Source organism: Delphinus delphis, chromosome 2 (assembly GCF_949987515.2).
Source record: "Delphinus delphis chromosome 2, mDelDel1.2, whole genome shotgun sequence".
NCBI classification, from domain to species: Eukaryota; Metazoa; Chordata; class Mammalia; order Artiodactyla; family Delphinidae; genus Delphinus; species Delphinus delphis.
Genome location: NC_082684.1, coordinates 69,665,050 through 69,737,138, shown reverse-complemented (window position 1 = coordinate 69,737,138; position 72,089 = coordinate 69,665,050). Strand labels below are relative to the sequence as shown.

General features: G+C 38.5%; 1 protein-coding gene and 1 long non-coding RNA gene across 2 annotated transcripts; one reads left to right on the top strand and one right to left on the bottom strand.

The window, feature by feature from the left end:
- Window positions 1-23,191: 23,191 nt before the first annotated feature.
- On the bottom strand, window positions 23,192-67,067 carry LOC132419591 (uncharacterized). Its single transcript, XR_009518213.1, has 4 exons — window positions 66,761-67,067; window positions 51,087-51,169; window positions 31,927-32,206; window positions 23,192-23,623 (listed from the first exon to the last, which is right to left on the bottom strand). It is a non-coding gene; the product is annotated as an uncharacterized lncRNA (long non-coding RNA).
- Window positions 67,068-68,105: 1,038 nt separating this feature from the next.
- FOXG1 (forkhead box G1) lies at window positions 68,106-70,284 on the top strand. The gene has a single exon (XM_060003470.1). The coding sequence runs from the start codon at window positions 68,248-68,250 to the stop codon at window positions 69,700-69,702; it is 1,455 nt and encodes a 484-aa protein (XP_059859453.1). The 5' UTR covers window positions 68,106-68,247; the 3' UTR covers window positions 69,703-70,284.
- Window positions 70,285-72,089: the final 1,805 nt, after the last annotated feature.

The window sequence follows — 72,089 nt, the reverse complement described above, 5'->3', positions numbered from 1 at the left end:
GTGGTGATCAATTTGTAATGTATATGAATGTCAGATCACTATGTTGTACACCTAAAACTAATATTGTGTGTCAATTATACTTTAATTAAAAATAATTTTAAAATGAAAAATACATTGTGTCTCTGTAGATATCAAAATAATTAATTAATTAAATCATGAAAAATAAAGTGGACATGGGTTATTAAGAGATTAAAAGAAACGACAGTCCAGGCAGAAGCCAAAAAAGTAATCCAAAACCCTGGAGCTAAAGAATACATTGTGTGTACAGAGAAGAACGAACGATGCAGTGAATTCATGAAAGGATATATGAAAAAGAAGAAAGAAGTAACAGTGGAAAGGCAGGTTATGGTTAAGATCAATGTAAGGTGACTATAGGGCCCTGAATGGCAAGTCACAAGTGTGGAATTTATTCTCCCAGTGTGGAGACGCTGCTCTCCATTTCTGTGCATGAAAATGAAAATCACATGAGTCTTAGAAAAACTAATCTAGCACAGCAGTCCAGACAGATGAGGATAGAACTAGAGGCAAAAATTACAATAGAAAGGTAGATCATATCCTCCATGAATTTTCTAAAATCAAAACCTGATAGCAAGGGGCTGTTTCCTCCAATTGATTCCATCTGATTTTAAAGAACAGGAGCTTGTATAACTCACTTCAAGTGAGCAGAAAAAGATTAAAGGCAAAATGCAATAAAGCCTAGGATTGTGATTTTCTTGGATTATATATCAAAAATTGATTCTTATTCTTTTTTTTATAATTTTTTTTTTTTTGGCTGCATTGGGTCTTGTTGCTGTGCATGGGCTTTTCTAGTTGCAGTGAGCAGAGGCTACTGAGCGGGGGCCACTCTTCATTGGGGTGCACGGGCTTCTCATTGTAGTGGCTTCTCTTTGTTGTGGAGCATGGGCTCTAGGCACACAGGCTTCAGTAGTTGTGGCTCATGGGCTCTAGAGCACAGGCTCAGTAGTTGTGGCGCACAGGCTTAGTTGCTCCACGGCATGTGGGATCTTCCCAGACCAGGGCTCGAACCCATATCCCCTGCCCTGTCAGGCGGATTCTTAACCATCCTGCCACCAGGGAAGTCTCTGATTCTTATTCTTAAAGGCCTTTAGACACCAGCTCTAGAATAGTAAAACCAAAGAGTAAAAAAAGCTTTTAGTGCAGAAGATGGAAACACAAAGAGAAAGGAAAAAGCCCAATGGCAGTAAGCTGTAATATGATAAAGGTGTGTTTGGCAGAAAAGGCAAGAAAAAGCAAGTAGGAGATGAGAAAGCACAGTGTGGTGCAATATCTAGAAGTATATTCTGTAGGAAATAGCCCACAATAAACTGCACAACACACAGGATGAAAAGAGAGTTCAGGGAAAAAGTAAAACTCAGTTATAAAAATTTGTACAATGGGCAGTATATCCCTAGAAATTGATTGTCTGGGCTTCCCTGGTGGTGCAGTGGTTAAGAATCCGCCTGTCAATGCAGGGGACACGGGTTCGATCCCTGGTCTGCAAAGATCCCACATGCTGTGGAGCAACTAAGCCTGTGTGCCACAACTACTGAGCCTGTGCTCTAGAGCCCACGAGTCACAACTACTGAGCCTGTGTGCCACAACTACTGAAGCCCACGTGCCTAGAACCCATGCTCTGCAACAACAGAAGCCACCGCAATAAGAAGCCCATGCACTGCAATGAAGAGTAGCCCCCACTCACCGCAACTAGAGAAAGCCTACACACAGCAACAAAGACCCAATGCAACCAAAAATAAATAAATAAGCTTATTTAAAAAGAAGAAATTGATTATCTAAATCCCAAACAAATAGGAGGATTACTCATAGTATTCATTTTTGTTTGAAATTTCAATTATATTGTTTTATTTTCTAAGAATCATTAATTACCATTAAAAGGAGAAATGCTTGAATCTGGCTTTGTTCCACCAAATATCTTTTCACTTGAACTGGTGCTCAGGTAACAATGGACACACATGATTGGGTCTCTAGCCTTTAGAGAGACGAGATTGAGAAAAAGGTAACTACCTGATTGGCATTCTGAGAAAGTATGGCGACATGAAATGCACATGTTATATGCTGGTTTCTCTGTCTACATTTCTAGCTTTCATATATGAAAAGGATAGAGGTTATCCAGTTCCTCACACAACATATGCTTTGACAAATTTAAGAGAAGAGAAATTATATCAAAGATTTTTTTCCAACCACAATGGTATGAAAGTAGAAACCAGCTACAGAAAGAAAAAAAGGGAAAAGAACAAACATGCAAAGACTAAACAAAATGCTACTAAAAAAACCAACGGGTCAATGATGAAATCAAAGAGAAAATCAAAAAATACCTCGAGACAAATGAAAATGGAAATACAACTTTCCAAAATATATGGGATGCAGCAAAACCAGTTCAAGGAAAGTTCATACCAATACAGGCCTTCCTCAAGAAACAAGCAAAACATCAAATAAATAACCTAACATACCACCTTAAAGAATTAGGAAAAGAAGAACAAACAAAGCCCAAAGTCAGCAGAAGGAAGGAAATAATAAAGATCAGAGAGAAAATAAATAAAATAGAGATAAAAAAAAGAAAATGTCAATGAGTCCAAGAGCTAGTTTTTTGAAAAGATAAACAAAGTTTATATACCTTTAGCCAGGCTCACCAAGAAGAAAAGACAGTACCCAAATAAACAAAATAATAAATGAAAGGGGAGAAGAAATGGACACATTTCTAGAAACATACAGTCTGCCAAGATTGAGTCAAGAAGAAACAATTTGAACAGAACAATCACTAGAAGGAAAATTGAATTTGCAATTAAAAAAAAAAAAAAAGGAAACAAATGTCTAGGACCCAGATGGCTTCACAGGGGAATTCTACCAAACATTTAGAAAAAAACTAATACCTATTCTTCTCAAACTGCTCCAAAAAATTGAAGAGGAGGCAACACTCCCATATTCATTCTACAAGGCCACCATTACCCTTATACCAAAACCAGACAAAGACACTACAAAAAAAGAAAGATACAGGCCAATATCTTTGATAAAGATAGATGCAGAAATCCTCAACAAAATATTAGCAAACCAAATCCAACAATACATAAAAAAGATCATACACCATGATCAAGGTGTATGATCATGGATTTATTCCAAGGCTTCAAGTATGCTTGAACATTTGTAAATCAATCAATGTGATATACCACATTAATAAGGATAAAAATCACATGATCATCTCAATAGATGCAGAAAAAGCATTTGACAAAATGCAACATATGTTCATGATAAAAACTCTCATCAAAGCGGGTATAGAGGGAACATATCCCAACATAATAAAGGCTATTAAACACAGCCAACATCATACTCAATGATGAAAAGCTGAAAGCCTTTCTGCTAAATTAAGGAAAACAAGGACACTCACTCTCACCACTTCTACCTAACAGTATTGGAAGTTCTATCCACAACAATCAGACAAGAAAAAGAAATAAAAGGCATCCAAATTAGAAGGGAAGAGGTAAAACTATCACTACTTGCAGGTGGCATGATACTTCACATACAGAACCCTAAAATCTCTACCCCAAAACTATTAAAACTATTAGGTGAATTCATCAAAGTGCATGGATACAAGATTAATATACAGAAATATGTTGCATGGCTATGCACTAATAATGAAATATCAGAAAGTAAAAAAAAAAATCCCATTTAAAATCACATAAAAAATTATCTAGTAATAAACCTAACAAAGGAGGTAAAAGACATATACTCTGAAAACGATAAAACACTGATAAAGGAAATTGAAGATGATTCAAAGAAATAGAAAGATATCCTGTGTGCTTGAATTGGAAGAATTAATATTGTTAAAATGGCCATACTATCAAAAGCAATCTGCAGATTTAATGCAATCCCTATCCATTTTAATGCAATCCCTATCCATTTTAATGCAATCCCTATCCATTTTAATGCAATCCGTATCCATTTTTTTAACATCTTTATTGGAGTATAATTGCTTTACACTGGTGTGTTAGTTTCTGCTTTATAACAAAGTGAATCAGCTATACATATACATATATCCCCATATCTCCTCCCTCTTGCGTCTCCCTCCCACCCACCCTATCCCACCCCTCTAGGTGGTCACAAAGCACCAAGCTGATCTCCTTGTGCTAACTACCTGTGACATTTCTTGGAGAACTAGAGCAAGTAATCCTAAAATTCATATGGAAACACAAAAGACCCCAAATTGCCTAAGCAGTCTTGAAAAAAAAGAACAATGTAGGTATAACCCTCCCAGAATTCAGACTATACTAAAAAATCTACAGTAATCTAAACAACTGGTATTAGCACCAAAACAGACACATAGATCAATGGAACAGAGTAGAGAGCCCAGAAATAAACCCACACTCTTTTGGTTAACTAATCTATGACAAAGGAGGCAAGAATATGCAATGGAGAAAAGACAGTCTCTTCAACAAGTGACACTGGGAAAACTAGACAGCCATATGTAAAACAATGAAATCAGAACATTACCTTACGCCATATACAAAAATAAACTCAAAATGGTTTAAAGACTTGAAACCATAAAACTCCTAGAAGAGAACATAGGCAGAATACTCTTTGACATAAATTATGGCAATATTCTCTTGAATCAGTCTCCTAAGGCAAAAGAGACAAAAGCAAAAATAAACAAATGAGATCTAATTAATCTTAAAAGCTTTTTCATAGCAAAGGAAACCACTGACAAAACAAAAAGACAACCTACAGAATGGGAGAAAATATTTGCAAATGATGCAACTGACAAGTAATTAATATCCAAAATATACAAACAGCTTATACAACTCAATATAAAAAAAAATCAGAAAATGGGCTGAAGACCTGAATAGATATTTCCCCAAAGAAGACACAGAAATGGTTAACAGGCACATGAAAATATGCTCAACATTACTAGTTATTAGAGAAATGCAAATCAAAACAATATTGAGATATTACCACATGCCTATCAGAATGGCTATCATCTATATGTCTACAAACAACAAATGCTGGAGGGGATGTGGAGAAAAGGGAACCCTTGTACACTGTTGGTGGGAATGTAAATTGGTACCTCCACTGTGGAAAACTATGGATGTTTCTCAAAAAATTAAAAATAGAACTACCATATGATCTAGAATTTCCATTCCTGGGTATGTATCTGGAAAAAACAAAAGCACTAATTTGAAAAGATACATGCATTCCAAATTCATAGCAGCACTATCTATAATAGCCAAGACACGGAAGCAAACCAAGTGCCCATCAACAGACCAATGGATTAAGAAGATGTGGTGTGTGTATACACACCACACACACACACACACACACTGGAATACTACTCAACCATAAAAAAGAATAAAGTAATACTGCCATTTGCAGCAATGTAGATGGACCTAGAGAATATTATGCTTAGTGAAATAGAAATATACAAACACTGTATGATGTCACGTATATGTGGAATCTAAAAAATAATACAAATGAATGTATATGCAAAACAGATATAGAAAATAAACTTGTGGTTACCAAAGAGGAGAGGGGAACAGGGAGGGCCAAATCTGTTGGAGGGCCAACAGATATAAGCTACTATTTATAAAATAGATAAGCAACAAGTATATACTGTATAGCACAGGGAATTACATCCACTGTCTTGTCATAACTTATAATGAAGTATAATCTGCAAAAATACTGAATCACTATGCTGTATTCCTAAAACTAACATAATATTGTAAATCAACCATACTTCAATTAAAAAATAATACGAAAATAAAAATTTTTTAAAAGGAGGTTCAGTTAAAGCAAACCGAAGTCTAAATCATCAAAGGCAGTTCCCCATATCTTTCCTTCCCTATCCAGGATATGCCCAGAATAGATGAGATTCAGGGAGTTCTTCACACTGAAGAAAGTGTTTAGATTATAAAACATGTTCATTCTATACTCCAGAGTGTTGAAAAGCCTATGTGACATTCTCCAGGAAGCCAAGTCTTAGCCCTTGGGTTTTACTTAGAATAGCTAATCCTTAGTGAGGGACATTCTGTTAAGGACATTTCAGAGATAAAAATACATTAGTATATTTATTCAGAACTCCAACTGAAATTAGATCAGGTCACCTGATTCTTTTCTCTTCCCTAAAAGGTCTCCCTCTGCACCCATGCAGGATAGATGGCAGGTCAGCTGCTCTAACTCCCTCCCACAAAGTGAAATTTTTACAGAAAAGTAAAGAAAGTTTTATTCCTGTACCTTACCTATGTGGATTTTATTTCAATTTCATGTCATTTAACTAGTTCAATATTGACCATGATCTGTCTCCTTTAGTTTAAATGCTATTTTGTCATTTTCTTCCATGAGACAGCAGGTGCCTCTACACTAGTCTTCTTTCTAAAAGTCCTATTTCCTGTCACTTTGATTTGAGTTCATATTTTGGAAATCTTAATAAAGTCGTCACATGTGGAAGGAAGATTTAAACTGACATCAAGATAGAAAGAATATATATAAGCATATAAAACTTCAGTAACAAATTTTTAAAGTTGAAACCATTGTGAAATAGGTTTTATTAAGGATAGAAAAGTCACACTAAAATATGCTATGAAAACTGCATTTTCAATGCAGCATAGAAAGTATGCAGCTCCTATTGTCTACATACATGGAATGCATTTAATTTAAAACTACAATTCTAAAAGTGCTATCCAAGTTACAGTTGATAAAATAGGTCAGGAATATTCGTAAGCAAGCAAATAGGTATAAAATCCAAGAAGTAAATGCTAAAATTTAAAGTAGTTAAGTCTCATTAGTCAAAATTTACTAAAAGCATTTCATTTTTTCTTGCTATAGTTGGACTAGATTTTATTTCTTGCCTTGAAAGAGTTTTTCAGGTTTTTTAGTGGTGTCCCTTGCATAATTCTACACTGCGACATGATAAATAAATCTTTAGTACTGCCTACTTGACTATTTTCTACATTTCAAAAGACCCTCTTGGTTCTGTATTTTTGTTGTTGTTACAAATTTTGATTGATTTTTATTGGTTCAAGTCAGTAATGATTAATAAAATATTTTTTTTAGATTGAAACCCATTTGGAAATACATTTGAATTCACTGTATTTTATCTGATAATTTGGACTCTGAGATAAAATAATATTATGTAGGGAATTTCTTCAAAATAATTTGGGATGATGACATACTCCTAACGAGATCTAAAATGAGTTGATAATTATTGAAACTGGTTTAAGAGTTTGAATGAAATTGATGTTCATTACACTATTCCTCAACTTGAAAATGTTACACTTGAAAATTTTTATAACAAAAGTTTTTATAACAAAAGTTTTATAACAAAAAATTTTAAATGGGCTGTGAAATTCCTATCAGGCTATACTCTCGGTATTTTAGTACCTTGTTCTAGTCACTCTGAGAAATACCTTCACCATTTATTGCCAAGAATTTTCTTTTTCAGCCCTGATTCAACACCAGTAAAAAAATATCTAAGTCCCTCTAAGTCTCTCACTGCTGTTTAAAAAATGAATTCCCAGAACACCTCAAGAGACAACTTCAGATATTTCAATTCTGTTACTATTTTAGAAGAAAAGATACTTAAAGACTTGTTCAAGGTCACAAAGCACTTTGCTGTACAAATCAGCCTAGGAAACCAAAACTTCATGGTCCTGGAAATGGGTACGAATCATTGGAGATTTCCTTGATTGAGACTAAACTTGAATTGTTGCTTTGATTGAGACTAAATTAGATTATAGGTAGGCCTGTACTTTTCCATGCTCTTCTCTGAGAGTCATTGGTAGTTATGCACCAATTCAAATGAGTCACCTCCAAATGTAAATCAAAAAGATGTTTGGTAATAACTACAGGCTTTGTGGATCCATGTAGAAACTTTCTGGCAGTGCGCTCCATCAATCATACATTTATGACTCATATCAGTCATCATGAGTAATGGCTGTCAATGTCACCAACATAGACCCTGGATGAATAATCAGTGTCATACACCCTAGGGAGGTAAGTTGCAGTAGTTAATCAGACTGATATTGTCACATCCATGAAAACAGTGAAGGTCTTACAATTATATTTAGAGCATATAATGAGAGTATTTCCTGTTCTGATAGCTATAATCCTTCTCCAATGAATAAACAATCATATATTTTGAGCCAGTATGTTAAGCTTTGACTGAAATATATATATTTCAGGATTAGTACCAAGGTTACTTCGTTAAAATAGATTTCCCGGGGGAACAAATTGCCGAAGTACTGCCCTGAAGAAAATGCTGAGCTATAAAATGCGTTAATACATCCCCATCTGCCCTCAATTAGTGAACTATGGTATAGAATATTTCAATCTGAAGTTTCATAAAGGTTAATAAGTATCATGAAATTATTTCAGACCTGGCCCTTAGAAAGGGAAATAAAATGGTAACTGCTATTTCCAATTAAGTGAAGTGTTAGTTATTACTGCCATGTAACAAATTATCACACACTTAGAGGCTTATAACAGCATCCAGTTACTAACTTACAGTTCTGTAGGTCAGAAATCCAGCACGGCCTGGCTAGGTACTCTCCTCAGAGTATCACAAGGCTAAAATCAGGGTGTAAGCCAAGCTGAGTTCTCGTGTGACAGATCTGGGGAAAAGCCAATTCCTTCTCGGAGCTGGCAAAATTCACCTTCTTGCTATGGTAGGCCTGAAGTCCTATTTCCTTGCTTGCTATCAGCCAGAACCACTCTCAGCTCCTAGAGGCTGCCCACATTCCTTGCCATGCAGTCTTCTTCATCTTCAGCTCAGAAACAGCAGATCAAATATTCCTCATGCTTTGTATCTCTGACTTCATCTTCTGTGACCAGCCAGAGAAAAATCTCTGCTTTAAAGAGATCATTTGATTAAAGCTGGCCCACCTGGATTATCTCTCTATCTCAGGGTCTGCTGATTTGGGACCTTAATTGCATCTTCAAAAATTCCTTCACAGCAGCACCTGAATTACTGTTTGACTGAATAATTGGGATAAGGTGTGTGTTTACCAGGGGCCAGATCTTTAGGGGCCATCTTAGAATTCCGCCTATCACAAATGGTATCACATAAAATGAAATTGTACTATATCTTCTATATCCAAGTATTTATTCTAAATTAGTCAAATAACAATCTTTAAATTCCCTGTATACCTTCTATCTTAGTCCATTTGGACTGCTATAACAGAATATCATAGACTGGGCAGCTTATAAACAACAGAAATTTATTTATCACAATTCTGGAGGCTGGGAAGTCCAAAATCAAGACAGATTCAGTGCCTGGTAAGAGCCCACTTCCTGGTTCACAGACGGCCATCTTCTTGCTGTGTCCTCACATAGTAGAAGGAGCAAAAAGGAGCTCCATGGGATCCTTTTTATAAAGGTACCAATCCTATTCATGAGGGCTCCACCCTCATGACCTAATCAATTCCCAAAGGCCCAAACTCAAATATCACACTGGGTGTTAGGATTTAACATACGAATTTTGGGGGGGACACAAATGTTCAGTCTATAGTACCTTGTTAATTCATATATACCTTACAAGTCGGGGGCATCAGGATTTTGATTTGTTTTTATTTATTCTGGCTGTTTTTTAAATTATTTGTTTTTTTCAGTTGGTCATATGTAACATTTTTTCCCTCTGTAATAAAGACCTTAGTTTTGCAATGCATTATTTTGCCCATCTACTGATACATCTAGGCTAAAGCATGTACTCCTATTTGCCAGCCCAATGGCCTTCTAATCAGTTTTGCAGATTGTCAGTATGACTGCTTATGACAAATGGTGCTTGTACATAGATGCAGAACAGAACAAATACAATTTAACTACTATATTAGTACATTGAGTACTATCTGTAGCTAAAAGCAATGGTAATGGTTCTCCATATTTCTATCATGTTAACCTTTCGGTTTTGTAGGCATTTATAGTTTACTACTGAAATGGAATAAAAGTCGGGCATCTTCTGATTGGTCTATCAGGCAAAGCACTATCATTTTTCTCATTAATTCTGGTAAGGACTGATTTTTTTCTGAAAAAAGTATCAGGTAAGCTCAAGGTCTATCATAATTCAAAGATCTTTTGACTCATGAAAGTGGCTTGAAAGGTAATCATATTTTAGAACCATCATTTTTATTGCACTAATTATTGGCAGGTGTAGTCTTCATGTAGTAATATCTGAGATGAACTCGTATACTGTCATAAAAATCATTGCTCATAAGAAATATATAGTTTCCAGAACACAATTTTTTAACCAGGTTCAAAGGAACTAGTCTTCTGAGAAACAAAAGTAAGAAAACAATATTGCTATTTCACAATGCTGTGTATATTAGCATTTGGTCATGATCAGTGGTAGGCAGAACTCAGAGGAGCTAGGCCAGAAAAAAAGTAAACTGTGTGATGCTCAGACAAAGAGCTAAAATCAAATACAATGTTGATTAGTTGAAATGAGTTTGGAATTCAGGGCCTCAAGCCAAGGAAAGAATACCCAGTTGCCATATCAATGAGTAAGAATTTGTGTCCAAAGATAAAGACTGGGCAAATACCTAGTCAGAAATAGAGTTTGCATGCCATTAAGGCTTTAGAATCAAAGGATCTTGACTAGATGTAAAAAAGAATAACATTACAAAAACATGAATCAAATCTTTATTAAACCCTTCGATTCCTCCCCATTGTACTTAGTATTCTAAATGCAAATTTCTTACTGTATCCATCAGAATTTGGATAGAAGAACAGGAGCCACTCTGTGGAATTCCTTCTGCAATGGTTTAATTTAGGAATTAGGGGCTTTGTACAACCATTTTAAGAGCTACAGCAGCCATCAGGTCAAGAGAGCTGCCATCAAATGATGGAGGGCTGACTCCAAAGCATGGCACATTGATGTTCTTAAGAATCTTTGTTCATTGCTATGAACAAAATACACTCGATATTTTAATACTGATCTCACATCCTGAGAACTTGCTAAACTTGTTAATTACTTCTAGTAGTTAATTTGGGGATTTTCTATCTATAGGATCATATCAATAAGAACAGTTTTATTCCTTGTTTTCCAGTATCGATGCCTTTATCCACCCCTCTCCCAATGTATTTTTGCCTTACGAGTCAGCCAACTTTTCCTATAAAGGATCAGGTAGTAAATATTTTAGGTGGCAGTATAGCACACGTTTTTGGTTTCTTTTACCTGAGCTGCCTCTGGCTATGTTTGAAAATCAGCTCTTTCCACCCTCCCCCGCCTCAGCCAGAAGTGTTGCCCATTGCCCTCATTGTCCCTGCTTGTGCCTCTGGGGTCACTGGTGACTTGCTGCTACCAGTGTCACTGCTGTGGCTGGCATCACCACATGGGGCACCGGAGTGGTGGGTGCCTCTACTGTGTCTGGGGTTTCCTGGGTAATGGGCACCACCACCACAGGAGAAGGGAGGGGGGAAGCCAGGGTCGCAGCCTCTGCCACGTCTGGGGTTGTTGAGTTCACGGGCACCACCTCTGTCAGGGGGACCAGAGTCACAGGTCCCTCTGCAACTAGAGGGACCAGGGTCGCAGGCTCAGTGCCACTGCTGCCCAGTTCCTGTGGCCACAGTTATGAGCACCACCTCCCCTGCCGCTACCAGGTTCTCTGGGGCTGTGGGCTCAGCCTCTATGTCTGGGAGGCCAGGATCCTGTGCACAGCCTCCACTGTTTCCCCAGTTCCTCCTTCTCTACATTTTCCAGTCCCTCCACCTTCAGACATGCAGGTGTGTGGAACTCTGGCATCCTGGTGTGTTGAGCAGAGGAACTCAACTTTGTTGAGTTATAGATGTTTTACTGGTTGTAGACTAAAGGGAAGCGACAAAGGGAGTGTCTCACACCACCATGACATCACTCTCCTGAATCCATAGTGTGTCTCTTATAGAGAGCATATAGTTGGATCTTGATTTATTTATCTAATCTGATCATCTCTGCCTCTTGATATGAGTGCTCAGCCTATTCACATTTAATGTCATTATTGATATGACTGCTTTACATCTTTGTTAGTTTTTTGTCATGTCTTTCTTTCCCTGTTCCTCCTTTACTGTTTTCTTTTGTGTTACATGAAACTTTTTAGTTTAATATTTTAATGCATCTTGATATATTACTACATTTATTTAAATTATTTTCTTAGAGACTTGTGTATGGATTATTTATCACAATTTGCTTCAGGTTAGTAATTCCTGAACTTAATTCATGTAAAATATAGAAAATTTGCTCCAGTATAGCTCTATTTCCTCTTCTCTCCATTGTGCTGCAGTTGTCATCTATATTTCATTTATATATATTTTTAAACCATCATACTTTGCTTTATAAAGTCTTATATTCTTTATAAAATTAAGAAAAAGAAATAGAAAAATATATATTTATGTTGTCTATTTACCATTTCCTGTACTTTTCATTTCTTTTCGTAGATTTGAGTTTCCTCGCCATGTCATTTTCTCTCAGTCTAAATAACTAAAAGTTTTTAGTATTTCTTGTACAAAAGCTCTGCTTATACAAATTCTTTCCGTCTTTGTTTACCTAGGGATGTGTTTATTTGCCCTCATTTGTTCTTGAAAGATAATTTTGCTGGATGTAGATTTCCTGAGTAGCAAGGGTTTTGTTTTGTTTTGTCTTCACACTTTGAATATACTATGCCACTGCCCTCTGGCTTCTATTGCTCATAATGAGAAATCAGCCATTCCGTTAACTGTTATTCCTTTATCTTTTCCCCTTGATATGTTCAAGATTTTCTCTTGGTCTTTCAAAAGTTTTATTTTGAAACACGTATTTCTTTGTGTTTATCCTACTTGATGATTGTTGAGCTACGTAATACTCCATGCTAATATTTTTCAACAAATTTTAGAAGTTTTTAGCCATCGTTTCTAATATTTTTCTGTTCTTTTTCTTCTCCTCTCCTTCTGTATTTTCAGTGCATAAATGCTCTTATTCTTAATGATGTCCCATAGCTCTCTTAGGCCCTGTTCATTTTTCTTCAATATTTTTTCTTTCTATTTCTTAGACAGGATCATTTCTTTTGACCTATCCTCAAGTTCATTGAGTCTTCTGCCATCTCAAATCTGTTGTTGACCCCCTCTAAGTAAATTTTTCATTTTACATGGCTTCCCAGACCACCTACGATATGTGAAAAGTCTGTATTCTGTTCAGTCTCTCATGAACACTTACGCAGTCTTCCAGGGATGTGAGGAAGGTTATCAAGCCCTCCTATGACTACCTCATTTCCTGGTTGTTCTTGTTAAAATTTTGTCTGGGTCTCTGTCTGCTGCTTGCTGCAGCCAGAATGGCAACCTCAGGCTAGCTGAGCTATTGGCCTTCCCTGGTAGCCTGCCATCAAGTTCACTACTTTTACTGACAACACTGCTGAGTACAGGTTTTTCACCTTGCATTCCAAATCAAAAAAGACCCCTGCAAAAGTAAAGATTCTGGTTTTCCTAGCCTGCCCCACCCTGGTACAATAACTGCATTATACAAACTGGGAAGCAAGGGAATAGCCCCAGGCAAGAATATCACAACTTCCCACTGATCTCTCCTAAAGTTCAGTAATTTTTCATGAATTAATACGTCTCACTTTGTTACACGCCTCTGGAGATTTCCAGAGCTCTGAAATGGTTGTTTTTGACAAAACGTCTAGTTTGCTTCTAGTTGCTTCTTGAGAAAAGAATTTGTTGACTTCCTCATGCTGCCATACCAAAAGTTCTACCTCAGGCATGACTTTTTGATCTAAGGTCAAGGGCTATCTTATCTCCATATTAGTTTTAAGTAATGTACTGCCATGTTTATGGTTTGTCTGTTAAATGAGATTCTGAGCAAAGCAATTTTCAGTTTCATTACCCAGTTGAATGAGAACTCAGTGGCAAAAAAAAAGTACCAATTAACTAAATGAAAAGTTCTAGCTGTGAATTTATCTTCAGGGCAAACTGCAATGATTTGAAGGACAGCAGTGGGAGGCAAAGTATACAGGAAAGACAAAGTAAACACTCTGGAAATTGAACCTGCCTATATTGTACATTATAAACTATAGACGGATGGATTTTATAGACAATATACATGATATACATGTTCATTTATAATATACAAGCATATAATTTATTTAGACTATAACTTGGACTTAATGTAGGTCATTGAATTAATTAGAATAAATTAATCTTAAACAGATATGGTAATTTTATTTATAAAATAGTTATCAAGTTTAATTCTATTACTTGAGAGTATAACATGTTTAAGAATAGTTTTCTTAAACATATCTGCCATCCATTTACCATAATAAAAATGCTGCCTGGTAAAAAGTAAACAAACTTATATGGTTGCCAAGAAAATTAAAGATATATAGTAAATCAATCTTAAAAATTGAAAACAATTAGAAGTTGGGGGAATAAAGCAATTTTTATAATGTATTACTACCACATATTGCCAAATATGTGGGAAATCATGGGAACTCTCTGTATGCTAATGGGAGAATATATATTACTACAGCCACTTTGGAGAACAATTCACTATTATCTAATGAAGTTTTTAAAAGCACAATCATTGGAGCCAGTAATTCCATTTCTTCCAGGAAGATATATCCAAGGAAAGGTCAATTAACATGTAAGTACTAGATCGAAATGTATGAAAATAGATTTTAAACATACCAACAAGTTTAAAAAAGCAAGTTAAAAAGATATTTACTATGTTACCATCTATATAATTTTTAAATGTATTTATTTATGCATAAACATAAGGAGTTAAGACTTAATTTGAGAAAGTGGAAGAAAATATTCCAAATTCCTAATAGAGGTTGACTCTGGAGGAGACATAAGGAGAATATAGTACTGGGAAGGAGTGGAAAGGTGACTTCATATCTTTCAGTAAAGATTATGAATTTAGAAAAGAAATGGAAATATTAATCTTGTTAATCCTTACTGATAATACATTATATTATCAGTATAATGGGTTATATTTTTCTCTGTATATTCCTTGTTTTTAATATGTAACTTCTTAAAAATATGGTAGGTAATATCAAAAACAAATGGGGCTATAAAACATAATTGTTTAGGGGCTTCCCCGGTGGCACAGTGGTTGAGAGTCCGCCTGCCGATGCAGGGGACATGGGTTCGTGCCCCGGTCCGGGAAGATCCCACATGCCGCGGAACGGCTGGGCCCGTGAGCCATGGCTGCTGAGCCTGCGCGTCCGCAGCCTGTGCTCCGCAACGGGAGAGGCCACGACAGTGAGAGGCCCCGCGTACCGCAAAAACAAAAACAAAAACCATAATTGTTTAGCGTACCCACCCAAATTACCAGCTAATAGTACCAACTAATAATACATTTCCAAAGTTTTGCCTTAAGGAATATGGGTGAATGATTGAATATTCAATAAATTCATCTGTACCAACTCTTCTAGAGCACCTATATCAATACATTATTTCCATTTAGCCTGTAATTATTTGGGGTACTCTATATGACACAAAAGCATTTTCACAGAGAGCCAATTAAAACAAAATTTGACATATTATTTTATCTTTTAACAATATAAGCCTTCACAAGAGTCTAGATGAGTTATAGATTTCTCTTATTCCTCTAATATTTCAAAATGAAGTATTGCACTAGAGTTAGCATCCTTTTTGGCTATTTGCCTCTAGAGCTCACATCTCATGAAAGCCTAACACTTCACCCTAATTCCTATTCCATAGCAGTATTATAACCCAGAAAACAATTTTTTTGTCCAAAGAGTTGAAAGGGCAATCTAAATATTTTCAACAGATTAAGTAACAGCTGTTTGGCTATAAGGCATGATTTTTTTAACCTAATCTAGGAGTCAGGAGACCTATGTCATAGCCCTGGATTTCTACTTTGGGAATCTGAGCAAATTAGGGCCTTATCAGTAGGAGGAGGATGGAGGGGTGTACAGGTAACTTTAATTTCCATCCATACATAAATTGCATACATGCCTATATGCATGTGCATCAAGTTACCTGGGCAAGTCACTTACCACGGCTGTGCCTCAATTTCCTTGTCTTTAAAATACTAACTAACCTACCCAGAAGGATTAGTGTAAAATTAAAAGAGATAATACAAATAAAGTGCTTGGAACAGTGTTTGGCAGGTTACAAGTACTCAGTAAGTGTTAACTATGATTATCATCGTTATCACTATTTTCATTATTATCAGTAAGAGTCTTAACAACCCAAAAACCTGGTTTCATAAAAATTATTTGAAATATTTTCTTATTTATTGCTTCTTTCAGTAAATTCATCTAACTGCTTTAAACTTTTTATGTTGATCAATGACGTGCATCCAACAAATAAGATCGCAAGTATAATTAAACCACCTCAATTCCTCTGTAGAAAAAATAAGCAGGACATAAATATCCAAATGCATTGAGTATGGAATTATAGTGTTTTACTGTTATGTTTCTAGTAAAGTATCTAAACTTATAAGTAAACACACAATGAAATTTATAAGATATCCTCACTTCAGTAGTTAGGTTTGTGTTCCTTAACCACTTACCCCACTTCCATTACTACAACCCTCTTCATGTTACTTCCTATATAAAAACAAATTCCTTTCCCAAATTCACAAATAATTTTTCTTCTCTCAAATAACAATTACATGAAGGGATGTATTCTTAAAAGAACATTCAATCTGACCAAGTATAAGAGCCAGAATCTTTCAATAAAATTAACAAAAGACTATAATCTATCACCATATTGTACAGTGTATGCTGATTATAATCTGTATCAACAGTTTGTTTCATTTAGGCTCATTTATTTGTGTGACAGAGGCATTTACTACACACTGTTTATTCACATGCTCATCCACATTTCAGTGCCCTCCTACAGTTTGGCAGTGCCACTGCACTAGTTCTGGCCAACAGACTGTGCATAGAAATAATGTGTGTTCATCCTAGACTAAAGCATTGAAAAGCCAACATATAAACCTTCTGCTCTCCCTTCACCTGCTGTGGCAACAGTGGAACCTACTTACTGAGACGGCAAGGCCACAAGATTTAAACAGCCTAGATTTCTAAGTCTACCCTTAGAAGGGTGCCATGCCATATAACGGCAGACTTTATGGGAAAGAGAAACTAACTTTTATGTGTTAAGCCACAAAGATGTCAGTTTTGTTTTTTAGCATAGTCTCAAGGTATAGAGATAAACTCAAGATAGCACAGAAAGAGATTTATAGTAAAGACATGTACGGACTGAAATTACAAATGGAAAAGTACTCACTCACAGAAACAAGATATGAACATAATTCAAAAATGGTCTAGAAGGGCTCCTTAGGGGGACAATAATGAACAAAAGGTTGGGAGTCACTGTTTTAGACCAGAGATTCTCTGTTGGGGTCAGTACCACTGCTTTGTGGTATACTTAAAAATGTATGGGAGTGCTCTTGGTGTCACACTGACTGGAGCGTGTTCCTTGTGTTTAAATACAGGCTAAGACTGCTAAACATCCTGCAGTGCGTGGGACATCCACATGAGAGGAGCTAAGAGTTGTCTCAGAAAATTCAAGAAAAGAATGCTGTGAATCAGACATCATTCCTTTCTGTCTTCTTTGCCCTCATACATGAGTTTATCTATTTTGCGACAGACAATGCAACTCAGAAGGAACTAACACTCATCAGAGCAAGGTACCCTAATGTAGAGGGTGTCCTCAGTTATGTTCGCAACATATGGAAAGGTGCTGCGATGGAACATTCAATTTATGTTCCCAGTGACTCCTGAGTTTAAACCAGTTCAAGAAACATTTATTAATTATGCTCCATGTAGTATACGCTAAAGCAGCTTTGTCTAACAGCAGTGTGGGCATGGTAGTTGTGCAGATACAGATTTTGCTTTCTATCCATGTCTCAACACATTAAACAGAATGAGCTCTGCTAATAATAATATTTGTTGAGGGGTTACTATTTTCCAGACACTGAGCTAAGGGTTAAATCATTTAAGCCTCATAAGTAATGACATAGATACTGTGATCATGATCCCCTCCCCCCCCCCTTTTTTTTTTTGATGTGGACCAGTCTTAAATCTTTTATTGAATTTGATACAATATTGCTTCTGTTTCATGTTTTTGTTTTTTGGCTGTGAGGCATGTGGGATCTTAGCTCCCTGACCAGGGGTCAAACCTGCACCCCCTGCACTGGAAAGTGAAGTCTCAACCACTGGACCTCCAGGGAAGTCCCTATGATTCCCCCTGATAACCAAGGATTATAATTTACTTTTTTCCACTCCAGGTGTAAAACACATAGATCCCCCTTGTTCAAATGAGGGAACTGCAGCCTAAAGAGGTGAACTAATTTTCCCAGTGTGACTCAGTATATAACGAAGCTGGGATGTGAACCAGGCAGTCTGAATCTACACACAAGATCTTAATTGCCACTTTATATTCTCTCCCAATTCATTTACAATTTCTGGTACTCCTCCTTCATCTAAAAAATGGAGATAGAAAAACTCCTTCCCTGCTATCATGAGAATTAAAAGTGATACTGTAGTTTTAATGACAGAAATAAGGTACAGAAATCATCTAAAATAGTAGACAGTCACTAAATTATATCCACTGTAATCCAGTATTATTCTATTTTTCATTGATTTCTCCCATCCTTGAAATTTCATGTATTTGATGGTTTAAACTATACAATTTAAAATTCACTCATATCCTGTCTTGTCCTACTGGCTAATTGTTTCCTACACACTACAGCCTTCTTTTCCTACATAGTTAATTAACACATTTATGGATGAAAACAGTGACTTATATAGTACATAACCCATTTAATTTAGCAACACTCAGTTAAACTTACCTTCAATTCAGTTCTCTGTTGTCTTCTGATTGGTTGGTGAGATCTCTGAGTTCTTCTTGATTTGCTGAGTCACATTTCTTCCACTGTACCAACTAGCTTTCATGCTCAATCTTTCCATTTCCATGGCTGCCTTAAGGTCTAAAGCTGTGGAACAGGAAGGACTAGCAAACCCATTGATGAACATGATTCCTGACCTCAGTCAGTCCCTCCTCTGCAGAGCTTCTGGGCCAGAGCCCGTTCCCCCTCACGACTTCTTAGGGATAAGTCTGGACCAGCGACCTCCGGCACCCCGGGACTCGAGCGCTTCCATCCCAGGATACCCCTGCCACTCCTGGTAAATCTCACGAAATCCTGCGAGATCAGGCTTCCTCTGGGAAGAGACGTCGCAGCTGCAACCCCTCAGGCCTGATTGCACCATTCTCTGAGCTGCTGCTGGCCCTCAGGGAATCCCAGCCCATCCTCTTCCTGCCCCTCCATCAGGACCCACACGTCCTACCCCACGCACACTTGAAATCACGTAGCGGGCTCCACCTGTGCCTTGTTGCCTTCCCTAGAAAACCCTACACTGCATCAATACGACCACGCCTCGGCCAGGCCAACAGGTGTCCCCCATGGCGTTCAAAACAAAACAAAAAATTCATACCCAAAACAGTTTTGGTAATAATAGTACTTTTTGTTTGCCCAACTCCTATTTCTGTCAATTGGTTTTAAATTCTAGATGATTAAAAAGGGGGGTTAAGAACTAAATCTCTAACCATTTCCAAAAAAATCCACATCTAACTAGAATACTTTTTGTTTCCACACTTGTGGCTTAAAATATCTATTTTAAATGCTTATATTTCCACTTTAATAGCCGCCATATAATAAATGCAACTGAGTCTCTCTTTTGGTTGTTTAGAAATCTGGTTTGTTTCTCACTGGACTAAGAAACAACTTAGGGAAAATAAGCTGCTACAGTTCCTGATACACAATTCGTGGGGTTTTTTTTTTTTTTTTTTTTTTCTGTTTTGGCCCTGCCCGGTGGCTTGTGGGATCTTAGTTCCCGACCAGGGATCAAATGCACGCTGCCCTCGGCAGTGAAAGCACAGACTCCTAACCACTGGACTGCCAGGGAATTCCCGCAATTGGTGTTTAATGAATCTAATATGTTGGTGTCACCTGGCTGAGAAAGACTGGCTTATATACTCCGCAATCTAAAATTTAAATTAAACCTATACTAACTCTATATCTTATCATCATAAACTGTATTTCTAAGTCTGCTTGTGAAGATGAACAAAGAGTTTTTGCTCAATATTAAAAAAGGTTATTAAGTTCCAAAGATTCTTAAGCTTGAGACTCTGAAATTTTGTTATAGGATACAAACATTTATTAGAATGTCCTTATTTTAATAGAGGATATTTATTATGTGGCGTTTTGGGTAGAAAAGAAATAATTTCAAAATCGGTTATTTTCCTTCACACTTATTTCAAGGTCCATACAGGAAGACTTGAAGTGCTATGTGACCCATTTCCATAAGCTAGCAGCCACTGCCGCGTAATTTATGGTCATAGGTATGTAGATACAGTATTGTTCTTAGGTATGTATATACAGTGAACAAGTAGTGTTCTTTGGATACTCTGCATTGGTCACATCAAGATTACTGTGGCACATTGCCAAAAAAAAAAAAACTACACGACCGGAAGAAGTTGGCAATTTTGGAAAGAAAAACATTTATCCCAAGATAACTGTCACTCACCTCACATAAATCCTGTTTCCCTGCAAAAATTTATATATAATATCTCAGATTTATAATGAAGATACCCACTCTTCTAAATATCAGACTTTCCTCTTAGATCAGACAGAAATTTAAGGATTCCAAACTTGAATTCAAGAAATACCCTTTCCCATATATCCCTCTTTCATATTTACATATGGATTGAGAATTAGCAGCATTAAATGTGATTCAGAGGTAACCTGGGAAAAATAAACAAAAGAAAGCAAATTTTTCTTACCAAACTAAAAAAGGATCTGTAGGTGTTTATGTTTCCTACAGAGCATTTAAACACTAAAATTAAAAACAAGTATGTGGTAGGGTCAGCAATTAATTATCTATCCTAAAATAGCTATTTAACAATTGTCCTTTATAACAGTTTTCTGTTATAAGTCCTAATGATGAATTGTTTCAAAATGCAATAAATGTGTAAGAACAAGTAAAGCTTTCCTTTAGAGTTCCAGGTGGCTATGTGCTGTGATCTTTCTGTTACCTTCCATTTTTACTCAGATCAAAATTTTCCAAAGAGAATCACATTGGTTTTGGTTTTCCTGATTTGCAAGTTTAATATATTTTGATAAGAGGAAAGAGAGAGAAGATTATATCCCAAAGACATACCATTTTCATTTTCTAAGAGGCTTTATATTATGATAAAAGTGGTACTCTGTAACTTTGCAAATAGGTTGAAACCAATCAAATGAGAAAGATTGTGTTTTTTCACCAATTTTGGTCACTATACATGATGAGCTTAAACATTTTAATAATATGATGTCATGGTTATTTTGGGAACTCCAATTTCAAGTCTTTGGGAAAAAAGGTATTTCTTACATGATTTAAAAAAACTCTTCTGAATTTTTAGCTCTACTGGTCCCTTTTCAAAAGTATGCAACATCAGAAGAGTTTTGGCTCCAACAGACACCAAAGTTTTCTGCCAAGATCAATTCTGCAATCTGCAAGTGACAATTTTCTCCTTACACAAAAAAGGCAGTGCAAAATCACAATTTATCTAATTAACATCTTACTCCAGTTAGCCTTCAATACTGCTGTTATTAATTAACACTGCTACCAATCACCAACTCCTACACCTCTGCAGGCTCTATTTATGCCAAGCCAGGTCCTAAACCTACTGCTCTTTTGAGGACCCTGCTCTACTGTGGCTGCCCCCCACCACCACTTCTAATACTGAGTGTTAACCACTAGAGTCACAAGTTGTCCCATCTCCCGAAGAGAAGACATTTCCTCTTAAGTAGAATAGTTATTTCAATACATTAAGAGATATTACAACCTTTTTATTTGGCACCAAAAATAATAGCATTATCCTTTCAATTATATTTCCCTCAGCTAATGGTTTCATCATATTCACCAGGTACTAGACAAGAAACAATTGTGTGCCACTGTTTCATCAAGTGCTCTGCTTTTCTCAACAATACCAATACCCAGAAGAAATCTTATGCCTTCCAAGAGCTCTCTCGTTAAATGAAGAAGGAACAAGGCTTCATCTTAATTTATTGCCTCATGTTCCAGCAACTAGGTCCAACTCAAACTTTCTCCAAAACAAACCATCTTGTTATTTTCTTCCACAGATTAAAACTCCATGCAATCAGTTGGCCTGTCACAGTTATAAACAAGTCATTACCAGGCTTTCATTACCTATTCAACAAAATTTCAAATTTAAGATATTTATGAATTATCCCAAATTTGGTCTACCTGCCAATGTCATTATAATTTTCCAAATATAGAAGCTTTGTATAGCTATTTTGGTCTCACTATTGTGTACCCTATGATTTTTATGAGGATTGTTTGAGGTAGTACATTTCAAGAAATGAGTGTTAAGCATGTAGTAAATACTAAATACTACTTGTCATTATCACTAGCTGTTATTATCCTAATTCTTTCTCCCACTTGTAGTGGATTTCACATATTGTAATTTATATGTAAATAAATGTCTAATTCCCCTAATTTATTCATGTTTGAAAAAGCAAATGATTTACCTTCATTAATTTAATTTTAGCCTTTATTTTAAATATCAAACCTTAAATGTGCTAAAAAAGTGATTTCTAAATCATTTGTCAAATGTATATTATTAGCTAAATTATCCTCAACATTTCATTAAATTGTATTATATCTCTATTATACTGGATGGAGTGGTAGCTTCCCAAAAGATGTGTCTGCCTGAACCTGTAATGTGACCTTATTTGGCAAAAGCATCTTGCAGAAGCAATTAAGTTGAGGACTTGAGATGATCATCCTGAATTACAGTGGGTTCTAAATTCAATGACAATTGTCCTTAGAAGAAAAAGTGAGCAGACATGCAGATATGAAGACAGAGACAGAGATTATAGTCATAAATCTGTAAGTCAAGGAATAACAAGGATTGCAATGAGCCATAGAGCCAGGAGACAGGCATGGAATGAATTCTCCTTCAGAACTTCCAGAAGAACCAAACCTGCCAAAACCTTGATTTCAGACTTCTGGCCCCCAGAATTGAAAAAGAATAAATTTCTGTTGTTCTAAGCCACCATGTTTGTAGTAATTTATGAAAAAACACCCCTAGGAAACTAACACATCTGTTAAATGCACATGATTACATTTGTGTCTGTTTATTTCCAAGGATCAGGTTTTTTTAATCTACCACATCTCTGGGCTTGTGTAATGTGTAACAATCAAACAAGAATTGAATTATTATTAATATCTTTGTTATTAGTGTAGCTACCATTTATGAAGACTCAATGTAATGCAGATACTCTATGCATACTTTATTCCCCTAATCCTCACAATTAACATACAATATTATCCACATTTTACAGATAAGAGAACAGACTCAGAGAGGTAAAATAACATGCCCAAGTTTTCATGACTAGTAGGCAACAAAATCAACTTTCAAACACAGGTACATCTGTTTCCAAAATCTCAGATACAGCAAGATTTGCTCGTTTATTAAGTAGATGATGTCTTAATAAAGTCATATATAACAAGCCCACAGCTAACATCATACTCAATGGTGAAAAGCTGAAGGCTTTTTCTCTAAGGTCAGGAAGAAGACAGGGATGTCCACCTGTTGCCACCTTTATTCCGCATAGTATTGGAAGTCCTAGCCAGAGCAACTAGGCAAGAAAAAGAGATAAAAGGCATCTAAATTGAAAAAGGAAGAAGTAAAACTGTCACTATTTGCAGATGACATAATATTATATACAGAAAACCTTAAAGATCCCACTAAAAAATTGTTAGAACTGATAAACAAATTCAGTAAAGTTTCAGGCTACAAAATTAATATACAGAAATCTGTTGCATTTTTATATACTAATAACAAACTATCAGAAAGAGGAGATAAGAAAACAGTCCCATTTACAATTGCAATTATTACAAATTTTACAAAATTACAATTATAATTTACAAAAGGAATAAAATACTTAGGAATAAATTTCACCAAGGAGGTGAAAGACCTGTACACTGAAAAATATGCGTTGATGAAAGAAATTGAAGAAGACAAATAAATGGAAAGACTTTCAATGCTCATGAATTGTAAGAATTAATATTGTTAAAAGGTCCATACTATCCAAAGAAGTCTACAGATTCAATGCAATTCCTATCAAAATCCCAATGACATTTTTCAGAGAAATAGAACAAAAATCCTAAATTTGTATGTAACCACAAAAGACCCCAAATAGCCAAATTAACCTTGAGAAAGAAGTACAAATCTGGAGACATCATATTCTATGATTTCAAACTATATTACAAAACAATATATAGAAAATAATTATGACAGTTATGAAACAAATAATATGGGGAATATAGTCAATAATTGTGTAATATTTTTGTATGGTCACAGATTAGACTTATCATGGTGGTCATTTTGAAATGTGTACAAATATCAAATCACTACATGTGTACCAGAAACTAACATAGTGCTGTAGGTCAATTATACTTCAAAAACAAACAAACGAACTCATAGAAAAAGAGATCAGATTTGTGCCTGCCAGAGGGAGGGAGTGGTGGGAGAGGGAATTGGATGACGGTCGTCAAAAGTTACAAGCTTCCAGTTAGGAGATAAATAAGTACTAGGGATGTAATGTATAACATGACAAAGATAATTAACACTGCTGTACATTATATATGAAAGTTGTTAAAAGAGTAAATCCTAAAAGTTCTCATCACAAGGAAAAAAATTTTTTCTTCAACGTAGTAACTATGTGAGATGATGGATGTTTACTAAACATATTATGGTAATAATTTCATGATGTATGTACGTCAAATCATTATGCTGTATACCTTAAACTTATACAGTGCTGAATGTCAATTATATTTCAATTAAACTGGAAGAAAAAACTGTATATAATAATCTATTTTTAGTATATAGTAAACAATAGTAATCAAAACTGTATGTTATTGGCATAAAAACAGACATAGAGATCAATGGAGCCAAATAGAGAGTCCAGAAATAAACCCAGGGTTATATGGTCAATTAATTTATGACAAAGGTGCCAAGAATATACAATGGGGAAATGACAGCCTCTTTGATAAATGGTATTAGGAAAACTGGACAGCCATAAGCAAAAGAATAAAGCTGAACCACTATCTTCTACAATATTCAAAACTTAACTGAGAATGATCAAAGGCCTGGATGTATGACCTGAAACCATAAAACTGCTAGAAGAAAATGTCAGCAGTAAGTCACGGTCTTGGCAATATTTTTTGGATCTGACACCAAAGCAAAGGCAACAAAAGCAAAAATAAACAGGTAGGACTACATCTAACCAAAATGGTTCTGCACAGCAAAGGAGGCCATCAACAAAATGAAAAGACAACCTACAAAATGGGAGAAAGTATTTCCAAATCATATATCTGACAGGAGGTCAATATCCAAAATATACCAAGAACTCATACAACTCAATTTCAATAAAAAGAACAATCTAATTTAAAAACAGGCAGAGGACCTGAATAGATATTTTTCAAAGGGAGACACACAGACGGTCAACAGGTACATGAAAAGATGAACAACATCACTAATCATCAGGGAAAAGCAAACCAAAACCACAGTGGGATATCACCTCACACCCATTAGAATGGCTGTTGTCAAAATGGCAAGAAATAACAAGTGTTGGCAAGGATGTGGAGAAAAGGAAACCCTTGCACTGTTGGTAGGAATGTAAACTGGTTCAGTCACTATGGAAAACAGGTATGGAGTTTTCTCAAAAAATTAAAAACAGAATTATTATATGACATACAGCAACTCCACTTCTGGGTATTTATATTAATACAAAGAAAACAAAAACACTAATTCAAAAGGATTTATGCACCCCATACTTATTGCAGGATTATTAACAATAGCCAACACATGGAAACAACCTAAATGTTCATGAATGCATTAAAAAAAATTGGTATACAACACAAGGAAATATTATTCAACCATAGAAAAGAATAAAATCTTGCCATTTGCAACAACATGGATAGATCTTGAAGGCATTATGCTAAGTGAAATGTCAGACAAAAAATGATAAATACTGTATGCTCTCACTTACATGTGAAAGACAAATAAGCTCACAGATAGAGAACAGACTGTTGGTTGTCTGAGAGAGAAGCATTGGGCTGGGGGGCGGGGCGGGGAGGCGAAATGGGTGAAGAGGGTCAAAGGGTACAAAGTTCCACTTACAAAGTGAATAGTCATGGGGATGAAATTTATAGCATGGTGACTGTAGTTAATAACACTGTTGCATGTTTGAAAGTAGCTAGAAGAGTAGATATTGAAAGTTCTCATAACACAAAAAAAAATTTTGTAACTATGTATGGTGACAGATGGTAACCAGATTATCTTAGTGATCATTTTGCAGTATATACAAATGTGGAATCACTATGTTGTACACCTGAATCTACTATAATGTTATATGTCAATTATACCTCAATAAAAATAATGGATTTTTAAAATAAATAAATAATAAAAATATAAGTGGATGATGTCTTGATGTAGGTAGTTTAAAACTCCCAGATAATGAACGCTCAACCTGTGGATTACCTGTAAATGTAAACAGTGGGGTGCACATTGCTTTTCTCTCCATGTCCCTACCCCAGGTTTTTCAGTTCACCGCATATCTGTTCCCTTCACACAGCAACCTACCTGCAAAAAGAAACTGATGCAAAGATCTCTCTAACATCCCTGATTCCCTGCTAAAGGCCACCCTGGGCTCAGTTATTCCACACATGCATACACTTTGTTTTTTTAATTACTTAATTAATTTATTTATTTTTGGCTGCATTGGGTCTTCGTTGCTGCGCGCGGGCTTTTCTCTAGTTGCGATGGGCGGGGGCTACTCTTTGTTGCCGTGCGTGGGCTTCTCATTGTGGTGGCTTCTCTTGTTGCAGAGCACGGGCTCTAGGCGTGCAGGCTTCAGTAGCTGTGGCACTCAGGCTCAGTAGTTGTGGCTCACAGGCTCTAAAGCACAGGCTCAGTAGTTGTGACACACGGGCTTAGTTGCTCCAAGGCTTGTGGGGTCTTCCCGGACCAGGGCTCGAACCCATGTCCGCTGCACTGGCAGGCAGATTCTTAACTACTGTACCACGAGGGAAGTCCCGCATGCATACTCTTTTATTTCCTAATATTTTTCCGTTCTTAACCAAATAACAAAAATATCCCCCTTCTCATGGTTCCTCCCACTTCAATTTTCTCCCCAATTGCTTGTTCTCCATCTCTTAATTAATAAGGGCTAAAAGTATTCTAGCAATCCAAATTAACCTTAATTCTGTTAGTGGAATATAATGGTCTGAATTGGGTTTCCCCAAAATTCATATGTTGAAGCCCTAAGCCCACTACCTCAGATTGTGACTGTATTTGAAGACTGTATTCAAAGAGGTGATTAAGTTAAAGTCATTAGGGTGGGCCCTAATACAATCTGACTGGCATTCTAATAAAAAGAGGACATGTGGAAACAGAGAGACAGCAGGGATTTGCACGCGCAGGGTAAAGGACATGTAAGGACATAGCAAGGAGGCAGCAATATGAAAGCCAAGGAGAAAGACCTCAGAAGAAATCAAGCCTTGACCCTGGACCTCTAGCCTCTGGAATAGTCAGAAAATTAATTTCTGTTGTTTAAACCACTCAGTCTGTAGTATTTTGTTATGGCAGCTTTAGCAAATTAGTACAGAATAGAAGAGTTCCAGCAATCCACACGTTTTAAAGAATATAAGAAATATAAGTTAGAAAATGGCATAATATATTCATAAAGAAACCATAGCTGTCTTCAATAGATCTATAAAAGTCTATAAAAATGCCCACATGTTCTTTCAGAAATTCCACAGATTTCTTCACTTAATTCTACAAAAAAATGCCTTCTCCTTGAGCACTAAAATGCAAAGGAAATAAAAATGATTCCTTCTGTGAACTTAGTTTTCAGTTTTAATTTACACATATGCAACTTAATTGTTTTCACTCATTTTCTGTTTGACAAGATTTAGGCGACATTATGGACTAAATTATTTTCTGAATTGGGCCGAAAGATAAAATCTCAATTATAATATTTTTATTTGAAAAAAATATATTGTAAGTTTCAAACAACCAATTTAACCTCAAAATTCAAAAATATAACCAAATGTAATTTGAGAGCTACCTTATACCTCAGTGTGCATAAAATGTGTGCATAAACTTATTAAATACCCTTGTATACCTTAAAAGTATATTAATCATGTATAATATCTGACCAAGTTTTTTAATACAGGGATCCTAGATCTCCCTTTTTATTGACACAACCCTTAAATCAGTACTGTTAAGAATACAGTTCAGTTAGAAGCTGTATTTAGATAAATTGTATTTTGTTATTAATTTTTAACATAATCCTTTTTATTATATTAATAATATTGTTCTCTGATCTTTTTTCTCACTCTTGCATCATCTACTACAGCCTTTAAATTGACCATTGAGATTTTTTGGTAACATAATTTTGATATCACCTGAACTCCTAAATATCGAGGGCTGAGTTTACTCCTTCCTATTTAATGCCTGGATATATGTATTGTTTCATGGTTCATCTATTATTAAATACCAGAATTGTCCTCAAAAGGAAATTGTTATCATTGGCATTAGTTACTGTGCACTGAATTAACCTAGGAGACCTGTGAATATATCACTCCAGTTGCTCAGAAATTTACAAGGTAAAACCAAGTCCATTTCAAATGATGGAGAAAAATCACTTTGTATATTTTCTTAAGGTCTGCCCTTATTCGCACATTTTTACAAAAGCCTCCTTCTTACTGGAGTTATTAATCCTGAGAAATCAAAGGGCAGAACATCAAGCAATCAAAATGTGGAAAGAATATGTTCTTATTTCTTTTCACTGTGATTGTTATTTTAATAGACACCTACTACTTTTGTCTTTTTCCTGGAATGCAGTCAGATTTCACTTCTCTGCTGTCACCATGTTGTGTTTTTTAAAGCTGCATATTGATTTAATTTCCATGCACTACAGTTTTCTATAGTAGTGGAACTCTTCATTTATCCTCCATGTTTTACATTAATATATTTATATCTATAGAAAATGGAACTGCAGCAATGGTAATGATACCTATCTCTGCATTATCTCAAAAACACACCTGTGTAACTAAGAACAGGAGAAAATTTATGTTCAGATTATTGACATTTAAGTATATAGAATGCAAGACTACCATTATTTACAAGTGGTTTATTACTTTCTTTTCTGAATAAGTGTAGAGAAGTTTGTTAATTATATACCTCAGATGTGGAAAAGATATTCTTACACCTTTGAATGCTACTTTTTTCACACAATTACCTTTAAAGTAAGACAAGCATCTTTGTACTTCCTTAGCTATAATAAATGTATATTCTCTAATATATTTTATATACCCTAAATATGTGGGTTTTTTCTTTAAACGCCTCTGTGCTTTTTACTTGGTGAACTGGTTCTTCTAAAATCTGAATTCAGGATTGAATTCTAAAATAACCTTCCTATATACAGAATTATTGACAATCTCAAGTATGCCAGAAACTCAGAATTATTTCTTGCTGTATAACAATGTAGCATAGTAATTATGTTCATAGGCACCATACATTAAATATGTATGAAATTGGGGTTCCCTGGTGGCGCAGTGGTTGAGAGTCCTCCTGCCGATGCAGGGGACACAGGTTCGTGCCCTGGTCTGGGAATATCCCACATGCCACGGAGTGGCTGGGCCCGTGAGCCATGGCTGCTGAGCCTGCACGTCCGGAGCCTGTGCTCAGCAACGGGAGAGGCCACAACAGTGAGAGGCCCGTGTACCGAAAAAAAAAAAAGAACTTTCTTGAATTGTCCCATACTTGTTTTATGGTGTAGTATTAATTTAATCACCAGAATGTAAACATAATAACAAGTGATTTTGTTTACTGTTGTGTCTCCAGCACCTAGAACACTCCATGAGTAGATGCTCAAAACCACCAAAACACATTGTGCTACATTTCAAACCTCAAAAAAAAAAAAAAAAGAAAGAAAAGATCTCCTGTTTCACTTACAAAATTTTCACTTACAAAATTAACAAAGTTATGCAGGTGAAAAATAATTCCATTTTTCATGGCCTCTGTTCAATAGCATTTCCATCTTTGTTCTTTTGAAAGTTAAGCATTAGTGCATGTAGAAACAAAAACCAGAAAGACCTGAAGTTGATATGTTCATTCTTGCTATGGATCAAGCATAGACTGTCTTTGAGGAAAAGAAATTAAGTTACAAGGTGCTGCAGCAGTAGTGATTGTGGGAAGAGTGGAGAAGGACAAAAAGGCAGAAGATTTTTAATCATAGGCTTTAATTTAAATCAGAAATTTCTGCTGAGAATTCCTTTGATAATTGCTTCTAATTTCTCTATCATTTGTCTTTTATGTTTTTAGCTATGTTCATTATGGGGAAGATTTTAAGTTTAAAATAATTATGCATACTGAATTCTCTATTGCCTCAATTTTCATTTTATTACATTCCTTTTAATATTATAATGAACAATGTACTCTGATGCATCTAATTATTAAGGAACATTTGACTAGTCAAACACAACTTTAAAAACCTTAGATTCTATTATTTTGGTATTCTATTTTAATGCATTCTTGTAGCTTTTATTGTTTTTATTATACCAGTTTTCAGATCTAATTAATTCTGCCAGCACAATAGCTTGTTAAAATGCTTTGAGACAGTAAACAGTGGAGGTGTATGCTGTATATATATATATATATATATATATATATATATATATATATATACACAAATGGTTTGATTATTTTAAGTAAAGTGATTGGATGTTAATTGCTTAAAATGAGTAAATTCATTCAAACAGTTAAATCTGCTGCATTCATAAAGAACTACAATATCAAAATAAAAATATTGGGAGCTCCATATGATGCTACTTCCTCCTAAAAATATTTAAAACCAAGCAACGTATTTTATATTGTACCCAGAAGAATTGTAATTCAGTTTCTAGTCTCAGAGAGCCACACCTTACTTCTAGATAGTTTATGGTACTGGGATGTAGGTTCAGCCTAAATTAAAAATGGCTTGTACAAGGTAGAAGTATCTAGGCTGATGCATCAGATCTTCTGTTTAAAGTCACCAAGTGTCCAGGTTCCTTCTTTCCTGTTGTTTCTACCACCCATAAAGTGTTACACTTTCCCTTTAAAAGCATAAACTGGAAGTTGCACACATCACTTCTGCTTACATCCCAGTGGAAGACCTTGATGATATGGCTCCACCTAGCTGCAAGGGAGGCTGCGAAGCAGTCTTTATTCTAAGCAGTCATGGTCCAACTCAAGCTTGTGAGAATAAGTAACAATCTCTGCCATATACAATAAAGGCTTACAAATTTATAAAATTACTTTACATTTTAAAATTCCATTTTGCATCTGTATAATTAAGAATTTAGAGCTTATGTGTTAAGTGGTTATAACTGAATTCCAAAAAATGTTCCCAATAAATAGGAATTTATCCATGTAATATATAATCCACGTAATATAATATATTATAATATAATATAATAATATATTAATAATAATTAATTAAGCAATAGTTAATAATATAATAAATTGATTAAACATAATTAATAAATAATTAATTGATTAAATATAATAATTAATAATATAATATAATCCATGTAATATATAGTCATGTAATTAACCATAACAGTAAAAGAAACACCAAGAATGTAGCATCCTACTTAAAACTAGACTATTATTAATATTATTTTATTTTAATAGTTTAAAGGAAAAATAATAGTTTAAAGGAAAAATAATCTCTTTTTTGGAGGTTTTCTTTTTGAAAAATTTTTCAATATGGCTTTCAATATTGTACACAATAATATTAGTGCAATGAAGTCAGATTATACTAGAATATGCTATCCACAAAAATTATCGTTAAAACATAGTGACATGGTTCTGTTTTCTTACATTGCTTACCTGTGTTGGACACTGATGATCACCCAGCATCATTTCTTCTTTTCTTCTCTTTCTTAAATAATCCCAATTTAATTAAAGTATTCACAAAAAGCCTCTCTCTCTCTTCCACACACACACACACAACAAAAACAAAAAAATGTACAGCATCCATCTCACGATCATAAAGGAAGCCAGTGACGTGTAAAGCTGGTGTTGCAGTTAGCACAGCAGAGAGGCTAAAAGAACTTGGACCCTTGATGGCAAGGTTGAGCTGCTGAATCAATCCACTTTGATGTCATCCCTGGAAGATAATAAATTTTCTTATTTTTAAGCCGTCTTAAGTCAATTTTTCAATCACTTTCTTCACAAAGCCTTCTAACTGATATGTATTACTTCCTAAATAACCTTCTTTATCACTTACAAAAACATTGAGCAATATGATTTCTAGAGTTCAGGAAAGCTATTTACAACTCTGAAAAGCAAAATTTTAGCCCCAAATTATCAAATTTTCATGATGTAATTTCATATGTATTCTGAGTAAGTTTGGATAGGACTTTCAGATTGATCAAATCAAAACTTTTTCATTTTTAAAGTATAGATTTCAATAAGAATTCACTGAAATCTGTATAATTTCTCATCTAACCATGTATCAGTGTGACCCTCTGAGAATCAGTGATTATAGAAATACAGCCATTAAATCAAAGACAGATACCTATTTGCCCAGCATTAGGAAACTAAGTGTTTTCCTGCTAAGATATGTCTATTGATAGGCCTTTTTTTTCATAGGCTTGTCTTTTCCACAAGGAGAATCCTGAAAGCTTATCTGCTTTCACAGGCCAGAAGTGCTGCCTTATTCAAATGGAACTTCAAATGTTCTCACTTTGCAATAGAAATTGTCCTTAAAGGGTCTTAGAATAGTTAGATTCTATTGCAACAATCATTTATTTCCTTGACTGAAAGAAGAAATTTTTTTTTTTTTTTTGCGGTATGCGGGCCTCTCACTGTTGTGGCCTCTCCCATTGCAGAGCACAGACTCTGGACGCACAGGCTCAGTGGCCATGGCTCAGGGGCCCAGCTGCTCCGTGGCATGTGGGATCTTCCCAGACCGGGGCACGAACCCGTGTCCCCTGCATCGGCAGGCGGACTCTCAACCACTGCGCCACCAGGGAAGCCCAAGAAGAAATTATTGTATACCATCTGACTGGGGTTTTTTCTCAGCCTTCTTTCTTTTATATCATTCCTATTCATGGCTTATTTACAATTTATTACTCTTTGTATCACAAGACACATCATTATAATTGTCAATCCCTTTTAAGGTTTTGAAAGATAATAAAAGAGAGTTTTAAACCTCTGAATAAGAAATTAAGTAATATTAATGTGTGATTGAATGTCAGCTACTTGAGTAAAACAGATGATTCAATGATTTCTAAATGCAATACATTCTGGGCTGAGATAATGCTAACAAAACTAAATAAGACCTCCTGAAAGAATGAAAAGAGACATATATGGGCTACTTATGACTTCATACAGAGCATAGTACTTCTCAGCTCAGAGAAATTCATCAGAAATTAGCTCCCTCATATTCAAAGCAAAAGATAAAAGGTATTGATATATTCTAGCACACATAAGAGGAAATCATATAACGGAATTGCAATCTCAGATTAGAAAAAGAAAAAGTTGATACTACAGCTTTTTATCTTACAAAGTGTAAAGAAATAGAAATTACAATTGCAGATGTTAATGAAGGAGAAAATTTTGTTTGAACACATGAAAAGGTCCATTTTTGTTAGTAAATTTATAAATAAACAAGGATGTATTAATACATTTTACATAATTTAGTCGTGTTTTCAGAAATCATCAAAGGATGCCTATATTACAGTTGGTTAAGAGCTTCGCTTTACCACATACTGACTGCGTACCTTTGGGAAAATTAGTAAACTTCTCTGGTCTTCAATTTCCTCACTTACAAGATGGGTAGGATGATAATAATACTAAATTTCTCATAGGGTTGTTAAAAGGGTTAAAGGATAAATAAAGATTAGTATTTAGAACAGTGCAGGTACTCAAGAAATGTAAACTATTATTCGTAACTTTATACCCATAAGAATTGTCAATTCACTCTATATGTGTAAGAAATGTCAATTAAAAATATACTTCTTTAGGGGCTTCTCTGGTGGCGCAGTGGTTGAGAGTCCGCCTACCGATGCAGGGGACACGGATTTGTGCCCCTGTCCGGGAGGATCCCACATGCTGTGGAGTGGCTGGGCCCGTGAGCCATGGCCGCTGAGCCTGCACGTCCGGAGCCTGTGCTCCGGAACGGGAGAGGCCACAACATTGAGAGGCCCACCTACCCCCCCCAAAAAAAAAAAAATATATATATATATATATATACTTCTTTTTTTTCTATTTTAGCTTTTAATGGTCATACAAATACATAATGATATATGATTCTATCAGATAGACTTGCTGATGTTGTCCCAGAGGTCCCTTAAACTATCTTCATTTAATTTTTTTTTCTTTTTGTTGTTCCAGTTGGGTGATTTCCAGTACTCTGTGTTCCAGATCATTGATCCATTCTTCTGTATCATCTAATCTACAGTTGATTCTCTCTGGTGTATTTTTCTGGTGTATTTTCTCTGGTGTGTTTACGTTGTTGTATTCTTTGGCTCTAATTCACTCTTTATTAAAGTTCTCACTGTGTCCTTCCATTATTCCCCTGAGTTTGGTATGCATCTTTATGATCATTGCCTTGAACTAATTATCAGATAGATTGCTTATCTCCATTTCATTTAGTTCTTTTTCTGAGGTATTGTCTTGTTTTTTTGTTGAAATCTATTTATCTTCCTCCTCATTTTGCCTAATTCTTTGTTTAGGTCTATGTGTTATGTATGTATTATGCACTATGTCTCCCAGTCTTTGAGAAGTGGCATTATGTAGGAGATGTTCTATGAGCTTCAGCAGCAGGTTCCCCTCTGGCCACCAGAGAGAGATGTTCCAGGTGTGTCTCCTTTAAGGGCTACATACTCCCTTCTGTTTTGCCGAGGCTGACTGCTGTGGGTGCACTGGACTGACTGTCTGCAAGCCTTTGCCTTGTGCGATTGCTGCAGGCATGCTGGTGGACAGGATAGGCACTCCAGCATTGCTGGCTGCAAGGCCAGCTACAGATATGCTAGTGAGTGTGGCAGGCCCCCAGTGCTAATAGGCTAGAGGGAGGATTCCAAAATGGTGCCCACCAGTGTCATTGTCAGCAAGGTAGAATGAGATCACAAAAATGGCTGCCACCAGCATCTCAGTCCCCAGGGGTAGGCCCAGCTGCCTCGTCCCTCTGCAGGAGGCTCTCCAAGTCAGCAAGTGGGTCTGACCCAGACCCCTTTCAAACTGTTGCCTCTGAGCTCAATGTGGGGTTTGAGGAAGACCTCCTCACTCCTCCAGGAGGACCTCCATGATTGAGATATCCTTCCTGCTTATGGTCACCTACATGGGATTGTGGGTCCTGACTAGACCACATCTCCACCCTCCTTACCCATCTGGTTGTAGTTCTTTCTTTATATCTTTATTGTGGAAAATCTTTTCTGCTAGTCTTAAGGTCATTCTCAGAAAGAATTACTTTGTAAATAGTTGTAATTTATCCCTTTCCCTCCTGATATATATTTTTAAAATACTAAACACACTGGTTATAGTCACAAAGTATAAACTGCTCAACTAGCTAAAAAACTTCTTTTAAATACATTTGTTACTTTTAATACATTCAAACAACTAATTCAGCATTTTATCAAAGATAGAAATAATAATGTTTACTATCAATATATATTTGCAACTAGTATATGGGGTATTTTGCTTGAACTTAGTTCAGATATTTAAAAAATTTTTTTTTGAATTTTTGAATTTTATTTTAATTTTTTATACAGCAGGTTCTAACTAGTTATCTATTTTATACATATTAGTGTCTATATGTTGACCCCAATCTCCCAATTCATCCCACCAAAACCACCTCCCCTGCCACCTTCCCCCCTTGGCCTCCATGTTTGTTCCCTACATCTGTGTCTCTATTTCTGCCCTGCAAACAGTTTCATCTGTACCATTTTTCTAGGTTCCACATATATGCGTTAATATACGATATTTGTTTTTCTCTTTCTGACTTACTTCACTCTGTATGACAGTCTCTAGATCCATCCACGTCTCTACAAATGACCCAATTTCGTTCCTTTTTATGGCTGAGTAATATTCCATTGTATATATGTACCACATCTTCTTTATCCATTCGTCTGTTGATGAGCATTTAGGTTGATTTCATGACCTGGCTATTGTAAATAGTGCTGCAATGAACATTGGGGTGCATGTGTCTTTTTGAATTAAGGTTTTCTCTGGGTATATGCCCAGTAGTGGGATTGCTGGATCGTATGGTAATTCTATTTTTAGTTTTTTAAGGAAGCTTCATACTGTTCTCCATAGTGGCTGTATCAATTTACATTCCCACCAACAGTGCAATAGGGCTCCCTTTTCTCCACACCCTTTCCAGCATTTGTTGTTTGTAGATTTTTCTGATGATGCCCATTCTAACTGGTGTGAGGTGATAACTCATTGTAGTTTTGATTTTCATTTCTTTAATAATTAGTGATGTTGAGCAGCTTTTCATGTGCTTCTTGGCCATATGTATGTCTTCTTTGGAGAAATGTCTATTTAGGTCTTCTGCCCATTTTTGAATTGGGTTGTTTGTTTTTTTAATATTGAGCTGCATGAGCTGTTTATATATTTTGGAGATTAATCCTTTGTCCATTGATTCATTTGCAAATATTTTTTTCCCATTCTGAGGGTTGTCTTTTTATCCTGTTTGTAGTTTCCTTTGCTTTGCAAAAGCTTTAAAGTTTCATTAGGTCCCATTTGTCTCTTTTTGTTTTTATTTCCATTACTCTAGGAGTAGTTCAGATTGTTTTTAGACAACAACTATTTCTCTTTGACTGAAGTAAACAGGGAATTCATTGGGTTTGTAATTTTAATCACATTGATTCTGCTCCCAAAATCACAAAGGTTGAGATATCACAATATTTCCATATGTTTGTTCTCCCCATTTGGAAGTTAAATATTTTTTATAATCGTTAAATATTTATTGCACACCAGCCAGATTCAGGGAACCTCTTGTGTTCCAGGTAAATTAGCCAAAAAATTTTAGAACTGAAAGAACCTCAGAACATGTTGGACAAACTCTTCTTTTCATGGGTAAGGAAAACAATGCCCACAAAACAACTCAAGATCATGGAGAAGCTCAAGGTCATTGGTTTTAGCCAGGCAGAAAATTCAGATTTTTGCTTACCACATCCCATTGCTTAGGGGTCCTGTCCTCAAATTATGGCCAAATTACTAGAAAACTTGCTTCTCTGTAGAACAGCAAATGGATTTTATTCTAAAGGCATTGTTATGGTCTTTTACAAAGTTGCATTGAGGTCTACAGAAAGCTGTCTTCAATTCCACTAAAGATACAGCATTATTAATAGACAACAACAACAACAAAATGGTGATACCCGTAGTCCTATCTAAAGTTTGTGATGGAATCATTATGTTATCCTGATTAAAGAAATTGCTCTCCTTTGGTCAATCTGTCCCAGCTATTACCTGAGAACATGTAATCAAAAAGTGCTGGATGACATGTTCTAACAGGAAAAGAGGTAGTTGTGAGTTATTAGAAGATGTTGGTTGATCCTTTATTTACAGGAAGAAAACTGCAATAAGATATTCTTGAATCCTGACATATTTCTAGGAAGACTCACAATTTTAATCTTTTAATCAATCAGAATATTTGCATAATCTATCTTTATTTTACTTTATACACAGTGACAATCAGAGAACAATCTTTCATGAGAGTAAAGAAGAGAGTTATGCATCCACCTAATGAATCTTATCTGTATAGATACCAAACCCTAGAATTCTGTAGGAAATTTCACTTATTTTTCAATTGTTATTTTTAAGCTGAATTTGCTGATTAATTGCCTGAATCTCCAATTCTCTTTGTTGATATAAATTCAACCACAGAAATGCCATTAATTAAGGAGCACTTAAAATGGGAAGAATTTCCATATCTCCTTGACTCCAATTTGAAAAAAACATGGATTTCTTTGCTATTTCTTAAGATCTATTTGTATCATTCTAATTATTGAAAATAACATGCACACTTAAATACAAATTTGGCAGAATATGAATGTTCAAATAATCTTAATGTGGACATTTAACCGTTTTGTTACTTTCCCCTTTCTCTGCCATCGTAGACAGATGGTATCCCATCCCTTCCCTCGTGGAATGTTTTAAAGAGTATGCCTTCTGGTTCAAGGAAATGTAAATAATATCTTTGTTGGTAATGATTCAGATTCTAGTTTTAATGGTAATCATTATCAAACATTGCAAGAGTAGGTATGGAGTGGAGATCCCTCTAAACATGAAATTAGAGAGGTCTGAGGATCCAGAACAATGAGGAAATTCATCCCTGATTCCTGGAAGAATTCCTGAGAGGGAGACCATGAGACATAAGAGAGGAATGGTGATGTGGTCCATCTAGGAAGTTGGACCAAAGGCACATCAGCTAATCTGAGCTGATTGATGGATTGGCCAATGTTCTGTGGCCTAAGAATGTTACAGAAGTAGCAATAAGCTTGTAGACTTGAAGTAGCCATTCTCAGTGGTAATCAGTATTGATGAATGATTAATGGCTTGTAATTCTCTTCTCACCTACAAATCATGGCACAATTCTTGTGAGGCTTGGGAAGGAGAAGCTTTATTTTATTCACTGGGTGGTCAGTCTATGCCACAGGATAGAAAATAACATGAGTGCAACCAAGCTTAAAAGGCATATAAGTGACACCTAGAGAAGAGACTTGTGCAATATTCAAAGTTGCACACAGATAATACACCAGACTCAAGTAGTACAGTGTTTACTTGTAGCAAGAGGGGAAAGAGAGTGTACACAAGATCCAATCCCTTGCAATGCATTGGTCCTCCATGGCCAGCAGATCCATTTTACAGCCATGATAGGCAGCATTCTTTTTATGCAACTGAAAAGTTTCTGAAAAGTCAAGGATATTTAGAACCCATCTGAGGTGCAGAGATTTCAGGTTAAAGGAAACCTATGCAAAATAATTTGGCAAATGAAGCATTCTGAGGTAAACAGCTATCCTCTAATGGATAAACTTTTTATGAAATCATTGTGGGAACACAAAAATATTAATATACTATAATGCTGAAGGAGCATTGGCAAGACAAAGACTGCAATGTAAGAAAGGAAAAGAAGAAGGCAAAGAGTCAAAAGAAATAGGACACACGGATTTAGCAATTTAAGAATGGGGACAGGGCTTCCCTGGTGGCGCAGTGGTTGAGAGTCCGCCTGCCGATGCAGGGGACGCGGGTTCGTGCCCCGGTCTGGGAAGATCCCACATGCCGCGGAGCCTGCGCGTCCGGAGCCTGTGCTCCGCAACGGGAGAGGCCACAACAGTGAGAGGCCCGCGTACCGCAAAAAAAAAAAAAAAAAAAAAAAAGAATGGGGACAGTGGAAGGGAAGAATCTCACCTTCAGAAAGTAAACCCACCTAAGACTGATTGTCAAGGAATTTTGGAAATCATCTGAGGTGAAAGTGAACAACTAAGGAAGCAACTTAAGAAAGAGAAAAAAGCCTCTCATGTAGTCTAACCAAGTGGAAAGTATACGTATGAAAGATTTCCTCTCCCACTTTGTCCATGCAGTAGCAAAGGCATTCATGAAGTTAACTAAAGTATCAATTTTTAAGTTCTAAAGTCTCTTCAACTAAAGAATAAATAGCATGACAAATGTTGTACATTTTTTAAGTTCTATGCCAACCCCTGGATTAAACAAACTAAACAAGTATTGATATAATTTTCCTGCAAGCCTTTACTTTTCGGAGTTTAAGCATGTTAGCATATATGGTAAATCTTCAACAGAAAGATGCAGTGTTTCCCAAATTTAAGTCACTGAAATTTTTGCTAAAATTATTTCCAGGGATTAAAGATAAGAGCACCACAAATTACCAAAAATGGTATTAAAATACAAATAAAAATGATACGGAAAAAAAGACACTAGGAGATAGGAAATAATTAAGTACAAATATCTGATTAAAGTTGATTTGAAATATTAAGATTTTGAGTACTTATGTGGAACTAGACACATGGCTAGTGTAGAATAATGGCTGCTCTTGACAAGGTTATGGAGAGGAGAGGAAAGATGTTGTGTGCCAACTGGGAAAAGCAATGGGCTTTATTTCTGCTAAAGGTACCAAAGCGTTAAGAAATATGTAGACAAATGAAGGGTATATGCCTGTTTGACATCCTTCAGATTAAATTTGGATTAAGGTATATGGTCACAAGCTTCAATAGATTTGAGCAAGAAAAACAAACTAAAACTAGAAAAGGTCTAAATCCCAAGACTTACCAAACTATTACAGTCTTCTTAGCATATCCCAAATAGCAAATACTTTATAATGCGTTCTTCACTATTTATATGCATTGTTGTTTCATGCACCTAAAAGTGTCAGTACCATAGTATATAAGTTTGGTTATGAAGGCCTCAAACTTTTCAATTACCATTTTAGACAGGGTCCTTTTTTTTTCTTTTTCACTGTTGTGGCCTCTCCCGTTGCGGAGCACAGGCTCCGTACACGCAGGCTCAGCGGCCATGGCTCACGGGCCCAGCCGCTCCGCGGCATGTGGGATCTTCCCGGATCAGGGCACAAACCCGTGTCCCCTGCATTGGCAGGCGGACTCTCAACCACTGCGCCACCAGGGAAGCCCTGACAGGGTCCTATTTTAATGAACATACAACCAATGTGATTTGTGGTCTTAGGCCAGACTCTTTACTTAAAACCAGATTTTTAAAGTCAGGTTTTGACTTAAAATACCTGAGTGGAAATTTGAGGAGAAAAGATGATGAGTTGATGGATTCAATTTTTACCATGAGGGAGATTTTCAGTAAGCAGTTAAATATTCACATCTGAAGTTCAAAAATAAGATGGACTAAAAATAAATATTTGGGGTTCATTAACAAATGATGGAAACTGAAGCCAAGGAAGTACTGAAGATCATTCAGATGGGCTGTTCAGATGGACAATATAAAGTGATATGAGAAAAAGCCTAGGGAAAAAAAAAAACACCTTGAAGGAAATAAACCTCATTATTTAATGCTTAGCCAGAGAAAAACAAGAATTCCTTATAGAATGACTACTTAACAAAGCCTATTTTATATGAAACTGTATCATATTATTGCCTTTCATTTTGAGTTCATTTTCTCTTTGCAAATCACACACACACAGACGTACACACCTAAATGCAGATTTCATAATTGTGGTTTAGGTACAATAATATTACAATAGCAACAAATGTTTGTGAAATTTTTACTATGTAGCAGATACTAGGCTAAGTTTTTATATAAATTAACTCACTTAATCTTCATAATTAATCTTCATAATGGCCTGCTCTACCTATCTGTGGCCATGTGATAAACTAACCTAAAACTTGGTGTTTTACAATGGCCAATTATTATATTTCGTGATTAATGAAATCAGGTCAAGAAATCAGATACGGTTAGAATGGGTGATACTTTTACTCCACATGGAGTCAGCTGAGGTCACTAGACGATATTCAGCTGGTGGATCTAACATAATTAGCAAAACTATAGAATTTTTGGTAATTTGAAAGATATAGAGTAAATTTGTAAAATACTTTTATGCGCAGAGCACTCATAGATTTAGCAGAGGATACAAGATTTATCAACATATAGCCCTCAAAAAGTTTATATTTTAGTGAAGTCAATGAGGGCAATAACCTTAGTACAAAATCGTTATTACATATTAGGAATCAAGTTCCATGGAATAGCTATGGCACTTCAGAGGTGAAAAATAGTCTGATTTGCACTGATCCTATATGTAATGTGCTCTCTGCCATGACAATCTTTCCAATCTACCATGCAGTTACACAACCACCTTTCAAGGATCAACTCAGATGTCACATCCTCCTGAAGTTGTTCCTAAATCTCCAAACTCTCTACACCTTGAACCTCTGTTGTACATTGTTTACATTTATCTCAGGATACTCAGTTTAACCCATTTTATATTACAGTTCTGTTTGCCCTTTTCTAATCTCCTCTCCTCTGTTAACCAGACCATTTGTCTTACCCATATTTGGCTCCTGTTTACCACATAGCACAGGACAAAAATTAATAATTACTTATATATTAATAATGAATATGAACCTATTAAAGAATTATTGAGTATCCACTTCATATTTTTGATTATCTACTATATGCCAAGAACTAGGTATAGAGAGATTAATAAAACATGGTTCATGCACTTACAAGAGTTGACAGTGTAGTTGTCAATTAGATCCAAACCTAAACCTTAGAGTTCAAGGATTCACACTATTACAGTTATTGGCACCCATGATAATGTCTTGAATCCAATTTAAAGTGAGAGATTTACCTAACACAAATTTTACAACTTCATTTTTTCAACTTACAAAGACCTAAACACTCAAATAATCTCACAATAGGCAGAATCTATTTTTTGTCCAATTAGGGAAAATGCTCTTCCCTCATCATCAAGCAGTGTTACTTGCAATTTTTAAGAACAGATAAAATTTGTAAGGAGAAAACTAAGTAGCCCAAAGGCTGAAAATAAATGTTAATATTTGACTGATAACGGCTTCAGAATATCAATGGTAGATCAATATCCTTATTAACAAAAGTAGGTTACTTAAATCCATGAGTATGCCTCCACCATGTTGTCTCTCTCCTTATCATCTGGGATTCACAGAGACTCCATCTCCACCACACAGAGGATGACAACCCTAAGGGATGAGGGCAACCAATGGGAAGAAACTGTATCTCTGAATAACCTCATGGAGCAGAGTTGAATCATTCAGTTTGGACTGTTATTTAAAGGAGAAATCAAATTACATCTTCTTTAATTTATTGAATCTTTGTCCTCTTTGTCAGAGCATCCTAGTCTCAGACTAATAGAGACCAGTATATCCTGTTCACTGAAGCTGCCCAAGAAATACATCATCAGTACTTCCCATCATTATTCTTGATCAGTGTAGGTCTGATCTAATTGAGAGTAGCCAAGCATCCATATATCCAAATATAAGCAATCTTTAAAAGTGTATAACTAAGAGCCAACTCTACCAATATAATCCAAGTATAGCAATGATACCTAAATTCAACAACTGTATATAATCAAATTTCATGATTGGATTTTATATAAAAGCTTGGAACTTCCAAATTACTTTAGGTCATTGTCTGGTGATCAACAAAAGATAGACATTATAATATGACATTTAAAAATATCTTTTAAATCATTTTCCAACAAGCAGATATTTAATAATAAGTTGTTATTTTATTTTATTTTATTTTATTTTATGGTTTGTATGAAATATAAGTAAATTACTCTGAACCTAATTTATGATATTTCAGGAATCCCTGAAAAGATCACTTCCCAATTTCCCAAAGTCTAACTTGCTTACTCAAAAATGCCTAGATTTCCTTTAATAGGGTTAAACATCTATTAAAGGGAAAATAAGATTCCAGATAATCTGAGGAGGAAGAGGAAAAACAATTTGAATTTATATCTAGTTATAAATGATTGATTTCATCTATTTTTCCAAAAATAGTTTTTATTGAAGGATAGGGTGCATGAAAAGTAGAAATGAGTGAGGTATTTCTTAGGACAAAAAGATATAATCCATCTACTTTTCAATTTTGCCTAGAATTGATTGACTCTACTGCAAATAAAATGATAATAAAAAGAAAAGAAATCAATAGATAGACTAAATAATCAGCCAACAAAGAAAGAAACATAGCATTGTTAACAGGAGATGTGTGATTACATTTATGGTAGAAATCAGTTTTACATGCAAGCAGTTAACCACCTATTATGTTTTTTTTCTAGGATTCATATAAGGAAATCAGTCTCCTCCCTGAAGTTCACCTCACTTGCTCATTGATAAATGATCATTTTGTTAAATTGACAGTAATCTAGGATATTTAACATCTCTAAGCCAGTTTCCTTATCTGTAAAATAAGAAAAATAATACCTACATTATAAACTCACTTTATTTTTTAGAATTTATTAATTTATTTATTTGTCTGTGTCAGGTCTTAGTTGCAGCACGTGGGATCTTCATTAGCGCGTGAGGGATCTTTTAGTTGCAGCATGCGGGATCTTTATCTGAGTCATGTGAACTTCTTAGTTGTGGCACATGGGATCTAGATCCCTGACCTGGGATCGAACCTGGGCCCCCTGCATTGGGAGCAGAGTCTTAGTCATATTGGTAATCACATTCTGATTACCAATATGAACTCTTTCAACCTTCTAACTTTCCTCCCTGCCTCTAGTCTCTAAATATATCTTCCTCATATGATCTTACCACTTTCACAATCAAAGCATTAAGTTCCTGTAAGATAAAATCTAAAATTCTTAGTAGAGTGTATCTACAAGGCCCTCGTGATATGATGCCTAGCAATTATTTTAGTCATTTGTCCTGCTATTCCTAGTTTAATACTTTAACCTTAATCCGTTACTGCTTGCAGTTCCCCCACAAACTCATACTAGGTTTCAATGATACACCTTTACTTTTCATCTCTCCTGAGACTCCATTAAAGCAAAAACAGAAATCTATAAAAATAGAATTAATACATAACTGAGAAGAATGTAGGAGACATATTATCAGCAAATGACTGATATCAACAGATTGTTAGAGGCTGAAAAGTGCAGAATAGACAATTAACTAAATGGAATTAAAAATAAATGCTTAGAAAATAAAGTCAAGCACTTCTCCTAGAAAGTAAAGTAGAAATGCAAAGAGTCAGAAAGCACAAAGGAAAAGATGGGTTACAGGGAACCATCACAGAAGTCCAACATCTGAATAACAGAAGTTTTAAAAAGAATGAATGCAGAAAATGGAGAAGAAATTAATAGAGAAATAACAGACCAATTCTTCACAGCTGAAAGATCTGAGTGTTTAAAGTGCAAAATAACACGTAGAATGATAGTAATTAAAACTCACACCTAGAGACGATTATAAAAGTTTCCAAAATTAAAAACAGGTTATCTAAAAAAGAATGAGAATGGGTTGACTTAGACTTATCACCAATACTGATGTCAAGAAAATTGATAAATGCCTTCCAGTTAACGGTGAAATTTTTTGACTGTAAAATGATATACCCAGTCCAATATCTAATCTCTCTCTCCTTCTCTCTTCTGCTCTCTCTCTCTCACACACACACACATGCGTGCACACACACACACACACACACACACACAAACTCTCACACAGTGAGAGCAGAATACAGACATTTGCTAATACTATACGTTTTTTTTCAAACAGTTACTTTGCAATGTTGACTAGAACAGTAAGGGACAAAAAAGGGAAAAAAGAAAGAGAAAGAGAAGAAACGGGATTTAGAAACTATGGATCCCACTCAGGAAAGCAATGAAGGAAATTGCTGGAGAGAGGCTATACAGTAGCCCTAGAAAGCAACTGATTCAGATTAGAGTAGAAAGATTGATGGTGCCAGGAGGAAGGCATTTGGGAAAAGGTCTCTGCTTGAGTAGATATAAGGGAAATATATGAAAATGTAAGATGCATATTACTTTTTTTTAAAAACAAGAGAGAAAAGTCAGTTGCTAACCAAAGGGCAAAAAAACAAAGTTGTGCTATAATGAGGTATCACCTCACACTGGTTAGAATAGCCATCATAAAATGTCTACAAATAGGGACTTCCTTGGTTGTCCAGTGGTTAAGACTCCATGCTTCCAATGCAGGGGCCATGGGTTCGGTCCCTGGTCGGGGAACTAAGATCCTGCACCACATGCAGGATCTTAGATATAGCACAGGAAACTGTATCGAATATCTTGTAAAAACCTATAATGAAAAAGAATCTGAAAAAGAATATATATGTATTACATATATAAATATATATTTATATAACTGAATCGTTTTGCTGTAGAGCTGAAGCTAACAAAATACTGGATATCAACTATAGTTCAAACAAAAAAATTTGTGTAAAAAGCCACAATTCAAATGTGGAGAAAATAAATCTTTGGCATGATTTTAATCAATTGATAAGAAGAAAAGAAAAAACATCCCAGCATAGCACAGTACATGACACAGCACAGTTATAAAAATGTAAACTTTCAGAGTCAATTTATGGAGAAAGAATGAAAGACTTTGTTGCTGTTTCATATCAAATTACAAATGATAACAATCTTTTTTTTTTCACTATTCAAAAAGCTTTTAAAAAAAATTCTTTCCAGGATTTTAAAAAAATGCTGTCTCGGGGCTTCCCTGGTGGCGCAGTGGTTGAGAGTCTGCCTGCCGATGTAGGGGACACGGGTTCGTGCCCCAGTCCAGGAAGATCCCACATGCCATGGAGCAGCTAGACCCATGAGCCATGGCCGCTGAGCCTGCGCGTCCAGAGCCTGTGCTCCACAACGGGAGAGGCCACAGCAGTGAGAGGCCCGCGTACCGCAAAAAAATAAAAAAAATAAAAAATAAATAAAATAAAGATGCTGTCTGTCACATTTTTTAAAATTTTATTTTATATCGGAATATAGCTGACTTACAACATTGTGTTAGTTTCAGGTGTACAGCAGCGTGATTTAGTTATACATATATCTATTCTTTTTCAATCTTAACAAAATAAAAAGGTAGCTGGTAAACGGTGGAGAGTGATGAAGGTAAAAAGGTGAACAGAACAGTACAGGTGATAATATCAATTCTTAATAGTGTATCAGGGTATTATTTATTATCACAAAAGTAACCTGCAGGGGCATATACCCTGAGAAAACCAAAATTCAAAAAAAGTCATGTACCAAAATGTTCATTGCAGCTCTATTTACACTAGCCCGGAGATGGAAACAACCTAAGTGCCCATCATCGGATGAATGGATAAAGAAGATGTGGCACATATATACAATGGAATATTACTCAGCCATAAAAAGAAACGAAATTGAGCTATTTGTAATGAGGTGGATAGACCTAGAGTCTGTCATACAGAGTGAAGTAAGTCAGAAAGAGAAAGACAAATACCATATGCTAACACATATATATGGAATTTAAGAAAAAAAAATGTCATGAAGAACCCAGGAGTAAGACAGGAATAAAGACACAGACCTACTGGAGAATGGACTTGAGGATATGGGGAGGGGGAAGGGTGAGCTGTGACAGGGCGAGAGAGAGGCATGGACATATATACACTAACAAACGTAAGGTAGATAGCTAGTGGGAAGCAGCCGCATGGCACAGGGATATCGGCTCAGTGCTTTGTGACTGCCTGGAGGGGTGGGATAGGGAGAGTGGGAGGGAGGGAGATGCAAGAGGGAAGAGATATGGGAACATATGTATATGTATAACTGATTCACTTTGTTATAAAGCAGAAACTAACACACCATTGTAAAGCAATTATACCCCAATAAAGATGTTAAAAAAAAAAGTAACCTGCAGAAGTAACAAAATGATAAATAACCCTAAAACACACAGAGAATGTATAATCATATAATTTAGTATTCTGGAGGAACCACCAAAGGAAATGCATTCAAAAATATTTAAAAGAGCTTGCCTTTAGGAAGCCAAATAACTGTTGAATAGAAATGGTTCTGTGACTTTGATCACAAACTGTTCTAAATTATTAAATTGTTGTTACATGTCCATGTATTCCATTTATAACTTTTAAAACATTTTTTGAAGAGAGAGCTTGGGTGGCATATCTTTCCTAAACCTGAAGATCCAAGTGACTTTCCTTTGTGCTTCCACAGTACCCAGTGCATACCTCCAATGTGGCACCTAACTTTATTGTACACATATGACCATGTGTTCGTCTCCTCCACCAGACTCTGTGTTCTTTTGGAGTACAAACTAAATTTTATTCGTCACTCTACCCTCATCTCCTCGTACATTATCTGGTGTGGAATAAGTAATGATTATACATTCACTTAAAAAATAAACAATCAACCATATTGGGTAATCTAGATTAAAGTCAATATTTCAATCCATGTGAGAATTAATATAAACATTCATGAGATATTTAATTATTTCATTTCCCCGTTGCACATTTTAACTCTCTAATGGGATAGTGATCATGTAAAGCTACATGTCTCCAAACCACCAATATTTAGCAGACACTGCAAGGAAATTTTAACCATAATATAATATTCAAAATTCTTCACACCTAGAATTAAACATAAATCAAAAGTTGGTTCTCAGTCAGAAAAGAAGCAGACTCACAGATATAGAGAACAAACTAGTGGTTACCACTGTGGAGAGGGAAGGGGGAGGGGCAATATAAGGGTAGGAGATTAAGGGGTACAAACTATTATGTATAAAATAAACTACAAGGGTATATTGTACAACGTGGTGAATATGGACAATATTTTATAATAACTATATGTTGAATATAACCTTTAAAAATTGTGAATCACTATATTGTACACCTGTAACATATAAATTTGAACATCAACTATACTTCAATAAAATTATTTTTAATTCAAACATTTTTTTTAATTAAAAATTTTTAAAAGTTGATTCTCAGTCTATCTGGTTTTATATCAACATACCAAGCTCAAAAATGTTAAAATCCCTCACTAACTCACAGCATGCCACTATCAGCCTTAATTTGGCATTATTTCATAGAAATGTTGCAATTACAATTTAGTCCACATTGATCAGCAAAAGTTAAAGGGCAGAATTAATTAATGGAAGTAGTAAAGGGCAAAAAATTAATATGATGACACATCTAAAATGCTTAAGAGTGTAGAGAGGCACTGTTATTTTGACATTATACAAATTGATTCTTGCAAAAGAACAGAAGGGGAAATCTGTGAATAAAGCTGAATTTCAACACACTAAATTGTATTTCAGCATTTTAAAAAATAATTACTAAGTATGACAACCACATTACAGATTTGAAACTTCTGACTAATAGACCTAACAATGACTAATGACATTACAAGTAAGCTGTGAAGAAAATGTACAGCAGCTGCATTAAAACTATGCCTTCCAAGTTGATGTGTGGATTTATACCAAAACCTCATATTTTAAAAATGACTCAGTTTTTATTAAAATGCATGAAAAGTTTTAAACACCATATAAAGTATATAAATCTTTGAAGTTGCAAAGATTTTCTGGTGATATTTTTTTTGAGTACTGAAGGAACAGTACAATATTCAAACAATTCAACATATTTGTAGAATACATGAGGACTTCCGATCAATCAAGGTAAGTAGTTGGTGACAACAAATATTCTTATCTTTTGGGGTATTTGCATGACTTTCAGAGTCCCAACATAAACCAAATCCAGAAGTGAAATCAGAATATTAACTTTTCTATTTGTAAACCCCCATTATTACATCTCATTTGCTCTTGAGAATAAATTTCAGAGTTAGACCTGGCAGCTAGGTCTAACTCATTTTTTACAGCAAGTCTGTATTAAGCTAAAATCAGAAGTAAGCAAAAAATTAAAGATATTATATCAAATAATTTATTAAGAAAAATATACACTTCTATGGGCTTCCCTGGTGGTGCAGTGGTTGAGAGTCCGCCTGCCGATGCAGGGGACGCAGGTTCGTGCCCCGGTCCGGGAAGACCCCACATGCCGCGAAGCGGCTGGGCCCGTGAGCCATGGTCGCTGAGTCTGCACGTCCGGAGCCTGTGCTCCGCAACGGGAGAGGCCACAACAGTGAGAGGCCCGCGTACCGCAAAAAAAAGAAAAAAAAAAAGAAAGAAAAGAAAAGAAAAATATACACTTCTAACTCATATATAAGGACATTTGAGTCTTCAGATTCTTACCTGCTGTCCTGACCCACATGTTGCAGTGAAATGATGGCATGTCTTCCTAGTAGAAGACAATACCATGAGACTGCACCATAAAAACAAAACTAGAAAGTTCCAATCAGAAAAACCCTCCAAGGGAAGGTTGAACTTCTCATCCAACAACCCTGAATCAGTTCTGAATTATGGAGCTTTTTCCAAAATATGGACTATTTTTTTTCTTTTAATATAAACATCTTACTTAGAAATCCTGAGATTTCTCAGATTCCTATTAAGAATTAAAGATGTCTCAGTAATCATTTTTAAACCATCTACGAAAACACTAAAATACATAATTGTCATATTATAAGGATTTTTTGCTGTCAAGTTTTTGGTTCTTCATGTTACTATAGTCAAAATGCATTTATTACTAGATGTGTCTTCCCAAGAAGCTATGGAAGAGATGAATCCATCTCAAAGCGATGAAGAAACACTTACTGCATTTCACGTGATAGTGAGACATACATATTTGAACATCTCTGAGGTGTGGATGCATCTCACAATTCATGGCATGTCAGATAAATTCACAGCATGTTTTCTTTCTTTATGGTCTATTAAATAATGGTGCACTTTACAATGTATTCAATTCAGTTAAACGTACCATCCCCTCACTTCTTCCATTTGATCACTTCAAATCAATAATGTAAAACCTTATTATGTAAACACCAAATTGCCAAACCCTCTAAAATTTAAGAACATTCTCTAAGTTCAGAGCTCTTCTCTCAAAAACAACAAACTACTTATCCTAACCAACAAGAATTAGTTTCCAGTGCAAAGGACAGGGAGGACATACACAAGTGTTGTTTCATAGAGTTTGTAAAAGGAAGGTGCCCAGGCAGCTGTATAAACATGTTACACACATGACATTTCAAGTTAGCCATTAATGATATATAAAGTAATTATTGAACCTATGGCCAAAGACATTGGGTATGTGTCAAGGCCAGCTCTAGCCGAGCTGAAGCTAGACAGCTAAGCTCACTCAAAAATAAGGGTATGGAACATCTAAGTTTCACACTTGACCGGGAGAGTTAGAATCTGCTTTTCTGACATGTACTTTATACATCTCTGGCGATGGCTCACCTCACATCTGGATAAGGGCAATGGCATTATTCCTGAGGAAGGACAAGCAGCTTGTTGTGACCCTTGGTCCCTGACAACGTGGAAGAACTCTTCAACCAATAAAACATTTTTAAAAGTTGTACCTGTAACTAATTTCAACATTACTTTGGTATTTTGGCTTGTTTTTTTTCCAAACCACTTGTGTTTCACCTGGGACAGACATTCGTTTCCAACAGACCTGGTAGATTAGAGAAGACAAAGTAACTATACCTGCTTCGTTGCGACTGGTACTTCTGCCACATTAGAAAGGAAAAACTTATTCCATTGGGCCAATGACATCTATTTGAGCTTATCTGTGGGGAAAGCAAAAGACATAGAAAGAGAACATAGGGATTTCCCTGGTGGCGCAGTGGTCAAGAATCCTCCTGCTAATGCAGGGGACAGGGGTTCAAACCCTGGTCCTGGAAGATCCCACCTGCTGTGGAGCAACAAAGCCCGTGAGCCACAACTACTGAGCCCACGTGCCACAACTACTGTGCCCACGTGCCTAGAGCCCGTGCTCTGCAACAAGAGAAGCCACCGCAATGAGACGCCCGCGCATCGCAAGGAAGAGTAGCCCCCCGCTCACTGCAACTAGAGAAAGCCCGTGCGCAGCAATGAAGACCCAACGCAGCCAAAAATAATAAATAAAATAAATAAATTTATTAAAGAAAGAAAGAGAACATAATAAAAACAAAGGAAAAAGGAAAGACAGTAACAGATCCCATTATCAAGGCAGCAATAGCAGGGACTTCCACGACAGCTATTACAGGGGGTGACAAGGTGGCAGTTGCCAGACAGTCTAATAGGAGAGAAGATTGTGATAGACTCAAAAGATGAACCATCTTTACAGCTGAGGGATTCATACACTCGTCTGCATCAATTGCTTTAACAAGCCCATACTATATTCACAATATATTTATGAATAGCACAATAAATATTTGTAGCAAAAATCTGTATCTAACTCTGGTTATGCCTGTCTTGATCTTAATACCGATATTCTTAAAAACATGGAATCACTACAGTGTATTTCCGGTAGGAAATAGATATGGTAGTGCCATATTCCCTTAAAGGGCATTTTGCTTATTAATTCATTTAGTATTTATCTTCCCCAACTAGTAAACAAACTCAATAAAGGCAGCGGTTGTTTTTATAATTTATATATTCTTTATCCAGTGCTGTATTCTCAGCACCAAGAAGCGTTCCTGGCACATACTGTGTGTCTAATACATATTTGTTGAATAAATGAAAAATGTACATATCATTTAGGAATTTCATATAATTCACTATATCTTTATATATACATTAAAGATAAAATGTTTAATATTCCTTAAGACTGAGTAAGTACAGCACGCTCAGAAATTTGTGGCCTAGTATCATGTCAGCTGAAGTGTATTTCAGTTTGATAATTAAATAGAAGTTATACACTTTCAAGTAATCCCTTCCAAATACTCTAGCACAAATACTTGAAATTAGTGAATGTCAAATACACTCATTCACAGCCCGTCAGCAAACTCATAGAAAGTGAGAACACAGGGTATAAGTGGACACGAAGGGGCCTGGGTCCTATTTTTCATGCTATTAAAAACCATACATAGTGTGGTTAATAGTGCTCTCATATCGCGTTTGGAGCCCTAGATGCAGTGTGTTAGCGGAGACGCAGAAGGCTAGCTAGCTCTAGCGGCTGAGTGCCAGTGGAGGGCAGCACAGAGCTACTTCAGAGAAAATACATTCAAGAGGAAGATAACAGCTCCCAGCTGAGAGCAGGGTCCTTAGGCAGATCTACTGCCCGCTATTGAAGAGGCAGCCTATTTGGAAAACCAGCCCACAGGATAGCCAGCAAGAATGGAATTCCCAAATACATTAATGTATGAAGCCAAGAAGTAAGGGAGATGGGCAGGAAACAATGCCAGGATACTCAGAATAATCTGGACTTGGACTCAGCAGAGCTCCCAGGAGCCACTGATTCTGAGAGTGATCTCTCTCCAGAGCTGCTGAATCAGACGATGTCTTACATTCGTTCCAATTCCAACATCTTGGATCCCAAGATCACCAACAAACATGTTTTGAATACTATCTTTTTGCAAAGATTATCCCTCTAGTAGAAAATATAAATAATATATTTTTATATTATTTTTGCTATCATTTCACAAAGATTATTCGTTAGGAAGAAAATATTAACAATATAAATAATATATTAATATAAAATTGTTAGCATTAAGAGGAGAAATACATGAATGAAGAGTAGCAAGGGCTTCCCTGGTGGCGCAGTGGTTGGGGGTCCGCCTGCCGATGCAGGGGACACGGGTTCGTGCCCTGGTCCGGGAAGATCCCACATGCCGCGGAGCAGCTGGGCCCGTGAGCCATGGCCGCTGAGCCTGCGCGTCCGGAGCCTGTGCTCCGCAACGGGAGAGGCCACAGCAGTGAGAGGCCTGCGTACCGCAAAAAAAAAAAAAAAAAAAAAAAAGAGTAGCAAGCACAGATTCTACCATGTTACAAGGGTCCCAAGAATCTCCTAAAAGTTTGAGACTTCTCAAATATATGCAGTGGAATCTTGGTGAGGCCTAAGGAACAGCAGCAGGTCGGTCTGCAAGCCTGGTTCCCAGCGTGAGGACCTCACCCCTGAGGACAAGCAGAAGTGAGATGCAGCCTATCCCAGGCCAGAATTCATGCTCCTGTTCTGGGTCTTCCCAGCAGTATGAGCTTAGGTGAGTAATTTAGCCTCTCTAGGTCAGTTTTCTCACTTCTAAAGTAAAATAATACCTGTCTCTTGAATCTGAGAGGAATTCACAGAAGAAAATATGCCTTGTTAATTTTATACAAAGATAGGGTATTTTTATTACCAGACTGAGTCGTATGAAGAGCAGGAAGACATCTAGTGAGATGAGAAAGGAGGAAAGCATCTTAAAAATAAACCTTTGAGAGATTCAGAATTTTATTTATAATGAACCGTGGCCCTTCTGTCAATCCATGTCAGTATCGCTCCGAGTCTCCCTGGAACCTATATTAAATGCCAAGCATATTTGCATCATGGGGTAATATTTGCCTCCTGTGAACGATCTTCTCCTTGCTAAATGTGTGTAATGATATTCCAAGCCAGATAAAAATGGGAGACATTTTACTGCCACCTCCTTCCTGAAGAAATTTATTCATAGGGCCACAGAAGCAGGAAGGAAACGTAGGCTGTTTGCAGCCAGAATACTTTGGCTCTGGTTCATAATAATACTAATACTAATAAATAACCATTACCATGGGGATATGGGAACATGTTGGATACATGTTCAAATACAGCTGCCCCAGCTTTGTGTTCAGTTTTGTCCCATTCCCACACTGTGATTTTTCTGGATGGACAAGAGAGCTGAGAGCATGCCAGTGAATTGGTAAATGTTGACTGGAAAGTCTAAGATTTTTGTCATTTCTAAAAATCAGACAAACCGGGAGGTGGGCAGGACATGAAGAAGTGGGATTCGTCAATTCTTTCCATTCTAATTTCTGATGAGATGCCTAACTGGAGAATTCAGCATTGACATTGAAGAGTCACAGATGACCACAGAGGCACCAGAAGAGGGTCTTTGCAAATGAGGGTTGACGATTTATTGATTTATGGTTGGTTTGAGCAATAAGGGACAGTGGAGCGTTCAACCTCCTCATTTTATATTTAAGGAAACTAAGGTCAAGAAAGTGGTGTGACTAGCTCAAGTTCTCCCCGGGGTTAACTAAGAGTCTTATTACACTAAAATACTACCTGGCTAAACTATCTAGCAAGTCAATCAGTGGCCAAATTACATAGTAAAAGTGCATAAAGTACTGGTCAAAAATAAAATATAATAAACAAAATTGGCTTCCTTTAAAGTTATAAAACATGGATCCATATATTCCAACAGTCATCATCTGCTTTGCTAATAGGAATTGAAACACACACTTCACTGAGTGCATGAACAAACTACACCCACACACTTGGCCAGCTTATAAAGTCACAGAGAATAAGTTGAATTCTTCTTTGCCTCTGTCTAAAGTGTGAAATGCCAAGAAAATGCTAACATTGTTATTCTGAAACGTCATGGGCTTTATAGTCTCTCTGCCATTGCTAAGACTTCACCGGTGCCCAGATAATCTTTGCTACAAAAAGAGATGGAGTCCATCCAGTAATGGGAATCCCATTTCTTTGAATTTCAAAATACTTTGAGCAAAGGTGTTATGGACAGAGTATATATGTGGTGACTTAAAGGAGGGAGTTATTTTTAGTATGTTCCCTGATATTGACTAGACGGCAATCTCAAATCAACTAAATGGTTGGTCGAGATGAAAGGAAATCTTGGAAATTTCTACCTCTTTCCAATTTTGTTAAGTATTTGTGCAGTAATACAATTGATTTTAATTTGGAAAATTAGTTAAATAAAGCACAACCCACAAAATTATTTTTTAGAACTAGTCTCTTGACCTGGAATTTAAAACATTAGAAGAGTGTTCTTATAAATTTTAACTGCCTTATATGCACACTTGAGGTCGTTAAGCATCTTTTTCTTTCTTTAAGTCATTGCCATAATCTAAACTCAGTAAGAACTCTTTGATATCAAAAGAGTACTCTTTGCCAAACAATTAAGATTTATTAGAAAAACCAAGATGTCTCACTCTGAAAACCCATTCCTTGGTAAACTTCCCACACTGTCATTGTTACTATTGAGCACTATGGTCACTAGATGTCGCTGCTGCCGTTTGAATGAGATTTTCTTAGTACTTCCAGAAAAAGAAAAAAAAAAAGATTCTTAGAGTTTGGGTAATTGTTTTTTACTGTTTTGGGGATTTTGGTGAGTAGATGATATCTTATATATTAATGAATGCAGATCACTTATTTTTCAGATGAAGAACGAAAACTACAACGGTGAAGTAACTTGCCTAAGGATCCGTAAGAAAAAGAGCATGGTTGAGCCAGAGCTGGAAAGCTCTGTTCTAATGTCTGTACTTTATAGGGTTTTTTAAAAAAAATCTACAGTGTTCCAGATGGAAGCAATGAAGGCAATCATCTTTTAAACCAAAACCTAACTAATAATACTTATTATATGTTAAGTTAGTTTTATTTTGCTTTCTCCCTGATGTCCTTCTCCTTGGAAACTGGATACATATGAATCATGATGACACATGACTTTCGCAGACCAGACTTTAAAGAGTAAGAGAAACTGACAAAAGGCCATCAGCTAAGCTCAGGTGATTCCTTCCTCCAGGGAGTCTCCTCCATAGAGAGGCGGGGGAGGGGGGGAGGAAATGTCAGCAAGCCCAGGAAAGTCTCCTCCAAAAAGTTATTAAAACTAGACAAACGTACACAATACACAAACACTCTGCTACAGAGTGCATCTCCAACCCAGCTTTCCTGCTGAAACAGAAGAGAAAGCCAGCAGAGTTTCCTTCAGAAGGCAGGAGCTAAAAGGATGCAGGGGAGGCTGTGAGAGCAATCCTGAACTGCTTTCATAGACTGAGGTGAGAAGAAAAGAAAGAGGAAGGCAAATTAACTGAAAGAGGCAACCAGGTGGCACGGCTGAAGCTTCCAGATATTTCTGTTCCCAAGAGAAAACCAAAAATTCACTATCTCTTGGGTGAATTGGCAGGCAGGAGATAGAGGAGGGAGCGCTCACACCCTCGCTCGCGGTTGTTGAACCCCTTTTTCAGCCCCCACCTCAAGCAAAGAAGGGGGAGGGAGGAAAGGACTTGCCCTGAAAAGGAAAGGAGCGAGCATCGCGGCTAGCCTTGGGGAAATCTCCACAGATGAGCATTTTTGTTGCGTTAAGTGGACCGCATTAGCAGCCTGAACACGTAGGGGAAGGCTAACATCGCCTGTTAATATAATGCGGGAGAGGAGTGACAGACCTGGGAGTTGAGAGTGGAAGCACTAGTTTTATATAAAACAAAACGGAACAATTCTTAGGACTTGAGTTATTAGGGTATTGGGGCGTGCCTCACTCCATAGGGGAGGTATGTACTGGGACATCCGTTTTAGAGGAGATGTACCTATATCTATATTTCGACTATCTTAAAAAAAAAATTTCTGCAGTAGGTAAACAGGTCCATGGTTCTGAAGTTGCCTCTGGGAAGAATGAGAGGAAGAGTCATCTCTGGGATGTCTCCTTTAAACTCCAGCAGCGTCGGGGCTGAGAACTGACAAATAGGGAGGTTCCGAAATTCAGCGTAAAAATGGTCACCTCCACCCACCTCACGCTGCTTCTTTTCTCTTACACATAGAGAGATTTGGAGATAGGGATTTGGATAGGTTATAAAGACAGAAATAAAGATAGGGATGGGGATGGGGGGCGGGGAAGTTGAGAAACTGAGAAAGGAAAGCAAAGAGGGGAGGAAGAGAGGGAAGGGAAAACTTAAGGAATGAAACCCAGCTGAAGTCCAATTATTTATCAGGGTGGGTTTTTTTGTTGTTGATGATGTTTTGTTTTCCAAAACGAATTCAGCTTGCTTGTTCCTTCTTCGGCTTTCTAGCAAACTTTCAGCTTGAACAGTATTCTAGGTACATTAAAGCAAAGCAAAACAAAACTTTGGACGCGTGGGGCGGGGAGAAACGCCTGCAGGGCCGGCGCGCGGACATGCACAGTCCGCTGTTCGGCTATCAAGCAGCCACTGAGCGCCCCGAACACCTTCCTTATTTCTCTTTTCTTAGCTCCTCACACTCGCTTAGCATCTCTTTTCCCCAAGACTTCCTTGAGAACAGCCAGGCAAGACCCGGATGTAAGGCTGGCTTTTTCTGCGGGAGAAGCCAATAGTATCCACCAAAACTAAAGTGCAGAAAAGGTCCCTAGTCTCTTCGGGTCCGTCCTCAAATTACCCAGCACACTGCGGAAGTTTCTCGAAATTCCAGGATTCAGTGTAAAGATGTGGGATTTCTCCTGGTTCGGCCTCCAGGGCCACAGGGGTGACCCCTCAAAACATGGTCTTCCCCTTAATGCCTTTACAACCTATTTAGGAAAATCAAAGGTCCCATTGGTCTCGAAGGACCGATTAGAGAGAGCCCGGACCTCACAACTCCGTGTCTGCGGCGGGGAGGGCCATGTGGACCGGGGAGAATTCGGGAAAAGGGGCCCCGCGGTAAGCAACTGGCGGACAGAGGGATCCGGGCTGTGTTTTCCCTAAGAACGCCCTAAAAAAAAAGAAAAGAAAAAAAAAGCACTGGAATGTGGGGTTCCAGCATCAGCTGTTGCTTTATGAGACCCGAATTCAGGCTGCTCTAGAAGAATTTTGGTCGAAAGTAGATTCTCTCTCCAGACGCAAATATTCCCTGACCTACTTCCCCAGCGCGCTCTGGCTCTTTGCTGGGAGAGGACCGCGCTGCCGGGGACTCGGCACTTCTGTCAATTGCACAGAGCAATTACTAAGAAAATATTGTGACGATTTTGTAGGGCGGAAGGGGACTGAGGGGTGGGGGAGGGTAAGTTAGTTTGGAGAGCAATTTGCAAAGGAATATTTATTAACTTTGATTCCCGAGGTCACCGCCGGAAAACGGGTGAGCTGCAGAGCTTTTCCTCTAGGTGGCGGACGTCGGTACCCAACAACCGTTAGGCGGTGGTGACTCCAAACACAGGATTAAGCTTCTTGCTGGTTAAAAATAATAATAGTAATAATATAGAGGTGTGGGGCTGTTTTTTTCCCCTTTTGGATATTTATTTATTGCAGGGAAAAGTCATTGATTTTCCTAAGCAAACTGTGTTTCTCCTTCACTTGGTGGAAAATAAAAACTGTTTGAATAAATAAGTTATTTCTGAACATTTTGTTGTCAAAGTGTTAAATGTTCCCGTCATTTTTATTCAAACACTAACATGATTACAGCCAATTATATATTCACCATGTTCTTTATTTTAGAGTAATTGTACTTGTCACTAATAAAACAGAGGCATAATGGATCGCTACTGTTCTGGATTTTCAAGCAATTTTGTGTAATTTGATTGAATTATACATCTTCTCTGCTACTTTTTTATTTTTATATTTGGGGATCCTATTTTCTTGAAAATTGCAGCTCTATGCTTGTTTTGTTGTTTCTCCAGTAACGTACACTTCGGTAACACTGATAAATAGAAAGAGTCCCTTTGAAATGTCGAAAATCAGCTGTTTCTTTCCCCACCCCCTCCCTGCACTTCTGCGCGGGGAAGACCTTAACGCTGCGCTGCCAGGCAGTCTGAGCCAGTGGGTGCGCTTACCCGAAAAGTCCAGCGCCAAGACAAACTCCCCATTCACCTCAAGGCAGACGCCTCCCTGCCTCGAGTCTTTAGGGTTTTGTCTCTTTCCTGTAATGATACTGTTGGGTGTCTGGGGCTTCAAACATGCCAAGACAAGCCGACCATGGGCTCAGTTCGTGTGCAGTATCAAGGGAAAGAGTATATACAGCACAGTTGAAAGATAAACTGTATAAATTACTCCAATTACACAAGCCCCAAACGTCCTACCGACTCAACCATCCCCCAGCAATTACAAAAATTATCTGTCCACCCACCTATGTTCTTTTTAGTTTCAGATATACTTAAGAAAACTGGGGTCAATAGTTTATCCCTTTTTATTTTGACGATAATTTCAATTAGAAGATACGGGGGGAAAAGAGACACACGTCTACCCAGTGTTCACATATATGAACAAATAAAGAAATAAACGTGACAGTAGACAGACAAGAAGTAGGATTTTAAGGGGCCATCTCCACAACTGAAGGAGCAGAGACTATGCAATTCTTTTCCCAACAAATCCCTCCAGTTCCTAGAACAAGACTCAAACGCCCCGCTAGGAGCTGCAGCTGCGAGATGGAGCCAAAGGCTCTGACAAGTGGCTGTGTATGACCCAATATTTATCAATAACAACAACAACAATATCAAGTGAAACCAAGGCTGGGGATTTTAAACTGCTTCTAAAGCTCTGGCGTGGATACGCACGTGGGCGAAAAAAAAAAAGTCGCTGGAGATGAGTTGGCTCCATTTGTCCGCCCTAGGGAGCAATCCCGGGGCAAAATCCAGTGCTAATTGAAAGACTGAGGAGCGTGTGCTAAAGATACGCTAAGCATTTTTTCAAGTAAATCGCGGTGTGTAATCAATAGCATGTGCATATATATATATATATAAAAATAGGGAAAGGGAACCACTTCTAATCAATGGGGAAAATAGTGTTTCACGCCTGATTCCAGACTTCTTTAAAATTTAGTGTCTCCCACCCTCCGATTGCTTTGTGGTCCGGACTTCGAACTTATTCCAGGAAAACCTACGGGCCCCGTTTTGTGTTCCGGAGAGCAGATAGTCAGCCCAGCTGGGGCCGTTCTTTTGTCTTCTGGGGTGCTTCCTCTAAGGCCAGAGGATAGGCTGCCTGGGCAGCGATCCCAGCGCGGGGTGCAGCCCGCGGGCGGCCGCGAGGACTTGCGTTGGGGCAGCGCCGAAACGAGCCCCGCGCCCCTCAGCTCCGTCCGAGGCAACGCAGCAGCCTCACAGGCTGCTCTCCAAGAAGCCGGGCTTTATCAGCGATTCCACATCCTTGTGGCCTCATCTATCTTATCTAACAAGTTCACGCTCCAGGAGAAAAGAAAAGGGTGAGAAAAAAAAAAAAAAAAGATCTTCACCGCGGTGATTCATAGTTCACACGCTCGGGAGCCAAACTTGCCGACCCGGCTTTCTTCTTGAACGTTACTTTCTCTCCTGCGTGCCTTAGGACAAGCTCAGAAGAAAGATACTAAAATTGGTAAACAAGAACCTACCTAGGACTGTTTTTAAAATAAAAGTGACCCTCCCCACTACCTTTGTTGTAGTTTCTGAAACGGAAGAGTAGGGTTGTTTTGTTTGCACATCATAGCGGTAATTTGTTCCTGAAGCCATCCTGCATCTAGCTTACCCTGGCCGCTCCTCTCCTCCCTGCCTTCGGCTCCTTCCAAAGGGCAGGAGACAAATAGGGGTATAACTGCTCTCCCCCACTGGGTCCAACACCCCTTCTATGTAATTGAATATTCAAATTAACTTCACCTGCACGCACCCCAATCTTTTAACTCTGAGCTGTGCTTTATACAAATAATAAGCTTAAAACCTTTAACTGGGCTCTATTTTTTTTCCACGTTCACTGTGGCAGATGACCTCTTAGCCCAAAAATATTGATCTGTATGCGTGCTTCCGGCGTGATGTGCAAACACGAGACATCTGGGCTGAAAAGGTAACTCTAAGAGGGGTAAATCCGGAAATAAAACCTAAAGGCAAGTCCTCTAGCAGGACTGCGCTGGGCAGGCGCGGGCGACAAAGGAGCGCGGGGTAGGCGCGCGGGTGCTAGCAGGCAGGAGCGGAGCGCAGGCCCCGGGAGCCCGGATTCCGTGATGCTCCTCGCAGGGATCCGTCGCCGTTACAGCCTCGAGGGGTTAGCGAGGGAGGGAGAGGATCAGGACCTTTTTCGAAACGCTGCTCCAACATATTTTCCACTGCTTCAAGTTGGAGGGGGAGGGGAAGACCTACGGGAACTGCAGTTCGAGAGTGAGGAGACAGGTGGGTATGAGACAGACACGAAGTAAAAACTGGCTCATTGGTTTGTCCACTTGGGTTTTTAGAAAGGAAGCGGACGTATTCGATTAGTAAACAGTTTACTTTGTCTCATGCGACTTTTCAAATGCGAAGGGGGACTTTGGGGTGGAAGGGTCTCTGCTTGCCTCCTGGCCTGCTCACCCCAGCGCAGGCAGTTTTCTCCCTCATCATTCCTGACGACCGTCAGTGGGTGCGAGCATTGTCTAAAACATACTATCAATCTTCTCTATTGTTCGGTGCTCTTCGTGTACTTTTAACTATTGAGAGGGTGACTGGTTCAGAGCTGACCGTCCTAATAATTGTCACTAAGCCGCACCGCTTCATCTTTCCTCACAACGACTGGAGTTTGGGGGACCTTTTGGGATGGTGCTTCAGAATAGAGGAAACTCGATGCCCCACATTCTCCAAAGAGTGCTGTTAGCATTTCCCAAAGTAGATTATTCGGTGTCTTACGGGAAATCAAATTGAAGTTCCAACTAATTAAGGAGAACAGGGATGGGACAGTAAGGAGCTCGAACTCTAGGAGACCAGCATTTTGAGGCCTGTAAGTTCTTCTTTCAGGCCGATGTATACTTATGAAGTCATTTTCCCCCCTCTTTCCATGTCCCACTGGTGAAAAATCCAAGGTAGCATTGTCTTGTGTGCTGACTTTTGCCAACTCTCACTTCCTCCCTTTTCAGATAGACTGAAGGGTTAAATATAAGGACCTGAGAACTAGCTTCCGTCATTCCCGTTTACCATCACCCCTTCCACTCTTTGTCTTTCCCTTTAGCATTTCCTGACCCCTCTGAAGGATGGGCTGCGCCATCTCCTAGGGCTTCTGGAGGAAAACGAGAAATTGGCCTCTCAGGGCACGATTGCCCGAAAGGTGTGGGACTATTTCTCCTAATTGGATCAGGTCAAAAAATGGAACGGGCCTGCCCTCACACTATCAGGGACTCAACTCCCTCTGCAAATTGTCCACCCTCAGAGATCCCAAGCAGCTGGCAAATAACAGGAAACACGTAAACGACTATTGGACATTTTATATTTACAAGAGATGTGCAGAGTGTTCGACTGAGAGGTTGTTCAGAGAGACTTTATAAAAGTCCTTCGACCCTGGGGTGGTCGAAGGACCATCCTCATGGATTTCTCCACGCCTGGCTCTCTGTGGGGGTAATATTGGGAAGAAGCTTCTCCCAAGTGTATTTTGTTGCAGGTCTCAAGACGATTCCTTTGGATCAGTATGTGCTCGCCTTCAGAGAGCTTGGAAGCTTTCTGGCAGAGTCACAGCAACCTGCCTGGGGAGTCCCAGGGTCTCTATCCAGACCTCCTCTTCCTTCTCTTCTTCTTCTTTACTTAAAAAAATTTTTTTTTAACTTTGGACTTTCTCATTTCCGAAGTGGTTCCCCAGCTTATACAAGTTAAACGTTTCGACTCTCAAATACGAGGCTCTCCCATGAATTATTTTTTCTCAAAGTTCTCAAGCAAAATTGCCGGTGCCACAATGTTATGATGGAAGGATGCTGAAATGACAGGCCTAGTAGACGCTTGTCTTAATCATCGGCTTCTTAATTTAGTTTTAGTGAGGTGTGTGTGTGTGTATATGTGTGTGTGTGTGTGTGTTTGTGGTGTGCGCGTGCACGTGTGCGCGTCCCTGGGGATATTGAGGGTGCGTGCGCGTGCTCTAAGAGCAGCCGCTTGACAACCTGCAGCTCCCTAATGAGTGACGAGGCAAGGTTGCTGCAGAAAAGTAACACTTCCCTGGTGTGAAGACCTCTTACTGAGAAGTTTAGTTCACTACTGTTCTCGCAAACCTAATCGTATAACCTGTAACCAAAACCCACAGAACAAGGATACAACACACTGAAGGGTAACTTACAATCACTAAATGTTAGCACCATTACCTGCTGTTAGGAAGGGATTAAGGACGAGTTGGCTTCAGCGAGAGCAGACCTTGATAGTCACAGGATCTCTGGAAATACCTGGATGCCTCTGCAAGGGTTCCGCTCACTCACAAACATCACAGGGTCAGGGACTCCCCTTGCATCTGCAGGAAGAGAGCTTTACCCAGAGCCTGGCGGTGGGCGCCGCTCCAAGGACACCCTATCCAGGGAGCCGAGAGCAGGGTGGATTTTAGGCAAAAATGGCTCGCCCTCCTTTAACCAGCAGGTAACAAGGAAAAAAGAAGCAAGGCACCAACCAAAAGCGGGAAATAGGCCCTAAGGAAGACTCAGTGTAGCACCGCCAGATGGAGAAGCTAAACGTGCTGCTCCCTGCAGTTGGCTGTGGGGCCTTGGCTATTAATTAAAACTAGAGACAGAATAATCTAATTCATTTCCCAAGGAATTCTTCTGTTGGAACTGCTCACTCTTTACAAGGCCTGTCCTCTTTTGGGGGGTGAAGGGGGAGGCAGACAGAGGAGAAGTTTACCATTATATCCCAGAAAATTACATTTGCTCTGACTTTGACGTTACCAGTGTACATTTATAGATCTGTGTGTTTGAGAGATCAAGATTAAGCTGATGATGAGACAATATTAAAGTGATAAAGAATTTTTTCAGATCTGAGACCACCGGATGCCCTCTGTCTTCTGAAGGTAATCACAGAGACTGAATGAGGTGGAAATACAGAGTTAGGGCTTCTTGTGTTTAGGAAAGAGGCCTGAGGTGGATGTGGGCAGTCGTTCAAATCCAATTTGCACCCAAATTGGCCGGTAGGATATACAAAGCTCCATCCAGGGACTTTCAACTTGCACAATACTCTGTCCAAGAGCCCCCTCCCCCTCCATTTCATCTAGTAGCAGTTCTAAAAAGAAGCCACTGCTGAGACAAATGTGGGCTGCTGAGTAAACAGTGCATGTTTTGTTGAACAAGCCCATATATATGTGTGTGTGTGTGTGTGTGTGTGTGTGTGTGTGTGTATACATATATATATATATATCACTCTATCTCACCATAAAGTCTAATTAAAATTATTAAAAGGAATTCAAACTCACCTCCCCCCCAAACTGCAAATAACCTTTGTCATTAGGGAGAATATATCTTTAATATGATTATATTAAACTGGAATCTATTTATTCCTACACAAATATCCTATTTTAAGACTTGCATCCATGCAATCCTTAAAATAATATAACACATTTTTAATTTGCATGCAAAACATTTTCCCAGTCAATATAAGCTCCTGGCACATAAAATCAGATTATTCCAGCTCTCATTAGCAGACCCCAGTTTTTGCTATTTGAAAGTAAACAGAAGAAAAACTTATTTTCACCTGCTAAAATTTTATGCAGGATTACAAAACAATGAACACTCAGCTTTGACCTAAGAAACACCTTAAAACATTAAAAATTCATCAGTCAGTGCTGGTGTTGGATTCAAGGAGTGCTCCTCCAGTTTGCTGCTGAGCTTGGATTTGAATAAAATGTCCAATGTTAACAAACAATACCCACGTTTGGCACTTTGTGTATTAAATTGATCAAACAGATTTTAGGAGGCACAATGCACAATTTGTACAGACCTGATTGAGTTAATATAATATCAGCAAATTTTACATCGAAATGATTCTGTTTCTTTTCTTTGTGTTTAAAACCAGCACAGATTACAAATTTTAATGATCTGAAAATGTTTGGTATACAAAATCATGCTTATTTCAGTATTAGCAAAAACACAAGAAATTTTTCAACACAAACACCCAGCTGTGTCTATTTTAAAAGCAGTTCAATGACAGCTTGCACTTATGAGCATGCAATCAGCTAATTTCGCTTTTTTTTCTTCTGTGTTAATCAACACTTTCCTTCCTGCATATCAGAGTACAAATAGTATAGTTACTCCACATCAGTAAATGTTTACGTAACCTGTCCTTTCCCAAGAATCCGGTTACACCGAATCATTTCACGCTAGACCGACTACGAAAACGTACCGGGCCGTCCACCTCAGAGGGAGCCCTTGTGTGCCATTATAAGTGGTGATGAGAAGGGGGGCTGTGGGGGGAGAAATGGGGAGGAGTAGGTGGAGGAATGGAGTGAGGGAGTGGAATAGAAGGAGAAGAGGGGTGGGGGGAGTGAGGGGGAGGAGGCGGGAAGAGGGGAGGAGGCAGGAATGCGAGTTGAGGAAAAGGAGGAATAACAGGCCTGCGGAGGGGAGAAGAGTGGGAGGAGGAAAAGTGAGCAGAAAGAGGAAGGCCCACAGATCTCTCCAGCCGAGTCCGCAAAACCCATGAGCTCACCCGGCTCTGTAAGAAATCAGGAGCTTAGAAGTCAAAGTCTGGGGCCATGTCACCACTAACGGCGATAGCTGGAACCCTTGAATTTTCCCACATGTAAATATAGTTTGTTTTAAAGGAAGGACTTATGTAGAAATAGGGGGAAGACACACACATACAGTGAATGGATAGTTGAGGTTAGTCCAATGTTCAAAGCTCCTTTATGGCATTCCTAATAGATCCATATTTAAAAATCATTATCTATTTATAATTGTCTATTATTCTCTTCAGAGTTTATTCTCTCTCTCATAATTTCAAGGTAGGGGTGGGATGGGGAGAGTGGAATAACTCCCTATTAACCTGAGTATTCATCAATTGCATTCTTTATATTAGAATTGAAATTTAACATCGTACATAAGCACCGCTTTTCTTCCTTCGTTTTCGTAAATACCAAATCTGTCAGATAATTTGAGAGTTTATCGAGGTGAAGAAAGGTTTACATTTTATGATTATTTACCTTACAGAGTGAAAAGGTGCTTTTCATTTATGCTTCTCCTCCACCTCCCTCTCCTCTCAGGCTACATCCTCCGTAAAATGTGGTATGTTTCGTGCCCATGTGGGATGAAACAGCCTTTGATCAGTATGCCCTGCACCAAATTCCAATCCCTGGGAAATGCTGGGCCTTAGCCCTGCCCCTGGCCACGGGATCCCTTTAAAGCCCCCGAATCACAATCTCCCCACTCACTTCAACCCTCAACCGAACCTTCCCAGTCCTAAAGCCCAAGAAGCTGGAATTGTGGGACCCACGTTCCCAAGGCTCCTAGGCGCCTTCCAGCAGCATTCAGCATGGGAAAGGGCCGGCTGAAGCATGCGGTTATTTCAGGATTAAGGCCCGCACAAATTAAAAGCATTTGAGAAACGGAAAGAAAAAGAAAAGAGGGAGTGAAAATAGGAAGGCTTAAAAAAAAAACCGGAAAGAAATAGACGCCCACCCTTATTTTCCCTCCAATGTCAACAAGCAAAATGAAAACATTTCCAGGGTGATAGCTCGCGGCTACTCGCTTCCAATTCGGATTAGAAGCTGAGGAGAAGCTGGAGCGGCGAGGAGAAAACGGCACCGAGTCACCCAGAGCGTGAGCGAAGGTCTGGAGCGGGAGAGAAGGGGAAGAGACGCACATAGAGAGCATGTGTTACCTGGTTTATTTCGAGATTGTTTGGTATTGTTTTCTCTCTGAGCACCCCTCATTTCGGAAAGCCATCAAACGCGCCCACCACTGAGCCGCCCTCGCCCGCCGCCGCAGCGCCGGGAGCCCCAGGCCTGGCTTCCCGGCGACGCCCGAGCTCGCCGCCGCCCGAGCCGCAGGAACCGAGTAAGTAACCCTGTTTGGCCCCGCGCTCGCCAGCCCACTTCCTCCTCCTTATCCCTTCATTTCCAAACCTCTGCCGGACCCTCCTCCCCCAAGGTATAGGAGACCTCCCTCCCACGCCAGAGGTGGGCCTTCCCTCCCCAACCCTCCGAAACCTCGGAGGAGTGTTACCTACGAGGGGCACAGTTTTCCTACGGGCTCCGAAATGCCGGACCCGGGCCTGCAAGGCCGACTCGGGAAAGTAGTGCCTCGCCTCTCCCTCCTCCATTTCCTGCCCTCTCCCTGCATCCTCTCCCTGCACTCCCACTCTTCTCTCCACCACCGCCGCCGCCGCCACCGCCCCCGCTTTTAAACATAAAATTGGATACAAACTTTAATCAATAAGGACAAATATTGACGCTCAAACGAAAATGACCCACTACATGAAAAGGAAGCCGGAAATGTGAGATATTTGCCCTAAGAGGGGGATTTCGGTTGAGCAGACCCGCGGGGTAGAACGGGTGGAGGGGGCGCAGAGAAGGGCCGCGGCGCAGCGTGCTCCCACCGGCGTATCCCTACGCGGCTCCGCGCGGCCGCGAGGCCGAGGCCCGCGGAGAGGGGGAGGCGAGCGCCCGAGGGGGCGGGAGCCGGAGGGCGGGGCGGGGTGGGGCGGGGGTGGGTGGGTCCGGACCCGCCGATTGGTCGACGGCAGGAGAGACGCTCCCGCACGCCGCCGGCTCTGATTGGCCCAGCGGCAGGAAAGGTTAAACCAAAAATTTTTTTACAGCCCTAGTGTGCGCCTGTAGCTCGGAAAATTAATTGTGGCTATAGCCGCCTCGATCGCTGTCTCCCCATCCTCGCCGCGGCCGCTCCGGGACGCGCCCGCCCGCCGCCCGGCTCTCCCCCCCTTTGGGCTGCTGCTGCTGCTGCTGCTGCTGTGACTGCTGCTGCGAGAGGAGGAGGAGGAGGAGGAGGAGGAGGAAGCAGCAGGGGGGGGAGCGGGGGGTGGGGGGGGAGACCAAGAAGTAGAGTTGGGAGCGAGGGAGCTTCACCCCCGGGGCGGTGGTTGTTTCTTTTTTTCTCTCTCTTTCTTTTTTCTTTCCCCCCTTTTTTTTTTCTTCTAATTCCTGAGGGGTGGTTGCTGCTCTTGCTACATGACTTGCCAGCGCCGGAGCCTGCGGTCCAACTGCGCTGCTGCCGAAGCGCTCAGTGCCGCCGCCGTCGCCGCCCGCGCAGCCCGCGCCCCGCTCGGCACCCAACGGTCGCCGCCGCCCGCCGCTCCGCTGCCCCGCTCCCGCGCCGCCGCCGCCGCCGTTTCCCCCCGACGACTGGGTGATGCTGGACATGGGAGATAGGAAAGAGGTGAAAATGATCCCCAAGTCCTCGTTCAGCATCAACAGCCTGGTGCCAGAGGCGGTCCAGAACGACAACCACCACGCGAGCCACGGCCACCACAACAGCCACCACCCCCAGCACCACCACCACCACCACCACCACCACCACCACCCGCCGCCGCCCGCCCCGCAACCGCCGCCGCCGCCGCCACAGCAGCAACCGCCGCCGCCGCCGCCCCCTGCACGGGGCGCCCCGGCCGCCGACGACGACAAGGGCCCCCAGCAGCTGCTGCTCCCGCCGCCGCCGCCGCCGCCGCCCCCGGCCGCCGCGCTGGACGGGGCCAAAGCGGACGGGCTGGGCGGCAAGGGCGAGCCGGGCGGCGGGCCCGGGGAGCTGGCGCCCGTCGGGCCGGACGAGAAAGAGAAGGGCGCCGGCGTCGGGGGGGAGGAGAAGAAGGGGGCGGGCGAGGGCGGCAAGGACGGGGAGGGGGGCAAGGAGGGCGAGAAGAAGAACGGCAAGTACGAGAAGCCGCCGTTCAGCTACAACGCGCTCATCATGATGGCCATCCGGCAGAGCCCCGAGAAGCGGCTCACGCTCAATGGCATCTACGAGTTTATCATGAAGAACTTCCCTTACTACCGCGAGAACAAGCAGGGCTGGCAGAACTCCATTCGCCACAACCTGTCCCTCAACAAGTGCTTCGTGAAGGTGCCGCGCCACTATGACGACCCGGGCAAGGGCAACTACTGGATGCTGGACCCCTCGAGCGACGACGTGTTCATCGGCGGCACCACGGGCAAGCTGCGGCGCCGCTCCACCACGTCGCGGGCCAAGCTGGCCTTCAAGCGCGGGGCGCGCCTCACCTCCACCGGCCTCACCTTCATGGACCGCGCCGGCTCCCTCTACTGGCCCATGTCGCCCTTCCTGTCCCTGCACCACCCCCGCGCCAGCAGCACTTTGAGTTACAACGGCACCACGTCGGCCTACCCCAGCCACCCCATGCCCTACAGCTCCGTGTTGACTCAGAACTCGCTGGGTAACAACCACTCCTTCTCCACAGCCAACGGCCTGAGCGTGGACCGTCTGGTCAACGGGGAAATCCCGTACGCCACGCACCACCTCACGGCCGCCGCGCTCGCCGCCTCGGTGCCCTGCGGCCTGTCGGTGCCCTGCTCCGGGACCTACTCCCTCAACCCCTGCTCGGTCAACCTGCTCGCGGGCCAGACCAGTTACTTTTTCCCCCACGTCCCGCACCCGTCAATGACTTCGCAGAGCAGCACGTCCATGAGCGCCCGGGCCGCGTCCTCGTCCACGTCTCCGCAGGCCCCCTCGACCCTGCCCTGTGAGTCTTTAAGACCCTCTTTGCCAAGTTTCACGACGGGACTGTCCGGGGGACTGTCTGATTATTTCACACATCAAAATCAGGGGTCTTCTTCCAACCCTTTAATACATTAACATCCCTGGGACCAGACTGTAAGTGAACGTTTTACACACATTTGCATTGTAAATGATAATTACAAAATAAGTCCAGGTATTTTTTATTAAGCCCCCCCCCGCATTTCTGTACGTTTGTTCAGTCTTAGGGTTGTTTATTATTCTAACAAGGTGTGGAGTGTCCGCGAGGTGCAATGTGGGGAGAATACATTGTAGAATATAAGGTTTGGAAGTCAAAATTATAGTAGAATGTGTATCTAAATAGTGACTGCTTTGCCATTTCATTCAAACCTGACAAGTCTGTCCTTAAGAGCCGCCAGATTTCCATGTGTGCAGTATTATAAATTATCATGGATCTTTATGGTGGATGCAGACATTGAGAACAACCTAAATTATGGGGAGAGTTTAAAAATGTTAAACTGTAATTTGTATTTAAGAAGCATTCGTAGTAAAGGTACCCAAGAAATTATTTTGGCCATTTATTGTTTTGTTTTTTCTTTTAAAAAAACTTTTTTTTCTTTTGTTTACTTTTAGACCAAAGATTGGGTTCTAGAAAATGCACTTGGTATACTAAGTATTAAAAAAAAAAAGAAAAAAAAAAAAGAAAGTTGTTTCAGTTGGCAGCACTGCCTATTCAAATGAATCAGAGAATCGGAAGGGGACAAAATTAATGATTGCCTTCAGTTTGTGTTGTGTATATTTTGATGTATGTGGTCACTAACAGGTCACTTTTATTTTTTCTAAATGTAGTGAAATGTTAATACCTATTGTACTTATAGGTAAACCTTGCAAATATGTAACCTGTGTTGCGCAGATGCCGCATAAATTTGAGTGATTGTTAATGTTGTCTTAAAATTTCTTGATTGTGATACTGTGGTCATATGCCCGTGTTTGTCACTTACAAAAATGTTTACTATGAACACACAGAAATAAAAAAATAGGCTAAATTCATATATATCTTGATACTTTTGTCTCTTTTATTAAGTAGAGCTAATTTTTGAAAGACCATTAAAAGTTCTAGGGAATTCAAAGGCTTTTTCAGCCAACTAAAATTTGAACTGCTCCTTTCATTTGAACTAAGACTTTTAAAATGAAAATAATATTTTTTTCCATTGTGGAGTCAAATTTTACAAGGAGCAGGCTATTTAATAAACGCTAGCTTTAAACAAAATATAGGCTTTTCAGCTGATATCTTTAAGTTTCTGTAGATATACAGCAAAAAGAGATTATTTTATGTGCATAGCTATTTACCTTGTGTTTATTTTCAAATCAGTTGATAGAATGCTTTTTATATATTTTGTTTCAGGTATCTTGTTTATAGCACTTGGCAAATTATAAATAAATATATGTATATGGTTAGATAGAAGTGAATATAATGCACACATATGTAATATATATATATATATATAGACACACAGAGCCCTTCAGTTCAGGTACAATTTGCGCTATGAATGCTGCAAATATTTTTGTTTAAATATTTGTATTTATACTTTCTAAGTCAGCATTTATTTTTGTGGCTGTTTACCCACAATGAAAGAGTTCTAATAAAGATGTGCTGAAGTTGCAATATAGATTTTGCTGAAGTGATCACCTGTTGTAATGACTTGCAGATCAATGTTTATATTTTATTTTTAACTTATAACAATTTACAATTCTAGATGTTCAGAAGAAGTAAAATGCCTCTCTCTCCTTTTCTTTCATTTTTACGTCATAGAGGTATTTATTTGATTCACTTTTAAATATGTCTGTGTAGTTTTATCTAGAAATCTGTCCTTTTGCTTACAGTCATAATTTTGTTTTAACTTGCAATATACGTATGCATGCATATATATGCATATATATAAACCTGAAGCAAAATGAAAACTTTTTTTTTGAATTGTTTCAGCAGTTCAATTGCTATGACTCCAGAAAATAATTAGAAAACCTAACTAAAAGGTTTAGTAACTAATTGGATCCTGTGGTGAGTCCGTGGAGGACAAGTTGTTCGTTTGTTACAATTGTATAGTCTGAAATGTGTTCTGCAGTAATGCAATAAGCTGGCTACTTCTTACAAAGGGCCCAATGAAAAATAATCTGTCCCCAAGATGTTATCAGCAAACACTTAGAGAGTTGGTCAGGAAAAAGAGAGAAAAAAAAAAAGCCTAGGAGAGAAGGAGCCTGACTCAAACAGATTTGAAATAGAAATACAGAATAGTTAATATTGGAACATGGGGATGGGTGGGCTGTGGAATAGAGAGATAGAGGAAGAGAGAGCTAGAGGGAGGAAAGGGAAAGAGAATCTTAAAGCCAAAAAAAAAAAAAAAAAATCCCCTGCTACCAAAAGGAAAGAATGAATGAGAGAGAGAGAGAGAGAGAGAGAGAGAGAGGTCTAAGAAAGACAGATAAGAGCCAGGAAAAATTAAAAGAGC

Excerpts from the sequence above, each read along its gene's own strand:
- FOXG1 (XM_060003470.1), top strand. The coding sequence starts at position 68,248 with ATGCTGGACATGGGAGATAGGAAAGAGGTGAAAATGATCCCCAAGTCC.